The sequence below is a fragment of the Lolium rigidum genome, chromosome 3, assembly GCF_022539505.1.
Source record: "Lolium rigidum isolate FL_2022 chromosome 3, APGP_CSIRO_Lrig_0.1, whole genome shotgun sequence".
Classification (NCBI taxonomy): domain Eukaryota; kingdom Viridiplantae; phylum Streptophyta; class Magnoliopsida; order Poales; family Poaceae; genus Lolium; species Lolium rigidum.
The window spans coordinates 291,784,907-291,856,995 of NC_061510.1; the positions used below are offsets into that span (position 1 = coordinate 291,784,907).

A 72,089-nucleotide genomic window follows, 5' to 3' on the forward strand; every position below is an offset into this window, starting at 1 on the left:
CCTTAGAATTTTCCATAGCATTAGCAACAATGGTGTTCGAAGCGTTCATAATAATATCATTGCTACTAGCATGCAAATAAGGTTCATACGTTTTTTAATTTTCGCATCAAACAATCCATGTCTTAACTCAGGAAATAGAATAAAAAGCTCATTGTTATTTTCCATTATGCCTAACTAGTGAACAAGAAACAAAAAGATGCAATTGCAGGATCTAAAGGAAATAGCTTCGAGCACTCACACACCGGCAACAGTGCTAGGAAATAGCTTAGTAGTCTGAGGATGTGAATACCTTTTACCTTACCTCCCCGGCAACGGCGCCAGAAAATAGCTTGATGTCTACGCACGCTTCTATTCCTGTAGACAGTGTTGGGCCTCCAAGAGGAGAGGTTTGTAGAATAACAGCAAGTTTCCCTTAAGTGAATCACCCAAGGTTTATTGAACTCAGGGAGGTAGAGGACAAAGATATCCCTCTCAAGCAACCCTGCAATCACGATACAAGAAGTCTCTTGTGTCCCCAACACACCCAATACACTTGTCAGATGTATAGGTGCACTAGTTCGGCGAAGAGATAGTGAAATACAAGTGGTATGAATGAATATGAGCAGTAGTAACGGCGCCGTAAAATAGCTTGCTGGCGTGCGATTGATGGTAGTAATATTGCAGGAAGTAAAGATGCAGTAAAACAATAAATAAGCGATGATTGCAGTATTTGGAAACAAGGCCTAGGGATCATACTTTCACTAGTGGACACTCTCAGCATTGATCACATAACTGAATAAACAAATACTACTTTCTCTACACTCTCTTGTTGGATGACAAACACCATTCATTGTGTAGGGCTACAAGAGCACCTCAATGCCGGAGTTAACAAGCTCCACAACATTCGATGTTCATATTTAAATAACCTTAGAGTGCATGATAGACCATTGGAATTATACCGAGTACTAACATAGCATGCACACTGTCACCGTCATGCTATGAAAGGGGGAATAGATCGCATCAATACTATCATAGTAATAATTAACTTTATAATCTACAAGAGATCACAATCATAGCTTATACCAAGTACTACATGATGCACACACACTGTCAACATTACATCATGGAGGAGGAATAGACTACTTTAATAACATCACTAGAGTAGCACATAGATGATATTCAACTAGATCACAAAGCTCATGATCACATAAAGATCACATGGGAGAGAGAGAGATGAACCACATAGCTACGGTACAACCCCTAGCCTCGGGGGAGAACTACTCCCTCCTCATCATAGGAGACAACAGCGGCGATGAAGATGGCGGTGGTGTCGATGGAGATGCCTTCCGGGGGCAATTCCCCATCCCGGCAGGGTGCCGGAACAGAGACTTCTGTCCCCCGAATTGGAGTTTCGCGATGGCGGCGGCCCTGGAACTTTTCTCGTATCGTGGCTTATTGGTTTAGGGTTTTCGCGACGGAGTCCTTAAGTAGGCGGAAGGGCAGCCTCGGAGGGGCCCTGGTGGGGCCACACAATAGGGGGCGCCCCCCCTCTGGCCGCGCCGCCATGGCGTGTGGGGGCCCTGGGCCTCCCCTCTGGTCCCTCTTCGGTGTTCTGGATGCTTCGTGGAAATATAAGATCGTGGGCCTTGATTTCGTCCAATTCCGAGAATATTTCCTTACTAGGATTTCTGAAACCAAAAACAGCAGAAAACAGGAACTGGCACTTCGGCATCTCGTTAATAGGTTAGTTTCGGAAAACGCATAATAATGACATAAAGTGTGTATAAAACATGTGAATATCATCATAAAAGTAGCATGGAACAAAAGAAATTATAGATACGTTGGAGACGTATGAGAGAACTACTCCCTCCTCATCATGGGAGTCAGCAACGGCGATGTAGATGGCGGTGGTGTCGATGGAGATGACTCCGGGGGCAATTCCCCGTCCCGGCGGCGTGCCGGAACAGAGACTTCTGTCCCCCGAAATGGAATTTCGCGATGGCGGCAGCGTCCCTGAAGTCTTTCTGGAGTTTCATCAATTGGTGTAGGGTTTTCACGTCACGAGAGATTATATAGGCGAAGAGGCGGCGCAAGGGGGTGCCTGGGGGGCCCACCCCATAGGGCGGCGCCCCCCCCCCCTCTTGGCCGCGCCGGCCTGTGGTGTGGGGGCCCTGGGCCTCCACTCCGTCTCCCCTTCGGTGTTCTGGTCCGTCTCGGTAAAATAAGATGTTTGGCTTTTGTTTCGTCGAATTCCGAGAATATTGCCCGAACAACCTTTCTGGAACCAAAAACAGCAGAAAACAGGAACTGGCACTTCGGCATCTTGTTAATAGGTTAGTTCCGGAAAATGCATAAAATCATTATAAAGTGTGAGCAAAACATGTAGGTATTGTCATAAAACTAGCATGGAACATAAGAAATTATAGATACGTTTGAGACGTATCAAGCATCCCCAAGCTTAGTTCCTACTCGCCCTCGAGTAGGTAAACGATAACAAGGATAATTTCTGAAGTGACATGCTGCTATCATCATCTTGATCAATACTATTGTAAAGCATATGAGATGAATGAAGTGATTTAAAGCAATGGTAAATATAATGACTAAACAACTGATCATATAGCAAAGACTTTTCATGAATAGTACTTTCAAGACAATCATCAATAAGTCTTGCATAGGAGTTAACTCATAAAGCAATAGATCCTTAGTAGAAGGTTTTGAAGCAACACAAAGGAAGATATAAGTTTCAGCAGTTGCTTTCAACTTTCAACATGTATATCTCATGGATAATTGTCAATACAAAGTAATATGATGAATGCAAATAAGCAAGTATGTGAGAATCAATGCAAACAGTTAACACAAGTGTTTTCTTCTAAGATAGAAAGAAGTAGGTAAACTGACTCAACAAAAAGTAAAAGAAAGACCCTCCGCAGAGGGAAGCAGGGATTACTCATGTGCTAGAGCTTTTTATTTTGAAAACATGGAAACAATTTTGTCAACGGTAGTAATAATTCATATGTGTTATGCATAAAACATCCTATAAGTTGCAAACCTCATGCATCGAATACCAATAGTGCTTGCACCTTGTCCTAATTAGCTCGGATTTCCATGAATTATCATTGCATCACATATGTTTCAACCAAGTGTCACAAAGGGGTACCTCTATGTCACCTGTACAGAGGTCCAAGGAGATAGATCGCATTTGATTTCTCGTTTTTGATAGATCTCAACTTAAGGACATCCATACCGGGACAACATAGAAAACAGATAATGGACTCCTCTTTAATGCTTAAGCATTCAACAACAGATAATATTCTCATAAGAGATTGAGGATTAATGTCCAAACTGAAACTTCCACCATGATTCATGGCTTTATTTGGCGGCCCAATGTTCTTCTCTAACAATATGCATACTCAAACCATTAAATCATGATAAATCACCCTTACTTTAGACAAGACGAACATGCATAGCAACTCACATGATATTCAACAAAGGTGTAATAGTTGATGGCGTCCCCAGAAACATGGTTACCGCTCAACAAGCAACTTATAAGAAATAAGATACATAAGCTACATATTCTTTACCACAATAGTTTTTAAGGCTATTTTCCCATGAACTATATATTGCGTAGACAAGGAATGAAATTTTAAAGGTAGCACTCAAGCAATTTACTTTGGAATGGCAGAGAAATACCACATAGTAGGTAGGTATGGTGGACACAAATGGCATAGTTTTTGGCTCAAGGATTTGGATGCACGAGAAGAATTCCCTCTCAGTATAAGGCTTTGGCTAGCAAGGTTGTTTGAAGCAAACACAAGTATGAACCGGCACAACAAAACTTACATAAGAACATATTGCAAGCATTATAAGACTCTACACTGTCTTTCTTGTTGTTCAAACACTTCACCAGAAAATATCTAGACTTTAGAGAGACCAATCATGCAAACCAAATTTCAAGAAGCTCTATGATAGTTCTTCATTAATAGGTGCAAAGTACATGATGCAAGAGCTTAAACATGATCTATTTGAGCACAACAATTGCCAAGTATCAAATTATTCAAGACAATATACCAATTACCACATGAAGCATTTTCTGTTTCCAACCAAATAACAATGAACGAAGCAGTTTCAACCTTCGCCATGAACATTAAAAGTAAAGCTAAGAACACCAGTGTTCATATGAAACAACGGGGCGTGTCTCTCTCCCGCACAAAGAATGCTAGGATCCGATTTTATTCAAACAAAAACAAAAATAAAAACATACAGACGCTCCAAGTAAAGCACATAAGATGTGACGGAATAAAAATATAGTTTCCCTAGAGGTGACCTGATATGTTGTCGATGAAGAAGGGGATGCCTTGGGCATCCCGAAGCTTAGATGCTTGAGTCTTCTTGAAATATGCAGGGATGAACCACGGGGGCATCCCCAAGCTTAGACTTTTCACTCTTCTTGATCATATAGTATCATCCTCCTCTCTTGACCCTTGAAAACTTCCTCCACACCAAACTCAAAACAAACTCATTAGAGGGTTAGTGCATAATCAAAAATTCACATATTCAAAGGTGACACAATCATTCTTAACACTTCTGGACATTGCCCAAAGCTACTGAAAGTTAATGGAACAAAGAAATCCATTCAACATAGCAAAAGAGGCAATGCAAAATAAAAAGGCAGAATCTGTCAAAACAGAACAGTCCGTAAAGAAGAAATTTTTAAGGGCACTTAACTTGCTCAGATGAAAAAGCTCAAATTGAATGAAAGTTTCGTACATATCTGAGGATCACACACGAAAATTGGCAGATTTTTATGAGTTACCTACAGAGAGGCCTACTCAAATTCGTGACAGCAAGAAATCTGTTTCTGCGCAGCAATCCAAATCTAGTATCAACCTTACTATCATGGACTTTACTTGGCACAACAATGCAATAAAATTAATATAAGGAGAGGTTGCTACAGTAGTAATAACTTCCAAGACACAAATATAAAACAATATTGCAGAAATAAAACAATGGGTTGTCTCCCATAAGCGCTTTTCTTTATAGCCATTAAGATGGGCTCAATAATTTCAATGATGCACTCGCAAGAAATAAGAGTTGAAGCAAAAGAGAGCATCAAAAGCAAATAAGAAACACTTTTACGTCTAACCCACTTCCTATGAAAAGGAATCTTGTAAGTAAACAAGTCATGTAAGCATAATGCAATAAGCATAGAAAGGCAACACAAGCGCAACTTCAAGATTTTCAACATAAAGAGGGGAGACTTAATATTATTAAGATGCATATAACCATGTTTCCCTCTCTCATAATAACTTTCTGTAGCATCATGAACAAACTCAACAATATAACTATCACATAAAGCATTCTTATTCACATGCATAAAAGTATTATTACTCTCCATATAAGCATAGTCAATTTTATTAGTAATAGTGGGAGTAAAACTATCACAACCATCATTGTAATTATCATAAATTGCAGGCATGGTATAATCATAATAAAATTTATCCTCCATAGTAGGTGGCACCAAAATACCACTATCATTATAATCATCATAAATGGGAGGCAAAGTATCATCAAAGAAAATTTTCTCCTCAAAACTTGGGGGACTAAAAATATCACAACCAGCTCCCCCAAGCTTAAATTCTTCCATAGCATTAGCAATAATAGTGTTCAAAGAGTTCATGCTAATAACATTGCTACAACTATTTTGCAAACAAAGTTCCATGGGTTTTTTAATTCTCTCTTCAAACACATCATGTCCTAATTCAATATAAACTTCATAGAGATCTCTAATTTTTTGTTGTTTTCCATTAAGCCTAACTAGTGAAAATAAAAACAAGAAACAAAAAGATATAATTGCAGGATCTAAAGGAAATAGCTTCGAGCACTCACACACCGGCAACATTGCTAGGAAATAGCTTAGTAGTCGGAGGATGTGAATACCTTTTACCTTACCTCCCCGGCAACGGCGCCAGAAAATAGCTTGATGTCTACGCACGCTTCTATTCTTGTAGACAGTTGCTGTTGGCGTGGTAGTAGTTACACACGTCCGTTGGGAACCCCAAGAGGAAGGTGTGATGCGTACATCAGCGAGTTTTCCCTCAGTATGAAACCAAGGTTATCGAACCAGTAGGAGTCAAGGAACACGTGAAGGTTGTTGGTGACGGAGTGTAGTGCGGCGCAACACCAGGGATTCCGGTGCCAACGTGGAACCTGCACAACACAATCAAAGTACTTTGCCCCAACGTAACAGTGAGGTTGTCAATCTCACCGGCTTGCTGTAAACAAAGGATTAGATGTATAGTGTGGATGATGATGTTTGTTTGCGAAGAACACTAAAGAACAATTGCAGTAGATTGTATTTCAGATGTAAAGAATGGACCGGGGTCAACAGTTCACTAGTGGTGTCTCTCCCATAAGATAAATAGCATGTTGGGTGAACAAATTACAGTTGGGCAATTGACAAATAAAGAAGGCATAACAATGCACATACATATATCATGATGAGTACTATGAGATTTAATCAGGGCATTACGACAAAGTACATAGACCGCTATCCAGAATGCATCTATGCCTAAAAAGTCCACCTTCAGGTTATCATCCGAACCCCTTCCAGTATTAAGTTGCAAACAACAGACAATTGCATTAAGTATGGTGCGTAATGTAATCAACACAAATATCCTTAGACAAAGCATTGATGTTTTATCCCTAGTGGCAACAAGACATCCACAACCTTAGAACTTTCGTCACATCGTCCTGCATTCAATGGAGGCATGAACCCACTATCGAGCATAAATACTCCCTCTTGGAGTTACAAGTATCAACTTGGCCGAGCCTCTACTAGCAACGGAGAGCATGCAAGAACATAAACAACATATATGATAGATTGATAATCAACTTGACATAGTATTCAATATTCATCGGATCCCAACAAACACAACATGTATCATTACAAATAGATGATCTTGATCATGATAGGCAGCTCACAAGATCTAACATGATAGCACAATGAGGAGAAGACAACCATCTAGTTACTGCTATGAACCCATAGTCCAGGGGTGGACTACTCACACATCGATCCGGAGGCGATCATGGCGATGAAGAGCCCTCCGGGAGATGATTCCCCTCACCGGCAGGGTGCCGGAGGCGATCTCCTAAATCCCCCGAGATGGGATTGGCGGCGGCGGCGTCTCTGGAAGGTTTTCCGTATCGTGGCTCTCGGTACTGGGGGTTTCGCGACGAAGGCTTTAAGTAGGCGGAAGGGTAGGTTTAGGGGCGACACGAGGGACCCACACAACAGGGCGGCGCGGCCCCACCCTTGGCCGCGCGGCCCTGGCGTGGCGTCGCCTCGTCGCCCCACGTCGTAATCCTTTCGGTCTTCTGGAAGCTTCGTGGAAAAATAAGACCCTGGGCGTTGATTTCGTCCAATTCCGAGAATATTTCCTTACTAGGATTTCTGAAACCAAAAACAACAGAAAACAACAACTGGCTCTTCGGCATCTCGTCAATAGTTTAGTGCCGGAAAATGCATAATAATGACATATAATGTGTATAAAACATGTGAGTATCATCATAAAAGTAGCATGGAACATAAGAAATTATAGATACGTTTGAATCGTATCAAGCATCCCCAAGCTTAGTTCCTACTCGCCCTCGAGTAGGTAAACGATAACAAGAATAATTTCTGAAGTGACATGCTATCATAATCTTGATCAATACTATTGTAAAGCATATGAGATGAATGCAGCGATTCGAAGCAATGATGAAGATAATGAGTAAACAAATGAATCATATAGCAAAGACTTTTCATGAATAATACTTTCAAGACAAGCATCAATAAGACTTGCATAAGAGTTACTCATACAGCAATAAATTCTTAGTAGAAAGCTTTGAAGCAACACAAAGGAAGATATAAGTTTCAGCGGTTGCTTTCAACTTCAACATATTTATCTCATGGATAATTGTCAACACAAAGTAATATAACAAGTGCAATAGGTAAACATGTAAGAATCAATGCACACAGTTAATACAAGTTTTTGCTTCTGGGATAGAAAGAAGTAGGTAAACTGACTCAACAATAAAGTAGAAGATTGGCCCTTCGCAGAGGGAAGCATGGATTACTATTTTTGTGCTAGAGCTTTTCATTTTGAAAACAAGAAACAATTTCGTCAACGGTAGTAATAAAGCATATGTGTTATGTATAAGACATCTTATAAGTTGCAAGCCTCATGCATAGTATACCAATAGTGCTCGCACCTTGTCCTAATTAGCTTGGATTAACATGGATTATCATTGTATAGCATATGTTTCAACCAAGTGTCACAAAGGGGTACCTCTATGCCGCTCTGTACAAAGGTCTAAGGAGAAAGCTCGCATTGGATTTCTCGCTTTTGATTATTCTCAACTTAGACATCCATACCGGGACAACATAGACAACGAGATAATGGACTCCTCTTTAATGCATAAGCATTCAACAACAGTTAATATTCTCATAAGAGATTGAGGATTAATTGTCCAAACTGAAACTTCCACCATGAATCATGGCTTTAGTTAGCGGCCCAATGTTCTTCTCTAACAATATGCATACTCAAACCATTTGATCATGAAAATCTCCCTTACTTCAGACAAGACGAACATGCATAGCAACTCACATGATATTCAACAAAAGTGTAATAGTTGATGGCGTCCCCAGAAACATGGTTACCGCTCAACAAGCAACTTATTAAGAAATAAGACACATAAGTACATATTCTTCACCACAATAGTTTTAAGGCTATTTTCCCATGAGCTATATATTGCAAAGGCAAAGAATAGAATTTTAAAGGTAGCACTCAAGTAATGTACTTTGGAATGGCAGAGAAATACCATGTAGTAGGTAGGTATGGTGGACACAAATGGCATGGTTTTTGGCTCAAAGATTTGGATGCACGAGAAGAATTCCTCTCAATACAAGGCTAGGCTAGCAAGGTTGTTTGAAGCAAACTCAAGTATAAAAGGTGCAGCAAAGCTCACATATGAACATATTGTAAGTATTATAAGACTTTACATTGTCTCCTTGTTGTTCAAACACCTTAACCAGAAAATATCTAGACTCTAGAGAAACCAATCATGCAAACCAAATTTTAACAAGCTCTATGTAGTTCTTCATTAATGGGTGCAAAGTACATGATGCAAGAGCTTAAACATGATCTATATGAGCACAACAATTGTCAAGTATCAAATTATTCAAGACATTATACCAATTACCACATGCAGCATTTTCTGTTTCCAACCATATAACAATGAATGAAGTACTTCAACCTTCGCAATGAACATTAAAGATAAAGCTAAGAACATATGTGTTCATACGAAACAGCGGAGCGTGTCTCTCTCCCAAACAAAAAATTCTAGGATCCGAATTTATTCAAACAAAAACAAAAAACAAAAACAAACAGACGCTCCAAGTAAAGCACATAAGATGTGACGGAATAAAAATATAGTTTCACTAGAGGTGACCTGATAAGTTGTCGATGAAGAAGGGATGCCTTGGCATCCCCAAGCTTAGATGCTTGAGTCTTCTTAAAATATGCAGGGATGAACCACGGGGGCATCCCCAAGTTTAGACTTTTCACTCTTCTTGATCATATTGTATCATCCTCCTCTCTTGACCCTTGAAAACTTCTTCCACACCAAACTCAAAACAAACTCATTAGAGGGTTAGTGAATAATAAAAAATTCACATATTCAGAGGTGACACAATCATTCTTAACACTTCTGGACATTACCCAAAGCTACTGGAAGTTAATGGAACAAAGAAATCCATCCAACACAGCAAAAGAGGCAATGCGAAATAAAAGGCAGAATCTGTCAAAACAGAACAGTCCGTAAATACGAAATTTTTAGAGGCACCAGACTTGCTCAGATGAAAATGCTCAAATTGAATGAAAGTTGCGTACATATCTGAGGATCACGCCCGTAAATTGGCAGATTTTTTAAAATTTTCTACAAACGGGGCGGCTCAATTTCGTGACAGCAAGAAATCTGTTCCTGCGCAGTAACCCAAATGTAGTATTGACTTTACTATGAAAGACTTTACTTGGCACAACAATGCAATAAAATAAAGATAAGGAGAGGTTGCTACAGTAGTAACAACTTCCAAGACTCAAATATAAAACAAAAATGCAGAAGTAAAATAATGGATTGTCTCCCATAAGTGCTTTTTATTTAACGCCTTTCAGCTAGGCGCAGAAAGTGTGAATCAAGTGTTATCAAGAGATGAAGCATCAACAGAGGGGTTTGGAGTTTTCTCAACTATGCATTGTATCTTATCTATGTAAGTTTCAGAGGCTCCTTTTTCATTACTCTTAGGCTTGCTATTCTCATCAAACAAATTTTCAGGAACAAGCCAACCATAGTTATTTTCTAGAGCTTCATGCATTCCTAGGAGCTTACAAGGTATTGTTGTCTTAATATCCCCTTCACAATTAACTTTATTAGTGTACTTTAATCTATCTTTTTCCATTTTTTCAAGGGTACTAGCAAAGTTGGTATAAGAGCCAAGCATCTTATACTTAATAAAGACTTTTCTAGCCTCTCTTGCTACACCACCAAATTCTTTAAGAAGGGTTTCTAAGACAAAATCTTTCTTTTCTCCTTCCTCCATATCACGAGTGTAAGAAACATATGTTGAATTATAGGATTGAGATTAACAAATTTAGTTTCCAACATGTGTACTAAAGAAGCAACAGCTATTTCATAAGTAGGATCAAGTTCTACCAAGTGTCTATCTTCAAAATCTTCAGTTGTACTAACATGAGTGAAAAAATCTTCTATATTATCTTTCCCAATGATAGACCCTCGTCCTACCGGTATGTCTTTTAGAGTGTACTTAGGAGGAAACATGATGAAATAAACAAAATATAAATAAAGTAAATGCAAGTAACTAATTTTTTTGTGTTTTCAATATGGAGAACAAGACAGTAAATAAAGTAAAACTAGCAACTAATTTTTTTGTGTTTTTGATATAAGAGCAAACAAAGCAGTAAATAAAATAAAGTAAAACAAGACAAAACAAAGTAAAGAGATTGGATGTGAGAGACTCCCCTTGCAGCGTGTCTTGATCTCCCCGGCAAAGGCGCCAGAAAAATCCTTGCTGTTGGCGTGGTAGTAGTTACACACGTCCGTTGGGAACCCCAAGAGGAAGGTGTGATGCGTACAGCAGCGAGTTTTCCCTCAGTATGAAACCAAGGTTATCGAACCAGTAGGGAGTCAAGGAACACGTGAAGGTTGTTGGTGACGGAGTGTAGTGCGGCGCAACACCGGGGATTCCGGTGCCAACGTGGAACCTACACAACACAATCAAAGTACTTTGCCCCAACGTAATGGTGAGGTTGTCAATCTCACCGACTTGTCTGTAAACAAAGGATTAGATGTATAGTGTGGATGATGATGTTTGTTTGCGAAGAACAAGTAAAGAACAATTGCGATAGATTGTATTTCGGATGTAAAGAATGGACCGGGGTCCACGAGTTCACTAGTGGTGTCTCTCCCATAAGATAAATAGCATGTTGGGTGAACAAATTACAGTTGGGCAATTGACAAATAAAGAAGGCATAACAATGAACATACATATATCATGATGAGTACTATGAGATTTAATCAGGGCATTACGAAAAAGTACACAGACCGCTATCCAGCATGCATCTATTCCTAAAAAGTCCACCTTCAGGTTATCATCCGAACCCCTTCCAGTATTAAGTTGCAAACAACAGACAATTGCATTAAGTATGGTGCGTAATGTAATCAACACAAATATCCTTAGACAAAGCATTGATGTTTTATCCCTAGTGGCAACAAGCACATCCACAACCTTAGAACTTTCCATCACTCTGTCCCAGATTCAATGGAGGCATGAACCCACTATCGAGCATAAATACTCCCTCTTGGAGTTACAAGTATCAACTTGGCCAGAGCCTCTACTAGCAACGGAGAGCATGCAAGAACATAGACAACATATATGATAGATTGATAATCAACTTGACATAGTATTCAATATTCATCGGATCCCAACAAACACAACATGTAGCATTACAAATAGATGATCTTGATCATGATAGGCAGCTCACAAGATCTAACATGATAGCACAATGAGGAGAAGACAACCATCTAGCTACTGCTATGGACCCATAGTCCAGGGGTGGACTACTCACACATCGATCCGGAGGCGATCATGGCGATGAAGAGCCCTTCGGGAGATGATTCCCCTCTCCGGCGAGGTGCCGGAGGCGATCTCCTGAATCCCCCGAGATGGGATTGGCGGCGGTGGCGTCTCGCGGAAGGTTTTCCGTATCGTGGCTCTCGGTGTCGGGGGTTTCGCGACGAAGGCTTTAAGTAGGCGGAAGGGTAGGTTTAGGGGCGACACGAGGGACCCACACAACAGGGGGCGCGGCCCCACCCTTGGCCACGCGGCCCTGGCGTGGCGTCGCCTCGTCGCCCCACTTCGTAATCCTTTCGGTCTTCTGGAAGCCTCGTGGAAAAATAAGACCCTGGGCGTTGATTTCGTCCAATTCCGAGAATATTTCCTTACTAGGATTTCCGAAACCAAAAACAGATAGAAAACGACAGCAACTGGCTCTTCAGCATCTCGTCAATAGGTTAGTGCCGGAAAATGCATAATAATGACATATAATATGTATAAAACATGTGAGTATCATCATAAAAGTAGCATGGAACATAAGAAATTATAGATACGTTTGAGACGTATCAACAGTGTTGGGCCTCCAAGAGCAGAGGTTTGTAGAACAGCGGCAAGTTTCCCTTAAGTGAATCACCCATGGTTTATCGAACTCAGGGAGGTAGAGGTCAAAGATATCCCTCTCAAGCAACCCTGCAATTAAGATACAAGAAGTCTCTTGTGTCCCCAACACACCCAATACACTTGTCAGATGTATAGGTGCACTAGTTCGGCGAGGAGATAGTAAAATGTAAGTGATATGGATGAATATGAGTGGTAATAACAATCTGAAATAAATATGGCAGCAAGTAAACATGCAGTAGAACAGTAAATAAACGGTGATTCGATATTTGGAAACAAGGCCTAGGGATCATACTTTCACTAGTGGACACTCTCAACAATGATCACATAACTGAATAAATAAATGCTACTTTCTCACACTCTCTTGTTGGATAACAAACACCATTCATTGTGTAGGGATACAAGAGCACCCTCAAGCCGGAGTAAACAAGCTCCACAACTTCATAAAGGAATCACACACGATGCACACACTCGTCACCGTCACCTCGTGGAGAGTGAATCCGGAGTTCATATTAAAGTAACCTCTAGAGTGCATAATAGGCCGTTGCAATTTAGACCGAGTACTAACATAGCATACACACTGTCAACAATAGCTATGAAAGGGGGAATAGATCGCATCAATACTATCATAGTAATAGTTAACTTCATAATCTACAAGAGATTACAATCATAACCTACGCCAAGTACTACATGATGCACACACTGTCAACATTACATCATGGAGGAGGAATAGACTACTTTAATAACATCACTAGAGTAGCACATAGATTAATAGTGATACAAAGCTCATGATCACATAAAGATCACATGAGAGATAGAGCCCTCAGCCTCGGGGGAGAACTACTCCCTCCTCATCATGGGAGTCAGCAACGGCGATGAAGATGGCGGTGGTGTCGATGGAGATGACTCCGGGGGCAATTCCCCGTCCGGCGGCGTGCCGGAACAGAGACTTCTGTCCCCCGAAACAGAGTTTCGCGATGGCGGCGGCGTCCCTGGAGTCTTTCTGGAGTTTCGTCAATTGGTGTAGGGTTTTCACGTCACGAGAGATTATATAGGCGAAAAGGCGGCGCAAGGGGGTGCCTGGGGGGCCCACCCCATAGGGCAGCGCCCCCCCTCTTGGTCGCGCCGGCCTATGGTGTGGGGGCCCTGGGCCTCCACTCCGTCTCCCCTTCGATGTTCTGGTCCGCCTCGGTAAAATAAGATGTTTGGCTTTTGTTTCGTCGAATTCCGAGAATATTGCCCGAACAGCCTTTCTGGAACCAAAAACAACGAAAACGGAAGCGGCACTTCGGCATCTTGTTAATAGGTTAGTTCCGGAAAATGCATAAAAACATTATAAAGTGTGATCAAAACATGTAGGTATTGTCATAAAACTAGCATGGAATATAAGAAATTATAGATACGTTTGAGACGTATCAGACGCCGCCACTCGCTCGCCTCGTCACGACACGTCGCGGTTTGCGGGAATGCCTCGAGCCGAGAGCCTCTCTCTCTTTCTTTTTTCCACTCATGAACGGGTATATGAACAGCACCGCTGAACGGGTATATCACAAGAGCCGAGAGACTTCTCCATCCCGTCTATCGGCGTGCACCGCTGGACGGGACAGCAGGCCTCCGGAACCCCGTCTCTTGTGATCCTGTACGGGAGAGAGGCGATAAGGTTTTTGGGGAGTGTTCTACCGCGACTGCTGGCTTCAACATCGACACGGAGGCCGACGACTACTTCCCCAACGACGACTTCTTCCCCGACATCAGCAACCTCTTCAGCGACATGGCTCTCAACAGCGACAACGTCAACGCTGGTTCCTCTTCTGGACCGTATGTGTTCTTGCCTTCCTTTTATGAGATCATTATCCTCTTTCTTCTCCTAGCAACAAGTTCAGGCTCATTGTCAGCAAACATATTGCTCTTCTCAATCAGTTTAGACATGCTTCTCCTTTACTCTATGGTGATTTGCATGACTAGTTTAATCTCAAACTTTTTAGTCATATTTTATCTACTGTTTTATTTGATTAAATCATGGGGAAAATTGCTAATATATTCAATACACATGAACATGCGCAGCTCCACGACAACTCCACCGCGTGACGGCCGGTGCCTCTCAGCTGAGGAAGACGGCTGGCACCGCCCCCACAGCGGCCACAACGCCCTGCCGACGTCCTCGAGCACCACCAGGTCGAACGCCCTTAGCGATGTTGTCCTTGGACGACAGGAGCGCAACGACGAGCGTAGCCGGGTTGGCGTCGTCGGTGTCTCGGCGACCTCGAGCAGCGTCGGTTGGATTCCTTTGGCGCTGCTGTCCTTGGAGCTTAGGCCGAAGAGCACTCTGTCAGTGGAGCTTCGGTGGAGGAGCAAGTGGAGCTTCCGTGGAGGAGCAAGAAATCCAGAGAAGCTTGCTGCCGGCAGGAGCTAGCTAAGAAGATGTGGCATGGTAGAAATGGGGACTGTCTGGGAGACAACGATGGATAGGAGACAGACTGCCTTGAAAGTTAATGCGGGATAGCGTCTGACTGCCATCTACCCAAATTAAATTCTGATGGAAATACAACCATATACTTCATAGAAATACATATGTTGCTAGACACGTGGTGCTAGTGAGTGGATACATTTCATCCTCGCACGTCCCCGGGTTCCGTTCGATATTTTCGGTTGGGTTGCCCCTTTGTTGCCAAGGAGTGCGATGTTTTAGTCATCTACGTAAAATTCAACGATTGCATTCCAGTTATAGCAACAAATCCTAGTGTAGGTATAACCATTACCCATTGGTTGGGTGGCTAATGAGGAGATTGTACTATCCTGGATTAAAACCTTGACATCATGCATGTGTACACAAACAGCTTATCTGCCTAACCATGGGCAATTACATCAAATTTTGTTACCGCGAGTGGCACCACACACATTGGTATGAATCCATTACGGCATTACCCATAGGGCAAATTTTCACGGATTGTGTACAAAAGTTCTTTGTCGATCGCGTACAAAATTTTCACCGGTGCCTATCTTCACCGCTCCACGTGCTTGTCATCCATCGAACGCTGGTGAACCGCTCCTCGTCGCCACCTTGGTTTTGATAGTGTTAATGTTATCATACTCGTGTGATGACCGGTATAGCCCTAAACCCTAAACCCCCGACGCCACCGCCAGCCTCCTCCTCGCCCGTCCCCCTTCCTGCCGCCACCAGAAGGTCTCGCCTGGCAAAGCCCGGGCGCCGACGGTGGCGGCAGGGACCTCTTCGAGCGTGTACACGGTGGCATCAGTTTTGAGCAGCGATGGCGCATGGCCCGGCGGCGGCGAGGTTCTACAGGTTCCCGGCGGTGTGCGCGGTCGACGATGACGACCTGGCTCGATCGCCTCGCATCAGAGGTGCTCCTGCAGGGCGGCAGTGAGCTCCGGGCCGGCTTGGGCCCATATGTGCTTGGGGAGGGCTGGCGTTTCTGGTCGCGGTTGCTGGCATGCGCGGTGGTAGAGCCGTTTGCCCATGGCCGCGATGGCTGGCTGGCACCGAGGTGGTGCGGGCAGCGGCGGTCTAGGCTTCGGTGGCCGTGGTGGTGCCCTTTTCCTATGCCGATGTTCCTCTCCTCTCGGCGGTAGTGGCGCAAAGCGTGGCTATCATCTGCGCCCTCCATCTCCAATCCTTCTTCGGGCAGTCTTGTGGTCATGGTGTTCGGTAGGCGCGAAAGCCCGGCTTGACGGAGGCCAAGCGGAGCGCGGCGACGCCTGCGAGTGCCGTTTCCTTCTCGAAGGCGTGTCCGTGGCCTTCTTCGTGCCCCCTCCTATCAGACGCCGGGGGAAACCCTAGGTCTGGCAACCGGACCGGGCGGCGGCGACACCACGGTGTCGTCATCTTCTTGAAGACGTCGTCTTGGTCATCAAGGGAGTGGCCGATGCAACATTTGGAATATGCGTGCATTGATGCGCTATTGGTGTTGGCTGCTAACCTGAGCTTGCACTTCAGCTGCGCAATGTACGGCATGGCGGCACTTCCTACTTGGCGTCTTCCTCGAGTCCATCCGGACCCTGCCACCTCCTCGCCGACTATCTAGGCTCATGAGGGGATGTACGTTGGTCCGGTTGCCTTGGAGTCGAGGTCATGCCATGGTGTGTCTTGCTTGGTTCGTGACGTGGTCCTGAAGCCATGTGCTCCTCTCCTCTTCTCGCCACTCGTGGTGGAGTTGAGCAAGTAGCATTGGGTTTGTAGAGGGTGTGGCCTCCGTTGTATCGTGGAGTAGCGTTGTATAGTGAAGTGGAGTTGTAGCCTCCTTGGTATTGTTCTGGCCATTTTAGCCTTTCTTCTATCTGATCAATACATCTTTCAAGATGTATATTTTTAAAAAAAGACTGCTAGGAGTCGGTCGCCCGACCGCGAGCCCAAAAATCGGTTGCTGATTTCACCATTGGATCAAGATCGTACGTCTACAATCAGTCAGTCATTCACGTCGCTTTCCTCCTGTCCTAGTTTCCTGCTGCACGTCGCCATCTACTGCAGGCTGCTTTCCTGCTGCACGTCGCCATACGCGAGAGCCCACCATCACGTGCTACTGCTGGATGTTTACAAAAAAAATCTAACAAGACAGGATATTTACAACAATACTTATGGTGATTTCAACAAAAGCAACACTTTAATCACTAATAATTTTATGAGCCAAAAGATATCTTTACAATAAATCACCAATATATTTACAACAATAAATTAACAACAAAAGCTACATTTTTTTATTTGGATGTTCACAAGAGTTCCCATGGCAAAAATATATTTACAACAAATGAAAATATATTGACAACATTAATTAACAACAATAATAAAAACTAATTTCGGTATTTACAACAATAGCCGGCAACAATTTTAACAGAAAAATTCTCATGCTAAAAATATGTTTACAACAAATCGACAATATATTTACAACATTAATCAATAACAAAAATAACAACTAGTTTACAACAATAACCATCCACAATTTTAACAAAAAACAGTTACCATACAAAATATATATTTACAACAAATCACAAATGCATTTACAACAATAATTAAGTAGAAAAACAAAGTTACCATACCCGCGCCCCCACACGTCCTTTGAGATCGCCACCACCACCAGTAACTTCGGCATCGGCGATAGTACCGGCGTCAACATCACCAGTGGTACTCGGTGGTCAGGGCGTTGCGGTACCGAGTAGTAGGAGGAGCATCGCCGGGGGAGGGGTAGGGTGCAGCTGGATGGAGAGAAAAGGCCACACTCGCCCGAAGGAGCTCGCCAGGTTAGGAACAGGGGTGGCGCGGTCGCCGGCATGCAGAGGCGCTGGAGCGGCGGCGCGATCGCTGGGGGAGGGAAGGGCGGCCTGCTCGCTGGCAGAGGTGCTCGCCGGAGGAGGCGCTGGGCCGTTGGGGCGGTGCCGCGCTCGCCGGAGGAGGTGTTGGGGCGGCGCCGCGCTCGCCGGAGAACGCGCTGGGGCGGCGCCATGCTCGCCGGCAGAGGCGCTCGCCAGAGGAAGCGCTGGGGCGGCGCCGCGCTCAGGCAACAAGCTCGTCGGGGGAAGAGCCGGTGCTCGTCTGGGACGTTGGAGTTGGATAATGAGGAGATGAAGGAAGGTTTGTGTGGCCAGCATTAGGATAAGGAGCTGTGGGACCCGTCCACGTGCTGGACCGAGCAACAACCGATTTTCTACCGTGTGATCGGTCGGTTGATCAACAGTGTTTTCCATATAATAATATGTGCGCCGTGCTGATGAGAGCGATCTGCTTCAGGCTTTATAGAACTGAAGTAAGCCGGCCTATAGCTAGCTCTCTTGCCTTCTTAGCCCTGCTATTCGCGCTGGGAATGGAGGCAAAGCCGAAGCGAAGCAGCTGCTAAAGACGAGGAGGCCGGCCCATTCATCCATTCTGGCCAGCCCATCACAGACTTCCATTTCCACAGCGATGCGGCATGCTCACTCTTTAGTCCCACCTCGCTCCCGCAGAGTGATCCCAGCTTACTTATACTAGATTTAGATGTGCGCGCGGCGCACGATCCCGTAAATTTCATCGGAAATTATATTTTATATAACAACGATAAAAATCAGGTAGAACATGATAATATTTTTTAGGTTCAAAAGGAAGTTCAGAAGATGAAATTAGGATAAAACACATAAAGTTACAAATGGGGTAGCAAACGTTTATATACAATCAGAAAATAGAAATAGAAAAATATGTTACAATAAAGATTCAATTCCACTTTTTACCTCTTAGTTATGCGTTTGTGACATTAATTACCCCACCGAGTAAAAATTCATTTAGATTAACGCCCTTCTATATTTACACATTTTGTCGCGCCACATTGGCGTATCATGCCTATCATATCTAATAATTACATGCAAAATGCCAAACTGGAATTAAACTGTGTGCAAAGTCTCCTAAATTAGATATTTTGGTAGAAGTTCCACTAAATAGGGTAATATGTGTCACACATGCTCAACTATAAAGTAAAAAGTATAATTCACTTTACAGTACATAACACTATGGTACCATCAAAAGCAACAAAAGTAAGAAAGGAATATCAATAGCATCTACGTAAGCTGCCTATGGGCATTGTTGCAACATAGTATTTAGAAGCTACCACACATGGGAAACGTGAACCTAATAAAAACCTGCACATTGGCGTGCATTTTCCTGGCTTCTCAACTAATAAATGATTTAGAAACAACTATTAAGTCGTTTCAAAAAGAATTACCGAAACAAACGGCCATGAAGGATTGTAGTCATCCAACCATTTGACCTAACACACCTAGGATTTTGGGGTACCAAGGGTACATCCCCTGCTTTTTGCAATGGTAAACGGCTGATAGGTGTATGCAAACCCTTGGTAGCAAGGGTTCACATAGATAAGTAGTTTGGAAAACTATTATATAATACAAAGAATATATCATTAGAAAAATAACGGTCACACATAGAAACGGCAATCGCAGTCTTAGATCGACATTTAAGTCAACAAAGATGTTTAAGTGAGAATCATTTTGTCCTCAAGGAAGCGTTTGCACTCAATCAACGGTGACAGGTTCATCATCATTCAAGGTTGACAATTTCGAGTAATCAATTGGCATGGGCAAGAAGAAGTCCAATACTAAAAATTGCCCTAATAAAGTAGTTAATTTTCTAACAAAAACATGAAATAATAATTGGAAACTGAGTGCTTCATCTTGCAGCTGGACTGGGCAGATGTTCCATGCAAGCTCAGGTGCAGCATCCACCCGCTTCTTCTGCTAAGCACTGAAGAGGAGGGACAGGCCTAACAGACTGCTAAGATAACTGCAATATAAGACAAATATCATTTTGCATTACCTAGAAAAATTCTAAATCAAGACATACTGTAAATGGAATCAGTTTGGACAAACTATATTAGAAACCATCGTAGCATAAAGTTTTTGACCGCCTTGACAAATTTAGGGGCCCATCTTTCACACTAATAAACAATTTGTAAAACACTTTGTATTAAGCTCAAGATCATTGTAAGCCAAAGAAATTGTAGTCTAGTTTAGGCCAAATCATTGTAAAGCAAGACATCATAGAGAAATAATGATTCTATACGCAGGTCCATATAAGTTATCGAATAATTGATTAATCAACATATTTCTTATGTGTATGATATTCTAGCTGATAAGAATGAAACACAACCACTATTTATGTACATCATCTTCAGTCTTTTGCTGAAAACCTTTGCACAACTTGATAATACTTGCTCCATGTTCTAAGATAATTGACCAATACGTACACATTATTTAAATATCATCAGGTTTACTAACAAAATACTTCTCTTTCCAATTTATTCACCAAAGTACACAAGCAAAATTACAAATAATTGGCCAGCATGTAGCAATGTAACCCGCGATCCAAATGTTTACGCGCTATTAACGGTCTAAGAATCACGCACATTGGTTTAACACATGGATGTGTTTTGTACAAAGATAAATCAAATAACAGCATAAGAATGATTGAAAAGAGAATGATCCTAGTCAAAATTTAGTTCAGACTGGTGGCTTGCCTATTTTTCTGGACTAACTCAGCATGTTTGGATTCTGGACTCTGAGCATGATCAATCACTGGGAATCATTCAACCAGAAGGATGTACAAGGCCGAGATCTACAAAGAAAGAAATAAATGATTGAAGAATTGAAGAATTATAAACATGCTAGTGAACTCAGAAACAAGAAATTACTAAAGGGCCGTTATATACAAAAATAAGCTAAAAATCCCAGAAGATTCTATCAATAATGTCCGCAATCTTTCTACCATGCAAAATATTGTGTATGCTAGAACATGTCATGAGAAAAAACTTAGGTGGATTTTCTTAGTCATATGCGCGTTAAAACCTGTCAATATGATATACACGAAAGAGACCACTTTTACAACTACATACTGCAGAATCGAGTCACCCAAACCTTGAGTACGCACCTACAACACACCCTGCGAACAACAATGACATTGGAGTTTAAAGCAGGGAACAAAAAATACTCTCAAGCCAGCACACATGGCTGCACGTAGCAAGACACCATGATGAGATCACGGATCTGAATTTGGGAATGTACCTTGCTGAGTGCTGGCAACGGTCCTGGGGGCGAGTACAACAGAAATCTTAAGACAGATCTTTGGATGCATGTACAGACAAAATTTTATGCCGCCCTACAAATTGCACGGAGCAAGTTTCGAGCACACACAATCTTCCATTGGTAGGCAACACTGCAATTTTAGAGCTCAACACATCAGGCAAACTCTTGAAACGGAGATGAGTACAGAAGTATATGGAAAGCAAGCTTCAGTTCAGTAAACCAGTAAATCCACAGAATCATGAGGGAGAACAGATTAACTTTTTGGTCTTCCCCTACCCGAATACAGCATCAAGGATACTCTAAACCTTCTCAATGATCCTGTACACCAAAAGCCTGGTAATTTCAATTTGAAAGAAGATTCAAACAACCATGAATCATGTATCATTTAGTACAAGAAGCAGTGGATAAACTTTCTTACCTCAACATGGATTAAGTATAGACAATCTAAAACTGTAGCTCAAGCGCGTAAATACTACGTGCATACAAAGTAACAGAAAGCATGTCCCTATTAAAGAGGTGGCAAAACACATGGACAAAGTTGTGATTTCTGGCAGCTAGGTAGTATAAACAAAACATTTAATTCCAGGCTAGCACATAATAGGAGAAAACAATTACATGTGCAACAGCAAAAAAAAACAATCCAAGTTGGTCACCTCACGATTAATTGCTCGAAATTTTTATTGCTGCCCTTACTGGCCAAGCTCTTGACCGGTCGCAAAAGGCACATGTTATTTTTACTCATGCCTTTTTTGTGCTTCATGACCTAGCAGAAATCCTCGCAAGAAAAAAAACTGAACAACCTAGCTAGAACTCACTAGTAATCAAAAAGGACAGAAAGATTTTATAAAATCTTTGTTTGTGTGTATGTGGCCGAGAGATATATCAGTTTGTGCAGGTGCCAAACAACATCACAATCCTTGATATAGGCTCAACAAACAACTCCCATCAGAACTATAATAAGTAAGACGCTACAAAGGATCATATTTGTGGAAACCCCAACCTGAAACTTGATCAAGGAACAAATCACTCGTATCATCGATGGCATGGAGAACTGAACCCATGGCTTATAATTTATTTAGACGAACTAAAAAGTTTCAGGGTATAAAAAACATAGCACACAATAAAAGGAAACACCTTCTGCAGCGGCACACCTAAGATCAACATATTCCTACGCCTCTGGTTCTGGAGGAGGCGGAGCCGGGCGGCCGCCGTGCAGGACGGTGATAGTCGGGCAAGGTCATCACATATACTGAAGCTACAATGTTGCAGTGGCGTGCAAATGTGCAGGGAAACATTGCAAATTTGTGATGACCAATATTTCAATCAAGCAAGAACAGGGATGTGACTACAGAACCATAGCATATGGCAATAGAGAGAGAGGGAGAGACAAAGCTCACCCTGCCATCAGCTTGTAGTACAACAAAGCGGACATCTTTTCCCAAGCTGCACATGAGGTCAAGAACACCACTCCGGCAGCCTGTCCCGGCAACTGGCGTTGAATGCCCTGCTCGTTGTTGCCTGGCATGACTTGGCCTCTTTTTCCGAGACCTGCCCACATGTGTTCAGGAAAACAATCAATTAGCAATTAAAAATCACAGTGGTTGACTCTAAGAAACCAGAGCGCTTGAGGATGCAACCAGGAGGGGGCCTCGGCGTGTAGGGTGGAGTGTAACCGACGTTCCTGCTCCACCTCCCTCCTGCAGCCCTCCACCATGGTCGATGATGATTGTCCAACAAACCCGTAGGCGGTAGCAATCAAAATAAATATGAAACAAAGTCCCTAGGACTAACAAAGTTAGCCCTGTACAGTTTTATTTCTTTTTTCTCTGAAATTCCTTTGTAGCTCTGCTACTCCCTGTATGCTCCCGTCTTCTCGACGGTTTTCTTCTAATATATTATGACACATGCTTTGGCATGTGTTCGAGAAAAAAAAATGAAACAAGAGCGCTTGAGGAAACAACCAGGAGGGGGGCTCGGCGTGTAGGATGGAGTGTGACCAACATTCCTGCTCCACCTCCCTCCTCCATCCCTCCACCATGGCCGATGACTATTGTCCAACAAACCCATAGGCGCTATAGCAATCGAAATAAATATCAAGCTGGTTTCAAGGATGGCGCTGCATCATGCAGGAAACATACAAAGTCTGTTAATACCTTTTAGTTCAGCATGATCTCCATCTATGTTTAAGTATTTCCATCATCTATGGTTCATCACTCTCATCTATGGTCCATTATTGTGAATATCCTTTTAGAGAAACCTTGTTGGGACTATCTAAGATAACCGACACCAGCTTCTCTGAAATACTGTCGCAAAATCTGAACTTTTTTCCCTCTAGACTCCAGCTCTTCGATTAACTCCTATTTTGCACAAACGGCTTGTCATTTACTCTCACTCCACAAGAGTTGCTCACTCTGAGATTGCAAAATAGGAAGACAGTAAAAATCATTCACGTTAGTGACTAAATGACAGGTTCAACAGTCTAAACCTGGATGGTGAAAAATCATCGCATCATATCTACAATTTAATTATCAGTATTGATTCCTATATTTTTCCATTCGAAAACATTTCACTACAGAAGTGATAATGGCAGTGAAACATCGGGACAAGTATAACAGAAGCCATACCTACATGTCATGTACAGAAGTGCCAAGCGGGGACAGGAACACCCTCCGGCGTGGCAGCACAGCGAGAAACTCAGCCTTTTAAATCCTAATTTAGTAAGTTTGTGTAGGAATACGTAAATACCGAGAATATGACAGGTAATAATAGTATTCTTGTTTTCTTGGATAACCCCACTACAGACCGAAAGACAAACAGATGATTCGGTGAGAGAAGAAATAAAACTGCAGGTGCATTGCAATGGGCACAAATATATGCATTTCAACGGGCATGAAGTATGCGCATTGCAATGGACACGAAGAGTAATGTACTTTTTTTTTTGCGGGAAAGTAATGTACTAATATCCTTATATGCAATCCTTGAGCTCCTATTTTTTGTCATAAGGACAAATTTGACATACAACTATAGATGTTCAAATCACGTAAAAAGAAATTTGGTGAGATCTTATAGGAATACAATCATTTCCTACTCTTAGGACCCGCCCAAATTCATACTGGCCTGGATCCAAGCCCAAGTCTAACTGAAGCTAGTGTAGATAGTGACGATATGATAGTGAAGCCAGTATCTAACTGAAGCTAGTGTAGATAGTGACGATATGATAGTGAAGCATGGAAAGAAAATAAATGCATACCTCCCACTCAGTTGCAGTCAACAGGATAGCTGGATCAAGCATAGTTGTGAGAACATCAACTAAAGGCACCTCAGCAACAGTTGCCTTGAATAAGTCAGGCCTCATATTTAGGACAACACCCATCAACATGCTACCTGCACTTCTCCCGCTGATACAAAAAGTTTCTTTACTGCTCAGCACAAGCAACTAAGTCAGTGAAAGTGTTGGTCTTCTTCAACAGCTTCCCAGCTTCATAACACTGCCAACCCATTTCACCATCTCCGTGGATATGATCACGTATATAAAACCCCTATCCACGAGAGAGAACCTAGATCCCCTGAAACTCGGATCTATGCATATCTGTTTGCATAAGGACCGTGCACAATAAGCATTGTTAGCACACCATACTTCTAGCTAAAACCTGAAATCTGTTAATATTGTCAGTTATATGGCCACTTTTATGAGTTAAAAGGAAACTGCTATGTTTATCGGTTGTTCAGCAGACTTTATCAAACATACAATATCAAAAACCAGTATTATTAGATAGAAAAATTCTTTCACAGTTTAGTTTCTCCTTTCTTAGAATAAATCACTAATTGTAATAACCCATGCCCATACTAATCATTAAAAACTACAACCCATGCCTACTAACAATATATGGACAATCCCATGTTTCAGTAAGAAACAACGCTGCAAGAGTATCAATGTGCGTATACCCTGCATAAGCTATCGACACATCAGACCCATATAGAAATCTGAAGCAGAAAAGAAACATAGTGCTGCATACACATCCCAAGGCTGATAGTTTTCTCAACAACACAGTTAAGCATACTTGTACAAAACTTCAATGTCCATTGAGAGGGTAAACTAAACAAAAGCACCTGAAGCAAAATAACTGAAGAAAAGTGATAACTGCAAGAAGAAATTTACCACAAGGTTTCCTTAATTTTTGTTTTGCTTTGGCTTTGTTGGTATAGCCGGCTAGCTTGTCATTGTGACTGCAATCTGCACATATCAAAAGCACAGCAAATTCATAGCCAAAATTAACACCAAACGTCATATATGAACTAATGAGAGAACGTTAGAGTCTATACCTAAGCTATTTGTATACAAATGTTGAATCTGTACAAAATTGACTGCAGCAAGATATCTAAATCTAAGAATTATTATCTGATGCTTGAGTTTCAAATAATACAACACGAATATATTTTCCAATGAATCACTCATCTATTTAGCAATAATAACCTGCACAACCAATTGACAAAATTTAGAGGCAATATATTACAGGCAAGTCGTAGAAGAGAGAGGTGATATAGCGTACCATGCAAGCCATTGTTGCTAAATTTTAGGAAAAGAAAATCTATTCAGTAGAATGAATATTACATGGATTAATTGTTCCACTAGCTTTTCATCAAACACCTTGCAGGCACAAAATAAATAACAGAGTAGAATGAATATTACATGGATAATCGTTCCACTAGCTTTTCATCAAACACCTTACAGGCAAAAAATAAATAGCAGTTGCACATACAAAGATGAGAGGGGTTAAAGGAGGCCTTACCCTAAGGTTTGCCAGCAGCAGCCTGGGCAGCTCTGTTGATACCGTCATTCTATCCCCATACGAGACAAAGATGGGTCCTGGTGGAGGGGCAAAGAATAAACGGCGGCCGGCATACACTAAGGATTGGACGGGGAGAGAAAAATGTTAGCATAAGGGGGAAGAGGATTAGGAGAAGCCACGAGCACCTTATTTGGCCTGGCCAGTGAAGATGAATGTGCGGACGAGGTGGCCTGGCTGCGCATCGACCTCTACGCGTCCGTCTTCGTGGTGACAGCGGCCCGTTCCTTTCTCTTCTACGCCACCAGCAGGACCGGCGGACGCCTTCACGAATCTTTTGTCCAGCCCAAGGCTGGCGCCCTCCTCGTGCCGCACGCCGGCGCTCGTGCCCAAGACCGGCGCTCTCTGGGCCAGCCATGGCGACGATGGGAAACACTGCTCGCGCCCAAGGACGGCGCTGCTCCGGGCCAATCATGGCGACGAAGGGAGGCGGCGCTCGCGCCCTAGACCAGCCATGGCGACATCGGGAGAACTACCATAGGAGGGAGAGGCAGCCGCATCCCAAGAGCAGAGGCGAGTGGAGGTGGACGAGAAGCAGAAACAGCAGGAAAGAGGGGCAGAAGAGAAATCGTCGCAGGATTGGAGACGAGGAAGCTCGCGAGCGGATTGGGGGTCGGCCGCTAGGCGAGAGGCGGCGAGGTACGGCTAGCGCGCCGCCGAGGAAGACCGCGGCCGACCCTTATGGCCCCGCCTTGCCGGAGCCGACGAAGATGAGGCGAGCTCGGCCATGCGAGCCAGGGCCGCTTTTTCTTGGCTGGCTCACCGCTCGTCCTTGGTCTTGATGGACAAGGGCGACGGCGGCTCGCCGGAGAGGACGTCGACGACGGTGTGGAGCGGGAGATGGGGAGGCGGCGGCTGGGAGCGGAGGCGGTGGCCAAACGAGAGGGGATTGGGGGAGAGAGCGCACAAATGGCTAGGGTTCTCGAGCACGGGTTGCAGTTTTGTCTCATCCGATCACCGTGCGAGGAAATACCCAATTTACCCCTGAGGGTGGAGATCTTTTCCACGACCCGGTGGCAAGCCCGACCGAGCGAAATCCACCCGTGGTGACCGACGAGCGGGCCCGGATGGAAGTGGGACCCACGTGCAGTCGCTGGCGGGTAACAAATGGCTGTTGCATGGGGTTAGCTAGCAGGAGGACCAATCAGAACACTCAGTTTCTGCACAGGATGAACGGATGAGATGCAAAGATGAGGTAATCGGACGGTCCAGAATCGAAGATCGCTGTGAGAGCCCCATGGGGGTCAGCAATTATACCTTTAGACTAGATTTAGATGTGCGCCTTGGCGCACGATCCCGTGGGACTCGTGTGCAGGTGAAGAACAATAGAAAAAATCTTGTTAGGTTTTACAAAACACAGCGAACTACAATAAATTACAAACAAAGAAACAAACATTTATATACAACCAGGAAAACGGGAGAAAATATATTATAGCAACCAACATTTGTGGATTCTGCCAAGAGCAACAAAAGCAATGAAGGAACACAAAAATCATCATCTACATAGGGAATGCATTCACGTACCATGGTGTATAAAAGTCACTGCAGAAAGAAAATGTAAATCAAATTAGGGCTTGCATCACCAACCTAAGAAAGCGAAAAGAAAATAGCGGGGGAACATATGTAAACAGAAAAAGTTGAACCAGAATGTGTGATACAATGCTAATAGCTAGACAGGATAAACATAGCATTCAAGCATTAACTATGTTGCAGATCAAAAGCCTAAAATAGAATATATGTGATATTACTTTTTGAAGTAAGAAAATGAACTATGAATATCACATGTTAGAAGATAAAGCAAATACAAGGCAATATAAAAAAATAGCAGGTAAAGCAAAAAAAAAACTTGTGCTAAATGAATGCATTGTTTGTAGACTTGAGATATAAATTGACTATATGATACTATTAGTCGAAATCCGTAAAAATCCAAAGCTCGGTAAGCTGGTTATATTTAAGGGCATGCCTTGACGCATGATCCGTGGAACTCGTGTCGGTGCACACTCGATCCAGACTTTGTGTAACGACGGTAAAAATTAGGTGGAAAATGATAGGTTCAAAAAATGAAGTCGATACAATCAACTTAGGATAGAGGAAATAAATTACATCTTTTGAGAATTCTTTGTGACATCGGAGATGGTGGTGTCCTCATATGCTATGGTTGACCCACCGCGATCCTATCACAATATGGCATGCATGCATTGCAATCACTCAACGGCGTGACGGCATGCGTTGCCACCTATATCCGACTGGTTTAGTACTTGGAATTTTTTGCAACCGTTTAAACCAAGAATTTTTTCCTCTGTGGGCTTTGCGTCGCGCCCCTTGCTATTCGATCAGCGGTTCGTCGCAGCCCTGAAGTTTGTTTCTCCATTTGTCGCCGATTTTGGTTGACCTCGCGCCGCCACGGATTTTTTGGCCCTCCACACCGCCATGTTTGGCCACAAGGGGTCGGGTCCCTCGCGCTGCACAGCTCCTTGGCGACCTTCAACAAGCCACACTCGCAGGTCGTAGCTAACCAGCAAAGGATTTTAATTTGTTGAAAGAAAGAAGATGCCGACATGCTCATTCGGGCAAACCAGGGACACACAATGACAACATGTTTTTCAATACACATTGAAGCTTTGCACATTATTGTTCATGTTTGATTATGTGCTAAGCAAGCTAGTGTTAATAGGAGGAGATGTCTGTGGATTAATTATAACCCAGATTTTCTCACAAATAGTCTTACGAGTGATTGTACTGCTATCAGTAATCAATAAAGCTCTCTGAATTCGCAAAAAGAAATGTATTTTCTGCTTGTAGCTATCTAGAATTTCAGATGTTTCAACACGGTATGTTAGTATTGATCAAATTTTGTTGGCTGGGAAGAAGGAACCACACTTTCCTTCGCCAATTTAGTTATACTTTTCTTACTTGATCGCTAGCTGTTTTTCAATTGGCAAAGAGTCGATTTTCTATCCGTTGGATCGTTATAAGGCTGCGCCTATCTTGATGTCTTTTACGGGCTCAAGCTCTTCTGTTCGGTTTCTATTGTACCCATTTGCTTTTATGTGCCCGCTTACTCCCATGACTTTTCACGCCGCGTGTCTTCTTTGTCTGGGCGGTGGGCGGTGCGTGAGTCTCATCGGACAAGAACTCTGGCATAGGAAAAGACAGCCAGACAAGGGAGGTGACAAGGGGACGAGCCGGCGGGCTAGCAGGAGGGGGCGGAGGGGCCGGCTAGCAGGACGACCGGAGGGGTCTGGTGCCGGCGTGGGAGGTTTGTCTCCGCGAATTGATTTCTTATTTTCATCCGATGTTCTGTCCAGTGTATCCCGTGCTCCTATTTATTCCGCTTTCTATTGATGGTGGGTTTTTGGACCTGTGTTCTTTGATCCGCACGATGTGACCTGCCGGATTGGGGAGTTTGGATCCCCACCTGAAGCTCGCCCCGTGCAGGACCCCAGGTCAATTCGATTGTTGTGCTCTTTGTTGACTTTGCATCGTACATGATTTGCTTTAGGAGCTGATGCATTTTGGTGTTTCTGAAGGGCACGCTAGATTCATTTGATGATGCTGGTTAGAATCTTCGTTGTACTGTGGTGTGGTGAGCACAGAGCTGGAGGTTGAGGAAATTGGTATGTCTTGCTGCCTATGAAGTTATTATGCTTGCATCTAGAGGAGCCAACACTGGATGTTTTCACCGTTTAAAGTCAATTGCTCCGCTAGAACGTGGCATGCTTTCATGTTTATTCTGAAGTTCAATCTGGAACAAGATTTCTAGCTTGAGGTGGTCAGGTTGTTTCCAACAAAATATTGTGGTCTTAGTTTGTTGAGCTCTAGTCCGTTATCATACAAGCTTGCACCAGCCGACCAGACCGTATGGTTACATAACTTTTCATGTCATTATATTTATATACTACCACTATTTCTGCTACTCCCTCAGGTTCAAAATAATTTCCCAACAATGGTATCTATTTTTGGGAAATTATCTTGAACCACATGGAGTACTAAAATCTTCATTTCCTCTTTGGATAACCATTTTTTGTTTGATTACCAGCACTAAGTCTGCATAATTTTACATGTTATAAAATGACGGAAAATGATAGTCCTCATCAAAATAGAGCAAGAATTTTGTCATTTAGCAGTTCAACACGAACCCAGACATGCACGTTGATTATCAACACTGAGTCTGCATGTAAAAAAGGAACCTATATGTAAGTACAATCAAATTTGTAGCGTACGGTGATAGGAAGCACCAATTGACTGTACTCATATGCAATTATAAAAATGATTGAGTCTGGCTGGATCTATATGTTCATGCATTGATTTGAAGCATATAGCAGTGTAGCATGAAACTCAACAGTATATGAAAACACTACTATCCCTATGTAGTAGCCATGATCGACCCAAGAAAGTTAGTTCTTACAATTACAGAGCCATTATCGATATTGCTTTCTCCATATTAACTAAGTGTTTTCCTTGGAGCTTTTATAGATACTTGTGGCAGTGGTACATAAGTGGCTTCTATTTTCCGGTGCAGGTGCAGTGATCGTCCTGGACTATTCTTTGGTTTCCTGGTATATACTTGCTTCTCGCCGGGTTGATCTCTGGTATGTCCAAGCTTCAATATAACCTTGTTCAGAATAAATATTTGAAGCATCATAGTTATGAATTGCCAACTACGCTAACCATGCATCATATAATAAAAGGTACATTTCTGTAAATATGCTAACAGACCATGAAGGATGAAACCGTGCCATAATTCTAATGAACATAAGTGTAAAATATTCAGATTGTAGTACACGGAACTTATACACATTTAACTTTGCTTCTCGGACTCAAAACTCAGATTAATGAGTTGCACTTTATTTCTTCAAAACACAACATTTTTACTATTACTTTTCAGTGATTTTGAACTGGATTCAATAAGCCAGATTAGCACACTTTCACTTATCTATACAAACTACTTCAGGACAAATAGAAGTTTTCGATTTGAATGTTCAGCAACATTTCTCTCGCATGTATCAAATAAGTATCAAAATATTTTCATACGAACGATCCATATAGTCGAAAATAGGTACATGATGCTTATTACCAATGCAACCTAACCATGCATGCCAATGAATTACGGCAGCTAGTTGACATATCCTTACCATGTATTGATTTACAATGCATATAACATTTACTATTCAGGCCTTGATAATATGACGCTCCATATGGTGTATTTTTCCATGTATGTTCGACTACCAAAATAATTCTAAAAAGATTCTTCCACTATGACAAACTATGAACAAAAAGATTATCCATGGTTTAATAGAAATAGATACCTCAGTTTTGTTTTCCTTATTCCGACCAAACCATCTTTAGTCCAAGGTTGCCCAACACAAACTGCATGAGAAACGACATAACATGTAAGAAACTCTCTCCCTCTCCCCAACTGCTCAGCGACGGTCTGATTCACATGTATTAATCATGCTTTGATTTGTTTCGGTATTTTACCCTTTCTCTGATCTAAAGATCTAAAGATGAGTATCTCACCTCTAAAAGGGACGGTGCTGACGGAGAGGAACCAATCAGGTGTGGCCATCCGAGAAACGGTTAGGTGCTTGTCCGCTTGGCTATCAGCAAAATTGCATACTCAAATTGAAATAGTTACAACAATGTAAACTCACTGTTCTATTTGGCCAAACTACTCAAACTTGAATAATGGTACATACTCAAACTCGTAGCTGAATGATTTTACCCATATGGAGATCAAAGAGTCATTTTCCCTGGCCATTTACTCAAACTGAAATAGTGATACATAAATGTCCCCTTTGAAAACAAAACAATTGTAGCTGAAAATAGATAAGAGTGGCAAAGTAAATAGAGATACCTTTATACTGTTTGTCCCTGGCCATTTTCTTCTTCCAACTGAATTAACTTTAAGTCAAGTTGGAGGATAAAAGCAATAGCTTGAGTAATCTGGAAAATAGATGTAGACCAGATATCATCTTGCTTCAAGGCATCACTCTGCAAGAAAAAAAAGTATCACAAACTATGCGGGAAAGAAAGAGCATTGCAACACGGGTACTGGGAATAAACTAACAAAAAAATTGATATTAGATTTGGGGTTTTAATCCCTTTATAAACCAATGTTTGAGATTATACCTAGACATGATAAATTATTCACAGCATACATGTTTGAGATTGCACCAATGTTTGAGATTGGAACAAGAGAATCCTCTTGAGGCAAGTACAATCAAGTGTGGGCAAACATGCATGTTGGCGTTGCTCTTTTCTCCATTCCCATGGTTTGAGCAGCGATAGCTTCATGCTCATCTCCACCTCTGGAGAAAAAATGCTAGTGATCACACTTGACTATACTCTACTCATTAGAAAATAATATGCAATATACCATGTCAATATACCATGCACTTGATCAGCTTTGGATTCTGCAATCATAACTGACATCAAAAGAATGTGTATTAGATGTTCCTCTGATTCTGTCGGATGTCGCTTCCCACACATGACCCTTCTCGTCACCACCTGCGGCGGCTCTAGGCACTCGTGCAGTGCAGCGGCGGCATGTTCATTATGACTACAAAGGGATAGAAGTATGAAACAAAAACACATGACTTCTTACACAAAAAATATATAAGTCATCACTTGAATGTAGCAAGTTGAGTATATGCTCATGTTTAAGCAAAAATTAGGTCCGCCTTGTTTGACATGCAATGTAAATAGTGATAATGCAATTTAGAACAAAAAACTAATGTGGGCTTTGACGCCTCAACATAAACTAAGCTGAAATTTAGGCATTTATAGTTTTTGACATACTAAGGTTGGACAGCAACAAAAAGGCTTGGTATAAATAGCAGATTTTATGACACAATGGTTTGCCTAAACCATAACCTAACAATTCAGAAATCACTTGTCTTTGTACTTCTTTTACCTTCACTTCAAGCACAATCAATATCAGCTATCTAACCAGGACATCATGTAAGATCCATCAATGAATGCATATCCAGCAAGGGCATCAGTTTTGCCGAACCACGGAATCCACTTCATTACATCCATTGTTCAGACGATCCTTCTCCTTCTCAAAACGCTAGAATTAAATTGACGAAGGTGAGTAAATAATATAATGAATACAACTTAAGAGGATATAGATATAGTTTAGCTTCAGTCACGAATAAAGCAAAGAATCATATCATCTAATATTGGGTACCTTACATAGATACCAAAGTAGAAGCTGGTAACACAAGCAGTAAGGCAGAGTTTGGTACCTTACCTAGATACCATCGTTGGGTTCAGGCTCAGTTGAGCAGCTCCTATGAGGACATCGCCGGTGCCTCAACCTCCTTGAGCCTTGAGCGGGGCACCGGATTTTGTTGGAGGAAACTCCAAACCTATGGCAGAGCAGATTGTAAGACATGGAACAGATCAAGAGAAATAAAGGAGACAAATCATACCATAAGTTATACTATAAGATTTCTAGAAAATCAAACAGGAGATGCTAACTTTGTTCCTTTAAATGGACTGAAATAAATCATATAACCAAGACCATTACCTCAAACCTGAAGCATGGAGGAAAAAATACCTGGCCCTATATAACTATAAAATTGTGGAAATACATATCATTTGGAAATATTTTCTAACCAAAAAGAATATAGCAGTGTGGCGCTAAGAGAAGCAGATCTAAGACACATAATTAGCTGACAGCAGTGAAACCTCAAGCACATACTAAACTACATGAGAATTTAAATGGACCTTTAACATATCTCTCTAATGTGAAAAATCTGGTACATAGTCAGAGGTCCATCATTTCTCTAAGAACATAATTGCTCATATCATGGTTCAGTGATGCAAAACAGAGCTGCAAGAACAGAATTGTTTACGAAAATATTTCGCTTAACACTAGCTGCAGCAGCACACACATCGATAGAAAGAGAGAAAAAACCTAGATCTGTGGCTGCCTTCTGTGGCTGCCTTCTGGGGTGAGGATGGATGAATCGGTGGCGTTCTCTCTGCGGAACCAGGTCCAAGCACCTCACATCAGAGGCCCCAAATCCCAAATAATGGACCACCGTTTGCAGCAAGGTCTCTGTCCGTGGTCCTCCTGCCTGGTCAAGATGGTGGTACGATGGAGAGCTTAAGAGAGGAGCCAATATGCCAAGTCAAGACACACAAAAGCATCCAGGAATTGAGCAAATCACACAAAAAACAAAATAAATAGCAGGTGACATACAACGGGCAGGACCTGCTCTCACGGATGCAAGATGATGGCCCATTTATCTACGGCCGCAGGTAGAGCACGCGGAAGATACGGACGACAGCGGATCTACAGGGCCCCGCGTTGACCGCCGGCTGTAGCTGCTCGACCCCGGCCGCAGGCGGAGCGCGCGCAAGACGCGGACGACGGCGGATCTACAGGCCCCCGCGTTGACCGCCGGCTGCAGCTGCTCGACCCCGCGAGGTCGAGCCCTACGCAAGGCGATGCGGTCGGCCATGGGTGGTATAGCCTGCAGCAATCGTGTGCTGCTCCAAGGCGGCCAACCGCCGCTCTCCTTCTCCGCTCCAAGGAGATCACCAGCGAGGCAGGGAGGAGCACGGCAGGATGCGAGGTGGTGGCGGCACCGATGCAGAGGAGGAGCTGGGGCAGGGAGAGGTGGCGGCGGGATGGGGGACGCGAGGGGGTGAGGAGGAAGAGGAGAGATGTGGCTGGTGGAAATGAATTGGGTTTGGCCGGTGGGCTCTGATTTTTGTCTCACGCACAACCACTCGTGGCCAATGTCTACTCTACCCCTGCTAGTGGAGATATTTCCTCCTCCCCTGACTCCACGCTGTACCGAATCAAATGCCACCTGCTGCGACTGATGAGCTGGGTCGGGCGAAGGTGGGGCCCAAGAGCAGCCAGAGGCGGGTAAGAAACGACCGTTGCATGGGGATAGCTAGTGGAGGAACCAATGTGGAAACGCCCACGCGCCGAGAGGGCCAATCAGCGCCTCTTTCTCTGCCCAGAATGAACAGTCCAGATTCACCCATGGGAAGATCCGACGGTTCACACGCTGAAATCGCTGTGAGTTCCCCATGGGGGTGCAGCAATTATACCTTTAGATACCCGCGCGACTGGCCGGTGCGCAACGAGATGAGGAGGAAGTGTGGCAACGGTAGGAGCGCCCGCGTAATGAGTGTACCGTATGGTGCGCGTTTCTAACCCTAAACCAACGTGCGATCCCTCTTAGTTTGCGAGGTTGATCACGTGGACGGTGTGTACAACCAAAGGCTACTTTCCCGGCGCTTTGGCCTTCATAACAAAATCGCCGATGCCTTGCGCGGGCGCCCCTCCTAGATTTATTGGGCTCGCCGGTGGGTTTCAGCCCTATATATCCGCACCCAACAAAATAGTACCCCTCTTTTTCACTTTTTTTTTGGTCGATACTATTTTTTTTTGTCTAAATCGACCGTGTTCGTTTGGTCGAGGTGGCTCCAACGGCACGATGCATTTTTTTGATTTTGCATCTTTTTAACATAAATATATAATTTAAATAGTAAAAGAAATAAAAATAAAAACCCTAAGAACGTTTGCTCCGGTACCGGCCAGTTGGGAAGCGGCGGAACATACACCGATGCCGCTGGCGGTGGTGGAGGTGGAGCAGTTCACGCCGTGGTGGAGGTGGTGAAAGTGGAGCAGCCCACTCCGGCGGTGGAGGTTGAGCAGCCCATGCCGGTGGTGGAGGTGGAGGCCCCCACATGGTGTACGGTGGAGGTGGAGGCGACGGTTGAACCGGTTGCGTAGCCGAGTCCTCGAGCTCCCGTAGTAGGGCCTCTTCGTCCGTGAGGCCCGGTGGCATATCGAGGCAGCGGCAGCTGCACCTATCGGTCCACCTCCGAGATGAGGACGCCGAGCCTCGCGATCTCGTCATCCGTCATCGTCTTCGGGTACGCGAACTTCCGGCCCTCCGCCATGGCCAACTGCCATTACTGGAAAATGCAGGCGACGTAGCGTTATCGTCCTTGGCCTCCTTGTTGTGGTAGGCCAACGCCTCGTTGTAGTCCTCGTCGCCGTCGTCCTGTGCAGGCGCTGGCGACTGCCGTGTTGGACGACGAGGCAGCGGTGGATGGTTAAACGGGAAGCCCCTGTCGCCGACAAGGCAGCGATGGATGGTCAAATGTGAAAAGTACAACTTCTCTGCAAAAGAGGGGACGCGGTTAGGACGTGTTGCAAATCATCTCTTGCCCATCCAATATAATCTCGCTACTGCTTTATGTAGCTATCGCAAGCACTCGAGCAAAAGGGATTTTGAAAACAAAGCTGTCTCAAACAAAAACAATAGCACTATATTTGTACATGGTATCAATTGATTTTTCAAACCTCTCTTTGTACCAACTTTACAAATGTCAAAAGGCAACAACAACAATCAGAACTAAGTTCTGGGATTACAAACTCGACAACTAAAATCGAAAATACACTTAGATCCCTGATCAGAATTCAGAAGACAAACAACAACACAGAATTCAGAGTCTTGGCAGCCACGGACGTGGTACAAGTACAACTCGATGAATGCTAATGTGTGTACAAATCAAACGTTCATGTTTCAACATCGGACAGCAGTGTAAACACTATCTGCAAACCAAGTTGGAGGCACACGACACGGGCACCTAGACCTAGCATGCGGGCACCGACATCATGCCATGGCCCCGCGAGCGGGAGAAGGCTGGCACGGGAAGCATGCTCGGCTCCGGCGAGGCGAAGAAGCTCGATCCAGAGAACACGGCCGGGTCCATGCGCGGCTGCTTGTCGCCGATGTCCTGCTCCTCCTGCTCGCCCGTCCAGCTCTGTGCGTCGCGAGCCTTCTTGTGCGTGTCCCACCTCTCGCACGATGTGCTGCTGCTACTTCCCCGGCTCGACGGCGATGATGACGCGCTGGTGCTGCAGGTGCTGGGGATCTTCTTCTTGGTTATGTCCCAACGCTCGCAGGACGATCCGCGCTCAGGACTTGAGCTGCCGCACGACGACGCTGGGCTCCTGGGTTTCTTGTGCGCGTCCCACCTCTCGACAGAGTCAGCGCGGCCTGGCTTGGGCCTGGACTTGGATGCGAAGGAGGACGGCAGGATGATGATGCACGGCGACGGGGCGGCCGTGCTCCTCGGCGGGGTCGGGAGCAGACCCGGCAGAAGAGCTGCGGCGGCCTTGGCCATTGCTCGCTCTACCGACGCCATCGATCGAGGGTCTTCTTGGTCCAAGAAACACCAAAGCGCTGGGAAGAGATCGAGAGATGCGCTTGGATGGGGGCACGAATTGACGGATGGTCTGATGAGTTTGGGTGCATATTTATTGTCTGCCACTCCTCAGACTCAGAGATGGGTTCGGACGTCGTCTCCGAGTCGGAGACTGCTGTCTACGAGACCGATCGATCATGCATGTAGATCGGCAAACCGCCAAAGAGAACATCAATGCCGCGTTCAACTGACGCTGCTAAGAGTTTCGGATTCGAACTGTCAAGGACGGCGGGGTCCCTGTTTGCATCGGCGGCGCCGTGGCCGGAAGCGGAAACCCCAGCGAGAGATGCGAGGCTAAGCTTCGACAACTCGTCGTCACCCTGCCTCCTCGGCGTTCGTTGTCGCTTCCCCCGATTCGTTGACATCTCCTCCGCCGCCGCACCCGCTGCGCCAGCGCCCACCCCCTGTTCGACGGAATGGCCACAACGGGCACTGACAGCAAGCAAAATGGGCGGCAGGCCGGCAGCGGAGGGCAGGGGTGGACTTGGAATCATTTATGTCATAGGGTTTTGAATGTAATTTGCATTAATGTTGAATTGTGCGTGTAACAGCTCACTTGTTGAATCTTGAATCTTGGATTTATACTTTTAGTTGGTATATCTGTTTTAAAGTATTTCACATCAGAGCTCAAAACAATCCTGTTATATCTCGATTCACAAGTTGAATGTGATCTTAAAATATTATATGCTGGACCGGTGGGATACATCAATGACTAACTCGGATTTGTTTTCAATATTTTCATGTTGATATGATGCTGGAGTTGAAGTATTTCCTCCTTAAACCAACCATGAACTGATAGGGCTTAGAAGCTATGATAAATATCTGTAAATGTTGTACTGTATGCATTTTGGTTTGTTCCAGTGGTGTCTCCCTGAGAGCATCTCCACCGGCGCACCCTATAGTGATTCCGATAGCGATTTGGCGGCTGGGAGCGAAAATGGGCTCACACCGGCGCGTCCCAAATAACGTCGGCGCTTTCCTGAGCCAAATAGAAGTGCCGACAATCCCGTGCCGGCCACTTGGCCAAGGGCGAGAATCGGGCGAGCCGGCGCCTCGCGAGGAGAAAATTTTGGGGCGTGGGGGCCGCCTGTCAGCCACACATCCCAAAAGTCGACGTCAACGCGGATTGGCGGGGCTAACGCGTCAGCGGCACATTCAAGTTTAACCTAACCATCGCCTACCTCGCGACAAGAGTTATTGGCGCGCAGCAGCGGTGCAGTTTCCGTAGACATGCAGCTAACCGTCCCGTCGCGCCTAGCTCTCTGTGCAAGCGTTAATGAGCGCCACCGCTCCCCTGATGTCTACGCACGCTTCTATTCCTGTAGACAGTGTTGGGCCTCCAAGAGCAGAGGTTTGTAGAACAGCAGCAAGTTTCCTTTAAGTGAATCACCCAAGGTTTATCGAACTCAGGGAGGTAGAGGTCAAAGATATCCCTCTCAAGCAACCCTCGCAATTACGATACAAGAAGTCTCTTGTGTCCCCAACACACCTAATACACTTGTCAGATGTATAGGTGCACTAGTTCGGCGAAGAGATAGTAAAACACAGGTGGTATAGATGGTGGTAATATTGCAGGAAGTAAAGATGCGGTGAAACAAGAAACAAACGGTGCCGTGAAAATAGCTTGCTGGCGTGGGAGGAGTGCGAGTGCCTTTTCTATTCGGAAGCAAGGCCTAGGGATCATACTTTCACTAGTGGACACTCTCAACATTGATCACATAACTGAATAAACAAATACTACTTTCTCTACACTCTCTTGTTGGATGACAAACATCATTCATTACGTAGGGCTACAAGAGCACCTCAATGCCGGAGTTAACAAGCTCCACAACATTCGATGTTCATATTTAAATAACCTTAGAGTGCATGATAGACCATTGCAATTATACCGAGTACTAACATAGCATGCACACTGTCACCGTCGGCTATGAAAGGGGAATAGATCGCATCAATACTATCATAGTAATAGTTAACTTCATAATCTACAAGAGATCACAATCATAAACTACGCCAAGTACTACATGATGCACACACTTTCACCATTACATCATGAAGGAGGAATAGAGTACTTTAATAACATCACTAGAGTAGCACATAGATTAATAGTGATACAAAGCTCATCATATGAATCTCAATCATGTAAGGCAGCTCATGAGATCATTGTATTGAAGTACATGGAAGAGAGATTAACCACATAGCTACCGGTACAGCCCTTAGCCTCGAGGATGAACTACTCCCTCCTCATCATAGGAGACAGCAGCGTTGATGAAGATGGCGGTGGTGTCGATGGAGATGCCTTCCGGGGGCACTTCCCCGTCCCGGCAGGGTGCCGGAACAGAGACTCCTGTCCCCCAGATCTTGGCTTCGCGATGGCGGCGGCTGCGTAACTTTTCTCGTATCGTGGCTTATTCGTCTCGAGGTTTTAGGTCAGGGAGGCTTAAATAGGCGAAGAGGCGGAGTCGGAGGGGCCACGGGGGACCCACACAGTAGGGGCGCGCGCCCCACCCCTTGGCCGCGCCGCCCTGGCGTGTGGGGCCCCCTGGCTCCCCTCTGGTCTCTCTCCGGTGTTCTGGAAGCTTCGTGGAAAAATACGATTCTGGGCGTTGATTTCGTCCAATTCCGAGAATATTTCCTTACTAGGATTTCTGAAACCAAAAACAGCAGAAAACAGGAACTGGCACTTCGGCATCTCGTCAATAGGTTAGTTCCAGAAAATGCATAATAATGACATAAAGTGTGTATAAAACATGTGAGTATCATCATAAAAGTAGCATGGAACATAAGAAATTATAGATACGTTTGAGACGTATCAAGCACCCCTAAGCTTAGTTCCTACTCGCCCTCGAGTAGGTAAACGATAACAAGGATAATTTCTGAAGTGACATGCTATCATAATCTTGATCAATACTATTGTAAAGCATATGAGATGAATGAAGTGATTCAAAGCAATGGTAAAGACAATGACTAAACAACCGAATCATATAGCAAAGACTTTTCATGAATAATACTTTCAAGACAAGCATCAATAAGACTTGCATAAGAGTTACTCATAAAGCAATAAATTCAAAGTAAAGGCATTGAAGCAACACAAAGGAAGATATAAGTTTCAGCAGTTGCTTTCAACTTTCAACATGCATATCTCTTGGATAATTGTCAACACAAAGTAATATAACAAGTGCAATAGGTAAACATGTAAGAATCAATGCACACAGTTGACACAAGTGTTTGCTTCTAGGATAGAAAGAATAGGTGAACTGACTCAACAATAAAGTAAAAGAATGGCCCTTCGCAGAGGGAAGCATGGATTACTATTTTTGTGCTAGAGATTTTCATTTTGAAAACATAGAAACAATTTTGTCAACGGTAGTAATAAATCATATGTGTTATGCATAATACATCTTATAAGTTTCAAGCCTCATGCATAGTATACCAATAGTGCTCGCACCTTGTCCTAATTAGCTTGGATTAACATGGATTATCATTGCATAGCATATGTTTCAACCAAGTGTCACAAAGGGGTACCTCTATGCTGCATGTACAAAGGTCTAAGGAGAAAGCTCGCATTGGATTTCTCGCTTTTGATTATTCTCAACTTAGACATCCATACCGGGACAACATAGACAACGAGATAATGGACTCCTCTTTAATGCATAAGCATTCAACAACAGATAATATTCTCATAAGAGATTGAGGATTAATTGTCCAAACTGAAACTTCCACCATGATTCATGGTTTTAGTTAGCGGTCAAATGTTCTTCTCTAACAATATGCATACTCAAACCATTTGATCATGAAAATCGCCCTTACTTCAAACAAGACGAACATGCATAGCAACTTACATGATATTCAACAAAGGTGTAAAAGTTGATGGCGTCTCCAGAAACATGGTTACCGCTCAACAAGCAACTTATTAAGAAATAAGATACATAGCTACATATTCTTCACCACAATAGTTTTTAAGGCTATTTTTTCCATGAGCTATATATTGCAAAGACAAAGGATAGAATTTTTAAAGGTAGCACTCAAGTAATGTACTTTGGAATGGCAGAGAAATACCATGTAGTAGGTAGGTATGGTGGACACAAATGGCATAGTTTTTGGCTCATGGATTTGGATGCACGAGAAGAATTCCTCTCAATACAAGGCTAGGCTAGCAAGCTTGTTTGAAGCAAACTCAAGTATAAAACGGTGCAGCAAAACTCACATATGAACATATTGTAAGCATTATAAGACTTTACATCATCTCCTTGTTGTTCAAACACCTTAACCAGAAAATATCTAGACTCTAGAGAAACTAATCATGCAAACCAAATTTTAACAAGCTCTATGTAGTTCTTCATTAATAGGTGCAAAGTACATGATGCAAGAGCTTAAACATGATCTATATGAGCACAACAATTGCCAAGTATCAAATTATTCAAGACATTATACCATTTACCACATGCAGCATTTTCTGTTTCCAACCATATAACAATGAACGAAGCAGTTTCAACCTTCACCATGAACATTAAGAGTAAAGCTAAGAACACATGTGTTCATATGCAACAACGGAGCGTGTCTCTCTCCCACACAAGCATGAATTTATTCAGAGAATGAAAATAACAAAACGAAAATAAAAGCACACAGACGCTCCAAGTAAAGTACATAAGATGTGACGGAATAAAAATATAGTTTCACTAGAGGTGACTCGATAAGTTGTCGATGAAGAAGGGGATGCCTTGGGCATCCCCAAGCTTAGATGCTTGAGTCTTCTTGAAATATGCAGGGATGAACCACGGGGGCATCCCCAAGCTTAGACTTTTCACTCTTCTTGATCACATTATATCATCCTCCTCTCTTGACCCTTGAAAACTTCCTCCACACCAAACTCAAAACAAACTTATTAGAGGGTTAGTGCGTAATCAAAAATTCACATATTCAGAGGTGACACAATCATTCTTAACACTTCTGGACATTGCACAAAGCTACTGGAAGTTAATGGGACAAAGAAATCCATCAAACATAGCAAAACAGGCAATGCGAAATAAAAGGCAGAATCTGTCAAAACAGAACAGTCCGTAAAGACGAATTTTTTTGAGGCACTTAACTTGCTCAGATGAAAATGCCCAAATTGAATGAAATTGCGCACATATCTGAGGATCATGCACGTAAATTGGCAGATTTTTCTGAGTTACCTACAGAGAGGCCTATTGAAATTCGTGACAGCAAGAAATCTGTTTCTGCGCAGTAATCCAAATCTAGTATTGACTTTACTATCAAAGACTTTACTTGGCACAACAATTCAATAAAATAAAGATAAGGAGAGGTTGCTACAGTAGTAACAACTTCCAAGACTCAAATATAAAATAAAAGTACTGTAGTAAAATAAAAATATGGGTTATCTCCCAAGAAGTGCTTTCTTTATAGCCATTAAGATGGGCTCAGCAATTTTAATGATGCACTCGCAAGAAATAGGAGTTGAAGTAAAAGAGAGCATCAAAAAGCAAGTATGAAACAAATTTAAGTCTAACCCACTTCCTATGCATAGGAATCTTGTAAATAAACAAATTCATGAAGCATAATGCAACAAGCATAGAAAGATAAAACAAGTGTAACTTCAAAAATTTCAGCATATGGAGAGGTGTTTTAGTAACATGAAAATTTCTACAACCATATTTTCCTCTCTCATAAAGATTTTCAGTAGCATCATGAACAAACTCAACAATATAACTATCAAATGAAACATTCTTATCATGAGTCTCATGCATAAAATTATTACTCTCCACATAAGCATAGTCATTCTTATTAATTGTAGTGGGAGCAAATTCAACAAAGTAGCTATCATCAAATATAAGAGGCATATTGTAATCATAATTAAATTTATCCTCCATAGTAGGCGGCACCAAAAGACCACTATCATCATAATCATCATAAATAGGAGGTAAAGTATCATCAAAGAAAATTTTCTCCTCAAAACTTGGGGGACTAAAAATATCATGCTCATCAAAACCAGCTTCCCCAAGCTTAGAATTTTCCATAGCATTAGCAACAATGGTGTTCAAAGCATTCATACTAATAACATTCCCATTAGCATACATATAAAGTTCCATGGGTTTTTTTAATTCTCTCTTCAAACACATCATGTCCTAATTCAAGATAAAGTTCATAAAGATCTCTCATATTTTTGTTGTTTTCCATTATATCTTACTAGTGTAAACAAGAAACAAAAAGATGCAATTGCAGGATCTAAAGGAAATAGCTTCGAGCACTCACACACCGGCAACAAGACTAGGAAATAGCTTAGTAGTCGGAGGATGTGAATACCTTTTACCTTACCTTCCCGGCAACGGCGCCAGAAAATAGCTTGATGTCTACGCATGCTTCTATTCCTGTAGACAGTGTTGGGCCTCCAAGAGCAGAGGTTTGTAGAACAGGAGCAAGTTTCTCTTAAGTGAATCACCCAAGGTTTATCGAACTCAGGGAGGTAGAGGTCAAAGATATCCCTCTCAAGCAACCCCGCAATCATGATACAAGAAGTCTCTTGTGTCCCCAACACACCTAATACACTTGTCCGATGTATAGGTGCACTAGTTCGGCGAAGAGATAGTAAAACACATGTGGTATAGATGGTGGTAATATTGCAGGAAGTAAAGATGCAGTGAAACAGTAAACAAACGGTGCCAGAAAATAGCTTGCTGGCGTGGGAGGAGTGCGAGTGCCTTTTCTATTCGGAAGCAAGGCCTAGGGATCATACTTTCACTAGTGGACACTCTCAACATTGATCACATAACTGAATAAACAAATACTACTTTCTCTACACTCTCTTGTTGGATGACAAACACCATTCATTGCGTAGGGCTACAAGAGCACCTCAATGCCGGAGTTAACAAGCTCCACAACATTCGATGTTCATATTTAAATAACCTTAGAGTGCATGATAGACCATTGCAATTATACCGAGTACTAACATAGCATGCACACTATCACCGTCAGGCTATGAAAGGGGGAATAGATCACATCAATACTATCATAGTAATATTTAACTTCATAATCTACAAGAGATCACAATCATAAACTACGCCAAGTACTACATGATGCACACACTGTCACCATTACATCATGAAGGAGGAATAGAGTACTTTAATAACATCACTAGAGTAGCACATAGATTAATAGTGATACAAAGCTCATCATATGAATCTCAATCATGTAAGGCAGCTCATGAGATCATTGTATTGAAGTACATGGAAGAGAGATTAACCACATAGCTACCGGTACAGCCCTTAGCCTCGAGGATGAACTACTCCCTCCTCATCATAGGAGACAACAGCGTTGATGAAGATGGCGGTGGTGTCGATGGAGATGCCTTCCGGGGGCACTTCCCCGTCCCGGCAGGGTGCCGGAACAGAGACTCCTGTCCCCCAGATCTTGGCTTCGCGATGGCGGCGGCTGCGTAACTTTTCTCGTATCGTGGCTTATTCGTCTCGAGGTTTTAGGTCAGGGAGGCTTAAATAGGCGAAGAGGCGGAGTCGGAGGGGCCACGGGGGACCCACACAGTAGGGGGGCGCGCCCCACCCCTTGGCCGCGCCGCCCTGGCGTGTGGGGCCCCCTGGCTCCCCTCTGGTCTCTCTTCGGTGTTCTGGAAGCTTCGTGGAAAAATAAGATTCTGGGCGTTGATTTCGTCCAATTCCGAGAATATTTCCTTACTAGGATTTCCGAAACCAAAAACAGCAGAAAACAGGAACTGGCACTTCGGCATCTCGTCAATAGGTTAGTTCCGGAAAATGCATAATAATGACATAAAGTGTGTATAAAACATGTGAGTATCATCATAAAAGTAGCATGGAACATAAGAAATTATAGATACGTTTGAGACGTATCATCCCCCGCCTCCCTTCGGCCTATAAAATGGGCGCTCTCGCATCGTCCCTCCCACACAAACCCTAGCCGCCACCTTCTGAAGAGACGACGCTATGTCTGGTCGAGGCCGAGGTCGCGGCCGTGGTCGTGGTCATGGCCGCGGCAGAGCTGCACCCTCGCCATCGCATGCGATGCCGTCGTCTTCATCGTCGGACCAGCAGGAGGTGGAGCGGCAAGTGTTGTTCGAGTTCGTCGTCGTCCTCAAGGGCGACCCACTCGGCATATAGAGGTTGCCGGACAAGTTCGCCGACTTCATCGCCGGCAACGAGCCGGCCTCTCTGCATATACGGGAGGCTGCCTGCGGCTGCTGCCGGTGGATTGTGGACGTGATCCGCGACGCGCGCGGCAAGATGTACCTCCACATCGGCTGGGAGAAGTTCGTGCGCTACCACCACCTCGAAGCCGGCTTTGTGTTGACGTTCTCCTACCTTGGCGAGGCCGACATGAGCGTCAAGATGTTCGACGAGACGTGCTGCCACTGGCACTACCACGGCGATAGCGCCGAGGAGGACTGTAACATCCCAAATTTTAAAACAAAGAGAAAATGAATTTCCCTATTTCCAAAAATGAGAACCAACAAAAACTTTTATTAAATGAGGTACTATGCATAGTGCTCATGCTTGATCCTTGTATTATTGCCATGATGATTGCTTGAGTGCTTACCAAATTTGCTAAAACCCTAAACCATGATGGTTGTGATCAAGTAGAACCAAAGAAGAACAAATAAAAAGAAATTAAATTAAAAAGAAAGGCCTATGTGAGCCTATGGCTATTTTTGCAAATAATAAACTATGCCATGTTCTACCTTGTTAGATGGTTTGAAAAACTTCAAAAAAACCCAACCTATCACTTACCAACTAAATCCAATGTGAAACAAAAAGAAAATAAAAATATACATAGAGGCATATGTGGGCCTATAGCCAAAATTGCAATTCTTGTCTTATGCCACCTTTACTTTACCAAATGGTTTGAAGTCATTATGAAACTTACCCTAACAATCAATGAACCCAAATTGGTGACCTTTGGTCAAATAAAAAGAAAGTAAAATAAAAATAGGAAATACACATATGAGGCTATGGCCATTTTTATAAATCTTTAACCTAGGACATTTTACTTTGTTTCAATGGTTTGGAAATGTTCCTAAACTAATAAGAATAACTTTTGAATCAAAGAAATACAAATCAAATCAAGAGAAAATCAAAAACCAAGTCACATATGATAATGGTCATATGTGACAATTTTAACAACTTACCCTCTTTGAGCCCTTGTATTAATAGATTTCTAAACTAAACATTCTCAAGTCTTTGCACCTAATCCAAGACCTCATCAAGGTGAACACTTTTGATGTTGACCACTTTGACCAACTCTTTTTCTATTGCTCAAAATAGTCAAGCCAAGATGCCACTTTGAAACAGATTCTAGATTGCCCCAAATTTTGGAATTTTCACAAACCACTTCCAAAACCGAAACCAATGCCACCAATAGTTGCCAAACATTATTTAGATCACTCCTATGTAAATTCTGGCCAAATTCAAACACACATGAGACCTTTGCTTATGAACCAATTCTTTACATAGAGGTACAACCACTATTCCACCCACTATTCACCACCTTACCCTCTCTCTCTTTGGCTCATCTATAGTGCCTTGTACCCTAACAACTCCCCTTTGACATCATCAAGCCTAGCCATGATAACCATGACCCAAGATCTATCAAGGACATTGCATATGTCACACACCACTTTGGCTTTGATCAAATGTGCCTACCCTAACCCTCTCCAACCTTGCCACCATGTCACCTACCTTGGCCTCACCACACTCAATCTTGCAGCACTCAAAGACCAAGAAAATAATGCACACAAGGATCATGCCATGCCATGCCACTCCAAATGACCTCACCATGCCAACCCCTGTCCTCCTCCTTCTCTGGTCACCCTCACCATGTCAAATGAGCTCACCTCACCTCACTGAACACCACTATTCCAGAGTTGACCTCAGAAAATCCTTGCACATCCCAAAGCCAAGCCATGCCAATGACATGCCCATGTCACACCCTCACTTGCTCCCTCTCTGCCCTAGCCCTTAAAACCTTGTCAAACCGACGTGCCTCACCTCACTGATCATGCCATTACAAGCCCTGGTCAAATAGGAGGCCGACATTGCCCTAGAACGCCATGCCAGTGACGCACAGAACGTGCCAGAGCGCGCCAGGACGCGCACTGGACACTCCCTGGCACGCAAGTGGGCGTGACCACCCTCGACGCTGCTGACGACCCCATGCTCCCTCCTTTTCTCCCACGGACTCTCCGCGACACCAGCAACCTCGTAGACATCCTCACCTGGACGAACACGCCCTGTAGACGACGCCATCGTCGGTGACAGTCTGCCACAGTACCCAGGTACACGATGACGACGACGATGCTCCTGTGCTCCGTTTTCAGCGCTCTGGCGCTCGTCGTGACCGCCTCGACGTCGCCAACACTGCTGCACCCTCTCCCGTGACGCTAGCCCACCGTAGCCATGTCGACGTCGATGACCTGCCCCGCGCCCCGCAGCAACCCTGGACTCTATAAATAGAGGCCACCCCAACCCTCATTCTCCACACCAATCCTCTTCCCTCACATCACAACCTCTTCTCAAACCGCGCCGCATCCCAATTTCCACCGTAGCCCCCCAATTGCTTGTCGGAGCTCCGCCAGTACCCCTGCAACCTCGCCGGTGATTGGAGTCACCATTGGAGCTGTTGTCGGTCCCAGGCGCCTCGCCGTCGTCATTCACGACGTCTGCCCGCCTCTTTGACCTCTCTGGACGCCGGTAACCCCCCTCCCTGGACCCTCCTGGCCGCCGGCTAGGGTTCGTGCTCGTCGGAGCTCGTCCCCGACGAGGATAACCTCTGGACCGCACGATCCTCGTCTAATCCGACGGCTGCTCCGTTTCGATAGCATTAAGTAGACGCTGACAGGTGGGGCAACCCCTGTCAGGCAGCCCACTGCGCACCAGCGCGTAGCTGGGCCGGCCCAACCCGTTTAACCCCTCATGGCCCATTTTCTCTTCCCGCGTGGCCCGTTAATTCAAATTTGGTTTAATTCATTTAATTCAAATTCAATACTGATGCCTTATTCAAAATTTAATATAATCAAATCTAGTAAGCCAAATTTGATGAATTTTATATCTTTGGAAAGCTTGAGAAACTCTGTTTCCAACCCCACCGGTTACAACCCCAGATCTGGTGTAGAATTAAAGTAGCAAAAATAACAAGGCAGAGCCTTTTTCAAATTCAAACATTTATTAAAAATTAACCATAAATGATTTTGAGTTGATTCCAACTCTCATAAATCATAATTCATATTGTATATCTGAATATGTAAAAATATGACATGGTTGTTTCATATGATCATGGTCTAGAATAAATAATGGCTATGTGGCTATTTCTAGTCCATTTAAATTGTTCAAAACTATTCATTAAATCATTTGGGAGGTATTACCTCATTTAAATCTTTGTCTCAAGTAATTCAGCATGAGGTAGTGACCTTGGTATATATATACTCATATTGAATTACTTGGTGATATTAACTTATTATTATGTTAGGGTTAAATTGCATGAGGTGTAACACCTCATTTAAATCATTTTCCCAAATGATAATTATGAAGTGTTGATCTTGGTCAACATGGTTCATACATTATTAATGGAGGAGATTAAATCTTAACAAGATTCAGCGAGAGGAAATTATTTCTCCAAAGAACTAAATAGAAACCCTAATCAATATTTGTAATGAGAGGAAATTATTTCTCTTAAAGAAAACAAAGTCAACCAACATGATAATAATGTTGTGATGCTAGAATAACTTGTGTGAACCATTTGTGTGCTTAGTCTAGCTCTTAAGCATTGTTTGGTGATTGTGTACCTCGTATCCGTTTTTAGACGCTAGTACCGAGGAGTACCAGGAGGAGGAGGTCTACTTCCAGGAAGAAGAAGACCACTTTGATCAATACACCATTGAATGCAAGCTAATATTCTTGCAAGTTTCCCTAGTGCAAAGTTCTACAAGAGCAAGGCACCATTACCTTCTACTTTATGCTTAATGATCTCATCCCAAGTTTTTAACTTACAAGTTTTGACTTTGTTTTACCAAAGTTTATATTTTGATTCATGATTCACTTGGTCTAGATATAGAGTAGAACAAGAACATCAAATTTAGTCTAGAGCAATACAAGCTAGTTAGCACCCCTCATGACTAGTTGCTAGTGCTAACAAATAAAAGTGACTACTTTAGATGGGAACATGTGAAAACCAATGACTTTGAAAACCTTGGAATGATGAGTCATTCTATTGAAAGATTTTGAAGGTGAATGTGACTTATGAATGACATGGTGAACTTTACAAACAAAAAACTGATGGTTGGGTTCGGATGCGATACCATTCCAATTTTTGAGTACCCCCACAATACCTGATTATGGGTAGGGCTTAACTGGAAGTTTATGTGTCTTAGTCTGGGTTCCCTCTAAACAAGCGTCATAGGGGTTATGCTGAGGCTGCCTCCGCTGAAAGTGAAATGATGTGAAATGACGTGAAATGAGGTGAATATCTGGCCCAAGCCTCCGTGCGTTCCTGAGCCGACGGTTTGTCTTCACTGGGAGGCCAAGCTCATGGGGAGAGGTGCCTATACTACGGTATGTAAGTGAAAGGTTATGGTTGGTAGTCCGCACACGGAGTGTGATAAATCAGGGCCAGTTAACCCTGACGGATTGTTGCAAATGTTGTGACACAAGTGTACAACCTCTGCAGAGTGTAAACCTATTCGAATAGCCGTGTCCACGGTTATGGACGGTTGGAAAGACCATACTGTTCTGTCATCAGACCAATTTCAAAAATGTGACATGTGAAGGGTGACTTGTGACTTGAACTTGAAAGGTGAATTTGAATTGATCACAACGGAGTTGTGGGAATGACACTAATGTTCGCACTTGAGTAAGTTAGGCAAATGAAGAGTCTTTTATTACTAAATTGCTTATGAAATAAAATTGGCTTTATGCAAATGAATCTAGAGCTTAGCACCCCTTACTATAGTTGATAGTGCTTACACTAGTATTAGTTTGCGAATACTTTAAAGTACTCATGGCTTTGTCCCTGGCTATTCAAATGGCCAGACTATGAAGAGGAGTACCAGAACCAAGAAGATGGACAGCAGGACGTCTATGATAACTAGGACCACTCCTGACGTCAACAGTTGCCTGTGGAACAGATGGACCACGACCGCTACTTCGCTTCCGCTATGTATTTTGTAATATGATCTCTAGATCCACTATGTTGTATTAAGACTGGATAATGTCCTTTGATGTAAGACAATTATGCTTTGTAATGAATGATGTTCTGTGATATCAATCTATTATGTCTCGCAAAAACAATATTCCTGAGATTGCGATGTATGGCATAATAGGCATCTGGACTTAAAAATCCGGGTGTTAACAAGGACGATGACTGAGTGTTGTTTCTTCGCAACGAAAATAGGCACGTATATTTTTGGATGTTCTTTCTCGAAAGAGCCAACAGGGTACCGTCACCAGCTGGATTTTCCAGTTTGGTGAATGGGAGTGCCTGAGAGTGTTCTTTCTTGGCAGCGAACACATGAAACATGCGATGCCAACACTAGTTAGGATTCATTATTTTGCAATGTTTTATATTTGTGTCAACCATGGTTCAAACTATGTATTAGTTTGTGAAAAACCATGTTCCAAATTATATCTTCGTGTAAACCATGTTCCCAATTATGTACTGTATTAGTTTATGGAATGTTTCTTCTCTTTATTCGAATTTCTATGCTTTTATTTAAGATTTTAATTCAAATCATCTATCAGGGCCGCCGGTTTGGGGGCGCCGGTGTGGGAACAGCACCCCTAAATAGAGGATGCAGTGCTGGCGCCCCCCATGCGGCAGTACCGGCACCTCTGCCGGCGACTATTTGGGCGCGCCGGTGGAGATGCTCTTACTGAGCCATTTAGATTTGTTGTTTCCATATCCTACGTAACATCCGCCAGCATCTACAGCAAGCGATATGCAATTTCTAGTGTTTCGGGTTCACAGCAGAATAGACATGTTTTATGAGTAACACTGGCGTTTCGTTACATTTGTCTCTAGTGAGTAGTTGATTATATGACTTAAACATCCACATGAAAATATGAACTCTAGGAAGATGCATAAGGGCAGGAATGAAAATCTGTGTGACGCCCCTGATGTTCACGACATCATATAGAGACTGGACATCACAAGTTCTCCTTGGTATCTCCGTACACAGCTTTAATTCTGCAAGTTATTAATGGTTTGTTCTAGACTAGTGGTACTGCTGTATGTAAAGTGTTCATTTTGTTCACTCACAAAGCAAACGTAAGAACTTACCATGCTCCTGTCATGTTCGCACAGGGTTCAGCTATGAGACAGATTAGGTATTCAGATCATCAGATTAGGTATCCATGCTCTTGGCCAATTTGGTTTGATGATCCAAAGTAGACACATGTTTAAAGCATCAACCTTAATACCCCAAGGTAATCTGACATGAAACATATGTTCAGACTTCAGACCTTGTGTTTTCACACTGAAGAAACGCACAGATGGTATCAAAGAAAGAGCTCCTTCTTGAAATACACTGTCTGGCAGTTAATATTATAGTATATAATAACACAAATTATAGATAAAAGTGAACATATATATCTATATAAGAAAACATGGTATGGCATGTCGTACCACGGTGTCCGACAAGATAAACAGATATGTGCAGAGAGACTAGATAACATGTATTGAAAATGGAGGACCAAAGCATCTATGAATGTGCGGCAGTCACTCAAGACACTCTGTATGAGCTGACCCTGCAGCACAAGGAGTAGCTGGCCGCGCAAGTCTTCTGAGAACTGGAAGCTGAATGTTAAAAAAAAATTGGCCAAGAGTTGAGTCACGAGGTGCTGCTGCTGCCCACTTATGATCTGGTGCTGCTGAACCTGGATGTGCTGCTGCTGCGATGGGATCTGCTGATGCTGCTCTAGGATCTGCTCCTGCCTGACTGCAACATGCTCAAACATGCTCTTCAACTGATCGTTCTTCAAGGGCAAGACGCGCCGAATCCAGGCTTGAGAAGGTCCAGCTCCCGGTTCCTGAGGAAAACCCTTAGGCTATGTAAGGCTCAACATTATTAAAAAACGTCGACCAACGGGGGAATGATCCCTCCCTTGGCTATACGTTGTTAGGTAGAAATGAGACTCTCCCCGCGGATGGACGCTAGGATGATAAACCGATTAAAGTTCGCCCCTCCCGCGAAATTACCGCGTGATGGGGATTCGAACCCGGGTGGGCTGGCTGCGCACTCGCCTTGCCTTGCCACTGAGCTGGAACTCAGTTCTCAAGGCTCAACATTATTGTTCTAGTTATTTATTAATCATCATAAACTGCAAGATAATACAAGTGTCAACACTCAACTAACCTTCAGACGATCCAACACTATGCTCGATATTGATTTCTTCAATATGTATGTCATTGGTACTCAAGAACCTTAATATTTTGTGAACCCTCTCATCCATCTTCTCACACTTGATTTCAAGTACCTTGGGTGTGTTAGGTGCAAAGGGTTGTCCAGTCGACTTGTACATTCCTTCAGTTCCCGTCAGAATGCTCGGTGACTGGAGCAAAAATACTACATTAAATCATGCATGATATCTTAAATGAGAGCATCTATTAGATTTATGACACGCATACCTCATTAAGCTGGATGGTAAGCTTCTCTAGCACAGGTGTATGCTGAAGAAGGCACATGAGTGCACCAAGATTGGCATCCATACACCACTCACCGACTAACAAGGTCTTTAACTTGCTAAAGGTTGGGCACCATATCAAATCTCTTTTGAAAACATACTACAAAAAATGTAAAGCATTAGGAATATCTCAAGTTTTTTTTTAACTACAGGGTGCCAGGGTACTGAAGTAAAAGAAGCTCACCACAAGTATTGAAAAGCAGACTACGATTTGCAGATTTGGGCAAAGTAAAAAAAAAAGCTTCTAACCTATATCAAATTTTATAATTTCACTTACAAATTCATAACTTATACTTTTACCCCCAGTATAACATAAAAAATGTATCTAGTAGTTCTCGAAACTGAATGCATATAACTGGCCATATAAGAAGCTGATTTGGTAGATCTACACCAGTATAAACATTAAATCCTCGCTTGCTAAGCAAAAGGTATGATTTCAGAAGACAATACAAAATATGATACAGCCAAGGAAAAATCTATATAAAGTGTACAGATGCACACAAACCACTTTTATAGGTGCTACTTCACAAATGTTAGATGGTGATATAGTGTAGAAAACCCTTAAGAGACACAACCTATCACAGTTCACAAAAAAAAACAATACAAGTTCAGAAAGAAGTAAATGCAAACATACCACAGAAGGTTCAGCTGTCAACTCCAAGTGTTCAGCCTCTGACAAACCATTGAGAATCACACAATCTCCGCTGCCATCATTATTGGAACCGCAAATTTCACAGGTATCATTATCACTGAAACACGAACCGTCATCTTCTTTACGACAATAATCATCACAATCGGCAAGTTTAATTGACCCTGTTACTAATGATGGCATGGTTTCAAGCAAAGGAGTTCTCCCCCACCACTCAGTTAATTCCAGTGCAACGAGGCCGGGGGCAGAAATTCGAGCACGTGTCGTTAGATAAAATATGCAGTCAAGGATGGTCAGCCGTTTTAGGGACTGGGACACGATCATGTCAGCATGGGTGTAGCAACCCTCTATCCGTAGCTCTTCCAGTGCTGGGCAGCTCGAAAAATTAAGAATGTGGTCATTCAGCACAACATTACAAAGATCCAACCTCGTCAAGTGACATGAGACAAGAGGCAGGTCCTCCAGCTCAAAGATATTGTTATCATGGCTTAGGTGGACGGTGAGGGTCTGAGCTTGGCACAGCAGAGCATGTCGGATCCATAAGTTAACCTCCGGTACATCCTGGCTCCGGAAAGTATTGAGTTCTATGTCACACGTGTGCAGAGACGCGCTGCGGTCGCGGAGGAGCAGCAGGTGGTTCACGAACTTGTTGAGCTTCCTGACACCCTGCCTGTTCAGCGTCCTCCCCTCGCTTGTGATGCGCAGGATTGGCATGGACTTCCAGAGGCCGCGCCAGCGCCTGGCGAGCACGCAGGTCCGCACGGCCTCCGCCGCCGGCAAGAACGACAGCACGTGCTGCAGGACCTCATCTGGCAGAGCGTCGATCCCATTGCCTCCACTTGCCACAGGCACCGGCCTCCGCTTGCCAGAGACCGCTGCTTGGTACTTCATTATGTTGAACAGCTGGGGAGCGCCGGCGATGAGAACTGGATGAAAAAACAGAACCCAACAGAGATCAGACATGGACCACATGCTAACTTGTAATGGGACTCATGAACTATAATAAGTAAACAAAATAGAATCATGAACTCATGGATTGTTTAGACCAATTGCACAGACCCACTGTTCTAAATATCAGCCGATATATTAGTTAACTGGCCGATTAACTGCTTCTCGGAGGGTGACCGAAACGAGAAGGCCCTATTCGGTGCGTTTACTGTTCCAGCCAATTAATCGGTCTGACAAGCCAATTATCAGAAATATGCAGTTAACTGGTACTCGATTTTGGGCTAAATAGGACCGTGAGGCCTGAGCTGCTTCCTGCGCCGCCTGCCAGATCTCCTACATGGCTTCTTTGGCATCAAGATATGGCCTTCTTACTCCTCTCATGATCCTAAGCTGCTTGCTGCGGCTGTTGTTCTTCACTTCTTGTTCCTCTGCTCCTCCTAAGCTGATTGCTGTCGATTGATGTTGTTGCTAGTTGGTAGTTGCTGCTGCTTGATGTTGTTGCTGGCTCTCAAAATAAATATATATTGCCATTTTCCTAGTTATTCTACCTATTAATGGTCAACCGATAAATTCAGTTAATCGGCCGATTCACCTATAGTTTCTCAGAGGTCCAATTGGGGTCCTATTGATCGAAAATTGCACAGAGCAATTGCATAGGCCAATTGCAAAGAACAATTGCATAGACCAATTGCACAGAACAATTGCAAGAAATCGTTGACAGGAAAATTAAAAAAAAAAAAACAGAAAAGAAGAAAAAATGGCAATACTAGAGAGGGTACCGAATGGAGGAGGAAGAAGGAGAGGAGGGGAGGAGAACCATACCTGCAGGCGTCGCAGGTAGATCTCCGGTGGCGGGCGGTGCGACGGTCAGGGAGTGCTCGCGCGTGGCGTCGGGTGGCGCGTCAGGCCGGTTCAGGAGGGCAAAAGGAGCGTCGGGGTGGGTGGCTCAATTTCCGGCCGGCGTGCCGCCGTAGCCCGCCAGAATAGGGCGGCGGGGCGGAACCCTACTACCCTAGGCTGGACTTCCTTGTGTGCCTCGTGGAAGAGTCGGGTTGGAGGAGAAAAAAGAAACAAAATGCTCAGTTCATTGGAGAAGGAAAGCAATCTCGGTTGATTACGATTCAGTTATTTTTCTGAACCATCTTCTGAAGGTTGTACATATAAACTTTTTTCGAACCATATTCTCATGCAGCGGGCTTACCAGAGCGTGTGATTGCAAACCCAACGTGTGCGGATGTTCAAGTGATGAAGCGCTTCGATCCATTACTTGAACATTGGATTGGTGACTACTTCCTCCGTCCTCAAATAAGTGGATATCTAGCCGTAAACTTTATCATAAAAGAGTGTACTTCTACGTTTTCAATGCACTTTAAATTAGCAAAAGTTGTTTCTCTCTCGTTGCACGGAAATCAAATCCAATAATATTCAGCACATGTTATCTTAATTTTATACATGCACTTAAGAGGAGAGAGATATTAGTTGCATCTTCCCAATGCAATTTTTCTCTCCTTTTACTAATTTGCCTTGAAAATCCCGCACGTCCACTTATTTGTGGATGGAGGGAGTATGTGGGTAATTGGTGACTATGTCAAAGAATTAAGATATTTTAATGATACCACATACTCTCTCTGTTCCATAATTCTTGCCATGGTTTTTGTTCAAATTTGGACTAAAACCACAACAAGAATTATGGAGCGGAGGAAGTACCATATACTGTGGTAATGAGCTTGACAGTCATCAATCTTGAAGGAAAAAAACGATCATGATATTACAGCAGAATGGAAGTATGTAATCACCACCACACTGATATACGGCAGAATGAATTACATATCAAACATTGCGATGCAACGTTTTCTAATATTCAGAACGTGGTAAACAGTTTCCATCTCAGCTTACAATCTTGCATGAAACGATGTATAATGAACCTTGCATCTTGTCAATGTTCTGGAGCTGGTGATTGATGAAGTCGGATTATAGCAGCAGATGATTGATAAAGTTGGATTATAGCAGCAGATGATACATCAGTCCATGTAGAGCTCACTGTATTTCAGTAGCATGCAGTCTTTTAATAAAGCACTGTATCAGCGAGGCTGCAACCAAGTCGGTGTACATGCATAAAATTTGCAGCCAGCCGCAATATCAAACTTAAAACAGAGCAGGTACTCATATGCTTTGTAGATAACTATAAACAAAATTAAACATTGACCAGGGTGAAGGATATTTACTAGTACTCATACACCATAGTGGGATAAACAACTGTAGGGGTGTAGAAAACTGAAACCGGTGGAAACCGTTTCAAACCGATTAGTGGGAGTAGTTAATTTCCTTTCACAAATCAAATCTCCACTTCCACTTTAGTGCAAGCAAATGAACTAAGCTAAAACTGGTGAAACCGTTTTTGTCCACCCCTAAACAACTGCAAGACTGAAATGTGAGATGCAACACTCACATAATGCTTAATTGTTATTTGCAGCAGTGGGGTTTAAGAGCACAACAAATTCTGTATGTAGTTAATCTAGTTATATCTTTTGATGGTATACATGGCTTCATAAGGAATAAGACAATGGTTAGTGAAGGCCCCCTCAATGTAGAAGTATTGTACCTGCACTACTAGGCTACTCTAGCAAAACCTGTTTATATAATCATAATTTCTGTTGATTTTGCACAACCAGGCCATCCCAAGTGTATAATCTGTCACAGCAAATGTGCACTGAAGTTTTTGTTCCTCATTCCAGGTTTAGCACCCCTTCTTTCTTGAAGGCAAGACCGAGAACTAAATAAAGTACTGCCTCCATTTCTCACAAAACACTATCTTCTTCCCTCGCAAACTTACAAGTGGATCCACAAACTTCGGTCTTTGGTTCGGCCCGAGTGCCAATCTTGGGACCAACATGCACCAATAATTTTTCTTTTCTTTGGTGTCGTTCGCATCCCCTTCCCCCTCTACTTGGTACCATTGACAAATGCGCATAGGTCCTCATGCAATCAAACTTATTGGGCTGTCCTGAGAACCTGCCCAGGAGCACCAGAATTTAGCTCTGACTGGAATATTAACCTATCCAACTGAACCAGTAGTCGAGCCAGATAGAGAAATGTCATCTGACTCCCAGTCAAGATTGCCACATGATGTCAGAACTTTGGAAAGCATAAAGTCATCAACAGTGTGTCCTTCTTGCTGCATCAGGTACATGTACTTAAAAGCCTCTTCACAGAGGCCATTCTGAGCAAACCCTGTAATTATCACTTTCCATGTTACCAGGTTGTGTTCTGGCATGGCGTCGAAGACTTGTCGAGCTTCGTCAACTTTGCCACACCTCATATACATTTCTATCAATGAGCTTCCCACAAACACATCTGAGAGAGCAGGAGTCTTGTTAACAACACCATGAATCCTCCTTCCATCTCGCAGAGCCTCGAGTTTTGCACATGCTTTCAAAGCTGAGGAATACGTGTAGGTATTTGGTATCACACCATCCCATAACATATCATCTAACGATTTAAGAGCTTCAGCACTATGACCAACACTATTGTAGCCCGAAATCATAGCTGTCCAGGAGATAGCATCGCGGTCAGGCATTTCTTCTAGAATTCGTGCAGCATACGTATACTCTCCACATTTACAGTAGCACCAAACAAGCGTACTCCCAATTTGAAGATTCTCTTGAATGGAATTCTTTATTATATGTGCATGCAGTTCCTTACCCAGACAGAGAGATCGTATAGAGCCACATGCACTAAGAAGACCAACAATGGTGAGGTTGTTAACAGACACTTGGCGCATCTTCATCTGTCGAAACAACAAGATAGCCTTTTCACCATGGCCACTTTGCGCATAGCCAGAAATCAGAGAAGTCCATGTAATGGTGTTTCTTCTGGGCATCATATCAAACACTGCCTGGGCATCAAACACTTCTCCGTTTCTGGCATACATGGTAACAAGAGCGCTGCCGACATGGATGTCATCTTTGTACAATTTCTTCACAACGGCACCATGCAGCTGCTTCCCGCATCGTAAAGCCTTCTCTTCTGCGCAAGCCTTGAGGATGCTGCACACAGTGAACTCATTAGGGAGAAACCCTTCCGAGACCATCTCTGGAAACATCTGAAGGGCTTTATCCCCGCGCCCCTGCTGCACATAAGCCGTGATCATTGTTGTCCACGAGATGACATCCCGGGAGGCCATCTTGTCAAACATCATCAAAGCACTGGCAAGATCACCGCACTGAGCATAGAAGTGTACAAGGGCACTGTCAACTATCACATTTCCCCACCTTCCTTTCACAACGCAGCAGTGGACCTGCCGCCCCAGCTTAGCATTGCGCTGTCCGCCGCAAGACTTCAACAGGCAAACGAAACTCAAGCTGTTACCGCGCACTCCACTGCGTACCATATCCAGGAAAAGCCTGACGACCTCAGTGTAGTCGCCTGATTTCTGATACCCATTCATCATAGCGGTCCACGACACCACGCTCCTCTCGGGCATTCCATCGAACACCTTCCTCGCGTCTGAAATCTCGCTGAACCTCACGTAGGAGCTAATCAAATTATTGGCCACAATAATCCCAGGAGCATCAGGAGACCGCACGGCAACCCCGTGCACTTTCCGGACATCAGCCACGCTGCCGCAAGAAGGTAACCTTGAGGCCAGCGCATCTACGTCCGGGGAACCTGCCGAGTCCGCCTCAGGGTTTTGCTCCTCCGGAGGGCAGTAGCCATCAGCTGGGTGCGTGTCGGGACGGAAGGATTGTACCTTAGCCCGGGAAGATTGCGCCCTGGAGTATTGGTGCTCGACCTTCTTATTGCTCTTGTGCTCGCCGGAGCTGCGCACCCTCCGCGGGAAGCTGCTCGGCTGGAATGGTGGGAGGGTTCCTGGGGGCGAGAGAGAGCAACAGAACAGCATCTGGATTCCTCAACCCCGCTCCGGCGCGCGGTTGAACCGGAGAGCTAGAAGAGGAGCGAGGAGAAGACACCAGCAGGCACGGAGTGGTGCTCCCGGTGGTCCCCCCGGCCTGCTCCGGGAGGCGACGAGCAAGCGGCGGAGGGCCGCAAAGCGAGATGGGTTGAGTGGAGATGGGGAGGCTCGGGTTGCTGAAGGTGCTGTTCGGCGTCGCTCGCTCCGGCGGCCGGCGAGTGGCGTCGGAATTCTGGGGGTGGATGGGTTTTTGGTTTTATTTTTGGTGGATTTTGGACTTGTCGAGCGAGTGGATCAGGGTTTAAGAGTTTTGTTTTTTTTTCTCTTTATTATAAATCCGTCTTATTTCTCATGAGTGAAGATGACGCTGTTGACCCACGCGGCAGAGCAAAAAGCCAAAAACGCTGACCCTCCCTCACTCGACCGAGTACTACCGCTCCGCCAATGGAACCATGTTGTTTTTGGAAAGGGGGACTCCTACCAGACGTTTAGAGCATCTCCAAGCCGTTGGGCTCCTCACGATCGAAACTCGGCGCTATTTAGCACCGATGGATGTAAAGTTTAGTCCGGGGAGACCCATTTTCCCAGCGATGAATTCAGGATGGATGAAATATTTTCGACAAATAATAGCGAATTCAGACAAAATAAGACGAAATTTGTTCAAACATAGGCGAAATTTAAAGATATTTAACATATATAGGCGAGTTACATATATAAGCCAAATTCGTAATATATCTGAATTCGGCCACAACCACATTTTAGGGCTAGTTTCCTAGGCTCGTTTGCTTGCAGCCATTCCCTAGGGGTTCTGCGGCCTTTCCCTAGCCCAGGAAACCCCGGGCTGAATTGGCCCGGGTCAAGGTACCGTGCTGTTTGGCTTCCCACGAGGGGAGGAAGCCCGGCCCTTCCGCGTCTGTTCCCTAGGCGTCCGTTCCGTGAGTCGAGAGTTGTGGAACTCAGTCCCCGTCTGGCTCTCGCGACAGGGAGGCGGCGCTCCTTCCTCCGGCGGCGACCGGACGAGATCCATCTACCTCTCGCATCTCCCATCTCCAATCTCCCCTCTCCAAGATCTGCTCCGGTGGCGACCGGACGAGAGCTGGGATCGAGTCCTCCTCCTCGTCCAAGATCTGATCGCCTTCCTTGTCGCCGGCTCAATCTCCTGCTGAAGGTTTTCCCTCTCCTGCTTCTCCCTCTCCCCCTTGTCTTTCTCCTCAGCTCCGACGACGATGGGCTAGCTTGCTGCTGGCGCGGAGTTGACGTGGGAGTTAGAAATCTTTGTGGAGTAACTTTTCTTCAGATCCCCGGCAACGGCGCCAGAAATTTTCTTGATGTGTGTAGTTGACACGTCCGTTGGGAACCCCAAGAGGAAGGTGTGATGCGCACAGCGGCAAGTTTCCCTTAGTAAGAAACCAAGGTTTAATCGAACCAGTAGGAGTCAAGAAGCACGTTGAAGGTTGATGGCGGCGGGATGTAGTGCGGCGCAACACCGGAGATTCCGGCGCCAACGTGGAACCCGCACAACACAACCAAAGTACTTTGCCCCAACGAAACAGTGAGGTTGTCAATCTCACCGGCTTGCTGTAACAAAGGATTAACCGTATTGTGTGGAAGATGATTGTTTGCGAGAGAAAATAGTAAAACAAGTATTGCAGCAGATTTGTATTTCAGTATTAAAGAATGGACCGGGGTCCACAGTTCACTAGAGGTGTCTCTCCCATAAGATAAAAGCATGTTGGGTGAACAAATTACGGTCGGGCAATTGACAAATAGAGAGGGCATAACAATGCACATACATGACATGATAAGTATAGTGAGATTTAATTGGGCATTACGACAAAGTACATAGACCGCCATCCAACTGCATCTATGCCTAAAAAGTCCACCTTCGGGTTATCATCCGAACCCCTCCGGTATTAAGTTGCTAACAACGGACAATTGCATTAAGTATGGTGCGTAATGTAATCAACAACTACATCCTCGGACATAGCGTCAATGTTTTATCCCTAGTGGCAACAGCACAACACAACCTTAGAACTTTACGTCACTCTGTCCCAGGTGTCAATGCGGGCATGAACCCACTATCGAGCATAAATACTCCCTCTTGGAGTTAAAAGCAAAAACTTGGCCAGAGCCTCTACTAGTAACGGAGAGCATGCAAGATCATAAACAACACATATGTAATAACTTGATAATTAACATGACATGGTATTCTCTATCCATCGGATCCCGACAAACATAACATAGAGTATTACAGATAGATGATCTTGATCATGTTAGGCAGCTCACAAGATCCAACAATGAAGCACAATGAGGAGAAGACAACCATCTAGCTACTGCTATGGACCCATAGTCCAGGGGTGAACTACTCACTCATCACTCCGGAGGCGACCATGGCGGTGTAGAGTCCTCCGGGAGATGAATCCCCTCTCGGCGAGGTGCCGGAGGAGATCTCCGGAATCCCCGAGATGGGATCGGCGGCGGCGGCGTCTCGGTAGGGTTTTCCGTATCGTGGTTTTTCGCATCGGGGTTTTCGCGACGGAGGCTTTAAGTAGGCGGAAGGGCAGAGTCGGGGCCCGACGAGGGGCCACACCATAGGGCGGCGCGGGCCCCCCTTGGCCGCGCCGCCATGTGGTGTCGCCACCTCGTGGCCCCACTTCGTATGTTCTTCGGTCTTCCGGAAGCTCCGTGGAAAAATAGGCCCCTGGGTCTTCGTTTCGTCCAATTCCGAGAATATTTCGTTACTAGGATTTCGAAACCAAAAACAGCGAGAAAACGAGAGCTGGCACTTCGGCATCTTGTTAATAGGTTAGTTCCGAGAAAATGCACGAATATGACATAAAGTGTGCATAAAACATGTAGGTATCATCAATAATATGGCATAGAACATAAGAAATTATCGATACGTCGGAGACGTATCAAGCATCCCCAAGCTTAGTTCTGCTCGTCCCGAGCGAGTAAAACGATAACAAAGATAATTTCGAAGTGATATGCCATCATAACCTTGATCATACTATTTGTAAACATATGTAGTGGATGCAGCGATCAAAACAATGGTAATGACATGAGTAAACAAGTGAATCATAAAGCAAAGACTTTTCATGAATAGTACTTCAAGACAAGTATTAATAAGTCTTGCATAAGAGTTAACTCATAAAGCAATAAATCAAAGTAAAGGCATTGAAGCAACACAAAGGAAGATTAAGTTTCAGCGGTTGCTTTCAACTTGTAACATGTATATCTCATGGATAATTGTCAACATAGAGTAATATAACAAGTACAATATGCAAATATGTAGGAATCAATGCACAGTTCACACAAGTGTTTGCTTCTTGAGGTGGAGAGAGATAGGTGAACTGACTCAACATAAAAGTAAAAAAGAATGGTCCTTCAAAGAGGAAAGCATCGATTGCTATATTTGTGCTAGAGCTTTTATTTTGAAAACATGAAACAATTTTGTCAACGGTAGTAATAAAGCATATGAGTTATGTACATTATATCTTACAAGTTGCAAGTCTCATGCATAGTATACTAATAGTGCCCGCACCTTGTCCTAATTAACTTGGACTACCGGATCTTTGCAATGCACATGTTTTGACCAAGTGTCACAATGGGGTACCTCCATGCCGCTCTGTACAAAGGTCTAAGGAGAAAGCTCGCATTTTGGATTTCTCGCTTTTGATTATTCTCAACTTAGACATCCATACCGGGACAACATGGACAACGAGATAATGGACTCCTCTTTAATGCATAAGCATGTGGCAACAATTATTATTCTCATATGAGATTGAGGATATATGTCCAAACTGAAACTTCCACCATGAATCATGGCTTTAGTTAGCGGCCCAAAGTTCTTCTCTAACAATATGCATGCTCCAACCATGAAGGTGGTAGATCTCTCTTGATTCAGACAAGACGGACATGCATAGCAACTTACATGATATCCAACAAAGAATAGTTGATGGCGTCCCCAGAAACATGGTTATCGCACAACAAGCAACTTAATAAGAGATAAAGTGCATAAGTACATATTCAATACCACAATAGTTTTTAAGCTATTTGTCCCATGAGCTATATATTGCAAAGGTGAATGATGGAATTTTAAAGGTAGCACTCAAGCAATTTACTTTGGAATGGCGGATAAATACCATGTAGTAGGTAGGTATGATGGACACAAATGGCATAGTGGTTGGCTCAAGTATTTTGGATGCATGAGAAGTATTCTCTCTCGATACAAGGTTTAGGCTAGCAAGGTTATTTGAAACAAACACAAGGATGAACAGTACAGCAAAACTCACATAAAAGACATATGGTAAACATTATAAGACTCCATACCGTCTTCCTTGTTGTTCAAAACTCAATACTAGATGTTATCTAGACTCTAGAGAAACCAAATATGCAAACCAAATTAGCAAGCTCTAAGTATTTCTTCATTAATGGGTGCAAAGTATATGATGCAAGAGCTTAAACATGAGCACAACAATTGCCAAGTATCAAATTATCCAAGACATTTTAGAATTACTACATGTAGCATTTTCCAATTCCAACCATATAACAATTTAACGAAGATGAAACTTCACCATGAATACTATGAGTAGAGCCTAAGGACATATTTGTCCATATGCTACAGCGGAGCGTGTCTCTCTCCCATAAAGTGAATGCTAGGATCCATTTTATTCAAACAAAACAAAAAACAAAAACAAACCGACGCTCCAAGCAAAGTGCATAAGATGTGACGGAATAAAAATATAGTTTCGGGGGAGGAACCCGATAATGTTGTCGATGAAGAAGGGGATGCCTTGGGCATCCCCAAGCTTAGACGCTTGAGTCTTCTTAGAATATGCAGGGGTGAACCACCGGGGCATCCCCAAGCTTAGAGCTTTCACTCTCCTTGATCATATTGCATCATACTCCTCTCTTGATCCTTGAAAACTTCCTCCACACCAAACTCGAAACAACTCATTAGAGAGTTAGTGCATAATAAAAATTCACATGTTCAGAGGTGACACAATCATTCTTAACACTTCTGGACATTGCATAAAGCTACTCGGACATTAATGGATCAAAGAAATTCATCCAACATAGCAAAAGAGGCAATGCGAAATAAAAGACAGAATGCGTCAAAACAGAACAGTCCGTAAAGATGGATTTTATTAGGCCACCAGACTTGCTCAAACGAAAATGATCAAATTGAATGAAAGTTGCATACATATCTGAGGATCATGCTCGTAAATTGGCTTAATTTTCTGAGCTACCTACAGGGATATAGACCCAGATTCGTGACAGCAAAGAAATCTGGAACTGCGCGATAATCCAAATCTAGTACTTACTTTTCTATCAAAGACTTTACTTGGCACAACAAAACATAAAACTAAGATAAGGAGAGGTTGCTACAGTAGTAAACAACTTCCAAGACACAAATATAAAACAAAAATACTGTAGTAAAAATATGGGTTGTCTCCCATAAGCGCTTTTCTTTAACGCCTTTCAGCTAGGCGCAGAAAGTGTATCTCAAGTATTATCAAAGGGTGGTGTGTCAACCTTACCTTGGGCTTTACCCTTACCTTTCTTATTGTTTTTCTTTCCCTTTGGTTTAGGAAATATATGATTTCCCCCTGGTATAGAGGTGAATTTCAGAGTGCCTTCTCCCACATCAATGACTTGCTCCCAATAGTTTCAACAGGGATCTCCCGAGTATGATTTTTCCTGTTTCAATAACAAGATAATCAATGGATATTGTTCTTCCAAGAATGGTTGTATGCACACCTGCGGCTATTCCCTTAGGAATTATAATAGAGTTATCAATGAGAGTTATTTCTTCTCCTCCTTCATCGACTCCCCAAAGTTTCAAAGATTTATAAATGCTTTCGGGCATAAGGCAAAATTCATACATAATATCACGAGTAGGCATGAAGAGTTCGATCACCGATAACAATTTTAACGAGTAGGATCCCACAATGAAAGTTTAGAGCTCACTAAAACTTGTTCAAGACGATTACGAACGTGGCAATAGTTATCATCCAGGCGAGATGTACTTATCTCGAGATTGTTTAATCTACTATATATGCTAGTGAGGGCTGAATCAAAGTTAATAGCTGAATCATGTGATGCAACCAACTTCTTTATGGCATTAAAAGCTTGATCCCCATTGCAATGGAGGAAATCTCCTCCCACTAAAGTATCCAAAGCATATCTATAGCGAACCATAAGACCAAAATAAAAATTACTAAGGAGCAAACTTAGAGTCATTTGAGGTTCAGTTTTACGATAAGAAGTAAAAATTCTAGACCAAGCATCCTTAAAACTCTCCTCATCCCCTTGTTTAAAAGTGAAGACAAATTCTTCAGGCGAAGAAGTAACAGGTTCAAGCTAGACATGGTAACAAAAGTAACTAAATATTTTTTGTATTTTTAATATAGAGTGCAAGACAATAAAGCAAACTAAATAAAGTAAATGCAAGTAACTAATTTTTTTGTGTTTTCGATATAGCAAACAAGATAGCAAATAAAGTAAAGCTAGCAACTAATTTTTTTGTGTTTTGATATAAGTGCAGCAAACAAAGTAGTAAATAAAATAAAGCAAGACAAAAACAAAGTAAAGAGATTGGGAAGTGGAGACTCCCCTTGCAGCGTGTCTTGATCTCCCCGGCAACGGCGCCAGAAATTTGTTGCTGGCGCGGAGTTGACGTGGGAGTTAGAAATCTTTGTGGAGTAACTTTTCTTCAGATCCCCGGCAACGGCGCCGTAAATTTGCTTGATGCGTGTAGTTGACACGTCCGTTGGGAACCCCAAGAGGAAGGTGTGATGCGCACAGCGGCAAGTTTCCCTCGGTAAGAAACCAAGGTTTAATCGAACCGAGTAGGAGTCAAGAAGCACGTTGAAGGTTGATGGCGGCGGGATGTAGTGCGGCGCAACACCGGAGATTCCGGCGCCAACGTGGAACCTGCACAACACAACCAAAGTACTTTTGCCCCAACGAAACGAGTGAGGTTGTCAATCTCACCGGCTTGCTGTAACAAAGGATTAACCGTATTGTGTGGAAGATGATTGTTTGCGAGAGAAAATAGTAAAACAAGTATTGCGAGCAGATTTGTATTTCGAGTATTAAAGAATGGACCGGGGTCCACAGTTCACTAGAGGTGTCTCTCCCATAAGATAAAAGCATGTTGGGTGAACAAATTACAGTCGGGCAATTGACAAATAGAGAGGGCATAACAATGCACATACATGACATGATAAGTATAGTGAGATTTAATTGGGCATTACGACAAAGTACATAGACCGCCATCCAACTGCATCTATGCCTAAAAGTCCACCTTCAGAGTTATCATCCGAACCCCCTCCGGTATTAAGTTGCTAACAACGGACAATTGCATTAAGTATGGTGCGTAATGTAATCAACAACTACATCCTCGGACATAGCGCCAATGTTTTATCCCTAGTGGCAACGAGCACAACACAACCTTAGAACTTTCGTCACTCGTCCCAGGTGTCAATGCAGGCATGAACCCACTATCGAGCATAAATACTCCCTCTTGGAGTTAAAAGCAAAAACTTGACCAGAGCCTCTACTAGTAACGGAGAGCATGCAAGATCATAAACAACACATATGTAATAACTTGATAATTAACATGACATGGTATTCTCTATCCATCGGATCCCGACAAACACAACATAGAGTATTACAGATAGATGATCTTGATCATGTTAGGCAGCTCACAAGATCCAACAATGAAGCACAATGAGGAGAAGAAAACCATCTAGCTACTGCTATGGACCCATAGTCCAGGGGTGAACTACTCACTCATCACTCCGGAGGCGACCATGGCGGTGTAGAGTCCTCCGGGAGATGAATCCCCTCTCCGGCGGGGTGCCGGAGGAGATCTCCGGAATCCCCCGAGATGGGATCGGCGGCGGCGGCGTCTCGATAGGTTTTCCGTATCGTGGTTTTTTTCGCATAGGGGTTTCGCGACGGAGGCTTTAAGTAGGCGGAAGGGCAGAGTCGGGGGCCAGACGAGGGGGCCACACCATAGGGCGGCGCGGGCCCCCCTGGCCGCGCCGCCATGTGGTGTCGCCACCTCGTGGCCCCACTTCGTATGTTCTTCGGTCTTCTGGAAGCTCCGTGGAAAAATAGGCCCCTGGGTCTTCGTTTCGTCCAATTCCGAGAATATATCATTACTAGGATTTCTGAAACCAAAAACAGCGAGAAAACGAGAACCGGCACTTCGGCATCTTGTTAATAGGTTAGTTCCAGAAAATGCACGAATATGACATAAAGTGTGCATAAAACATGTAGGTATCATCAATAATATGGCATAGAACATAAGAAATTATCGATACGTCGGAGACGTATCACTTGCTAATTAATAACTTCTCTCGATCTTGTAGTTGTGGTGGGGAAGAAAGGACCAGGCGGCGGAAGAAAGGAAGGGGCGACGGAAGAACGGACTTAAGAATACCACTTGGGATTACGATTTTTGCAGCATATATTGACTAAAGATAATTCTACTCCTAAATGGCGCTAACCTACCCAGCCAAGGAAGGCACTTCAGGTGGCAAACCTTCGTGCAACGTTGGATTCAAGTACTAACTATGACATACATATGTAGGAATCAATGCAGTTCACACAAGTGTTTGCTTCTTGAGGTGAGAGAAATAGGTGACGACTCAACATAAAAGTAAAGAGAATGGTCCTTCAAAGAGGAAAGCATCGATTGCTATATTTGTGCTAGAGATTTTATTTTGAAAACATGAAACAATTTTGTCAACGGTAGTAATAAAGCATATGAGTTATGTACATTATATCTTACAAGTTGCAAGTCTCATGCATAGTATACTAATAGTGCCCGCACTTGTCCTAATTAACTTGGACTACCGGATCTTTGCAATGCACATGTTTTGACCAAGTGTCGCAATGGGTACCTCCATGTCGCTGTACAAAGGTCTAAGGAGAAAGCTCGCATTTGGATTTCTCGCTTTTGATTATTCTCAACTTAGACATCCATACCAGGACAACATGGACAACGAGATATGGACTCCTCTTTAATGCATAAGCATGTGGCAACAATTATTATTCTCATATGAGATTGAGGATATGTGTCCAATAACTACATGTCACAACCTTGACAGTTAGCGGCCCAAAGTCTCTAACAATATGCATGCTCCAACCATGAAGGTGGTAGATCTCTGCTTCGGACAAGACGGACATGCATAACAACTCACATGATATTCAACAAAGAATAGTTGATGGCGTCCCGAAACATGGTTATCGCTCAACAAGCAACTTAATAAGAGATAAAGTGCATAAGTACATATTCAATACCACAATAGTTTTTAAGCTATTTGTCCCATGAGCTATATATTGCAAAGGTGAATGATGGAATTTTAAAGGTAGCACTCAAGCAATTTACTTTGGAATGGCGGATAAATACCATGTAGTAGGTAGGTATGGTGGACACAAATGGCATAGTGGTTGGCTCAAGGATTTTGGATGCATGAGAAGTATTCCCTCTCGATACAAGGTTTAGGCTAGCAAGGTTATTTGAAACAAACACAAGGATGAACGGTACAGCAAAACTCACATAAAAGACATATGGTAAACATTATAAGACTCCATACCGTCTTCCTTGTTGTTCAAAACTCAATACTAGATGTTATCTAGACTCTAGAGAAACCAAATATGCAAACCAAATTAGCAAGCTCTAAGTATTTCTTCATTAATGGGTGCAAAGTATATGATGCAAGAGCTTAAACATGAGCACAACAATTGCCAAGTATCAAATTATCCAAGACATTTTAGAGTTACTACATGTAGTATTTTCCAATTCCAACCATATAACAATTTAGCGAAGAAGAACTTCGCCATGAATACTATGAGTAGAGCCTAAGGACATATTTGTCCATATGCTACAGCGGAGCGTGTCTCTCTCCCATAAAGTGAATGCTAGGATCCATTTTATTCAAACAAAACAAAAAAACAAAAACAAACCGACGCTCCAAGCAAAGTACATAAGATGTGACGGAATAAAAATATAGTTTCGGGGGAGGAACTCGATAATGTTGTCGATGAAGAAGGGGATGCCTTGGGCATCCCCAAGCTTAGACGCTTGAGTCTTCTTATAATATGCAGGGGTGAACCACCGGGGCATCCCCAAGCTTAGAGCTTTCACTCTCCTTGATCATATTGCATCATACTCCTCTCTTGATCCTTGAAAACTTCCTCCACACCAAACTCGAAACAACTCATTAGAGGGTTAGTGCATAATAAAAATTCACATGTTCGGAGGTGACACAATCATTCTTAACACTTCGGACATTGCATAAAGCTACTGGACATTAGTGGATCAAAGAAATTCATCCAACATAGCAAAAGAGGCAATGCGAAATAAAAGACAGAATCTGTCAAAAACAGAACGATCCGTAAAGATGGATTTTATTAGGCCACCGGACTTGCTCAAACGAAAATTCTCAAATTGAATGAAAGTTGCGTACATATCCGAGGATCATGCTCGTAAATTGGCGTAATTTTCTGAGCTACCTACGAGGAGATAGACCCAGATTCGTGACGACAAAGAAATCTGGAGCTACGCGAGTAATCCAAATCTAGTACTTACTTTTCTATCAAAGACTTTACTTGGCACAACAAAACATAAAACTAAGATAAGGAGAGGTTGCTACAGTAGTAAACAACTTCCAAGACACAAATATAAAACAAAAATACTGGAGTAAAAACATGGGTTGTCTCCCATAAGCGCTTTTCTTTAACGCCTTTCGGCTAGGCGCGAAAGTGTATACTCAAGTAACATCGAGAGATGAAGCATCAACATCATAATTTGTTCTAATAATAGAATCATAAGGTAACTTCATTCTCTTTCTAGGGAAGTGTTCCATACCTTTCTTGAGAGGAAATTGATATTTAATATTACCTTCCTTCATATCAATAGTAGCACCAACGGTTCGAAGAAAAGGTCTTCCCAATATAATGGGGCAAGATGCATTGCATTCAATATCCAAGACAACAAAATCAACGGGGACAAGGTTATTGTTAACCATGATATGAACATTATCAACTTTCCCCAAATGTTTCTTTTTAGCATTATCAGCGAGATTAACATCCAAATAACAATTCTTCAATGGTGGCAAGTCAAGCATATCATAGACTTTTTTAGGCATAACAGAAATACTTGCACCAAGATCACATAAAGCATTACAATCAAAATCTTTGACTCCCATTTTAATGATGGGCTCCCAACCATCCTCTAGCTTTCTAGGAATAGAAGTTTCAAGTTTTAGTTTCTCTTCTCTAGCTTTTATGAGAGCATTTGTAATATGTTTTGTGAAAGCCAAATTTATAGCACTAGCATTGGGACTTTTAGCAAGTTTTTGTAAGAACTTTATAACTTCAGAGATATGGCAATCATCAAAATCTAAATCATTACAATCTAAAGCAATGGGATTATCATCCCCAAGGTTGGAAAAAATTTCAGCGGTTTTATCACAAGCGGTTTCAGCGGTTTTAGCGGTTTCGGGTAATTTTGCGCGCTTTGCACTAGGAGTAGAAGCATTGCCAACACCAATTATTTTACCATTGATAGTAGGAGGTGCAGCAACATATGAATCATTAGCATTGCTAGTGGTAGTAATAGTCCAAACTTTAGCTACATTTTCCTTTTTAGCTAGTTTTTCATTTTCTTCTCTATCCCACCTAGCACGCAGTTCAGCCATTAATCTTATATTCTCATTAATTCTAACTTGGATGGCATTTGCTGTAGTAACAATTTTATTTTCAATATCCCTATTAGGCATAACTTTCGATTTCAAAAGATCAACATCGGAGGCAAGACTATCAACTCTAGAAACAAGAATATCAATTTTATTGAGCTTTTCCTCAACGGATTTGTTAAAGGCAGTTTGTGTACTAATAAATTCTTTAAGCATGGCTTCAAGTCTAGGGGTGTATTCCTATTATTGTTGTAAGAATTCCCATAAGAATTAGCATAACCGTTACCATTATTATAAGGATATGACCTATAGTTATTACTAGAATTGTTCAGATAAGCATTGTTGTTGAAATTATTATTTTTAATGAAGTTTACATCAACATGTTCTTCTTGGGCAACCAATGAAGCTAATGGAACATTATTAGGATCAACATTAGTCCTATCATTCGCAAGCATAGACATAATAGCATCAACCTTATCATTCAAGGAAGAGGATTCTTCAACGGAATTTACCTTCTTACCTTGTGGAGCTCTTTCCGTGTGCCATTCAGAGTAATTAACCATCATATTATCAAGAAGATTTGTTGCTTCACCAAGAGTGATGGACATAAAGGTACCTCCAGCAGCTGAATCCAATAAATTCCGCGAAGAAAAATTTAGTCCTGCATAGAAGGTTTGGATGATCATCCAAGTAGTCGGTCCATGGGTTGGGCAATTTTTAACCAGAGATTTCAT

General features: G+C 43.2%; 2 protein-coding genes and 1 long non-coding RNA gene across 3 annotated transcripts; 1 reads left to right on the forward strand and 2 right to left on the reverse strand.

Moving 5' to 3' along the window:
• Window positions 1–29,466: 29,466 nt before the first annotated feature.
• On the forward strand, window positions 29,467–30,779 carry LOC124699781. The gene is made up of 3 exons (XR_007001519.1): window positions 29,467–29,633; window positions 29,718–29,804; window positions 30,710–30,779. It is a non-coding gene; the product is annotated as an uncharacterized LOC124699781 (long non-coding RNA).
• Window positions 30,780–51,938: 21,159 nt separating this feature from the next.
• LOC124703550 (MEIOTIC F-BOX protein MOF-like) lies at window positions 51,939–55,868 on the reverse strand. Its single transcript, XM_047235765.1, has 5 exons — window positions 55,549–55,868; window positions 53,764–54,704; window positions 53,074–53,229; window positions 52,802–52,997; window positions 51,939–52,475 (listed from the first exon to the last, which is right to left on the reverse strand). Exons 2-5 carry the CDS (start codon window positions 54,667–54,669, stop codon window positions 52,396–52,398), a joined length of 1,338 nt encoding a protein of 445 aa, XP_047091721.1. The 5' UTR covers window positions 54,670–54,704; window positions 55,549–55,868; the 3' UTR covers window positions 51,939–52,395.
• A 736-nt stretch (window positions 55,869–56,604) lies between these two features.
• LOC124699667 (pentatricopeptide repeat-containing protein At4g18520, chloroplastic-like) lies at window positions 56,605–59,739 on the reverse strand. The gene has a single exon (XM_047231930.1). It carries the CDS (start codon window positions 59,624–59,626, stop codon window positions 57,782–57,784), a length of 1,845 nt encoding a protein of 614 aa, XP_047087886.1. The 5' UTR covers window positions 59,627–59,739; the 3' UTR covers window positions 56,605–57,781.
• Window positions 59,740–72,089: the final 12,350 nt, after the last annotated feature.

Excerpts from the sequence above, each read along its gene's own strand:
- LOC124699667 (XM_047231930.1), bottom strand. The coding sequence starts at position 59,626 with ATGCTGTTCTGTTGCTCTCTCTCGCCCCCAGGAACCCTCCCACCATTC.
- LOC124703550 (XM_047235765.1), bottom strand. The coding sequence starts at position 54,669 with ATGAAGTACCAAGCAGCGGTCTCTGGCAAGCGGAGGCCGGTGCCTGTG. Across the intron at positions 53,230-53,763 it reads TGACAGCTGAACCTTCTGTG|TATGTTTTCAAAAGAGATTT; the intron begins GTATGTTTGCAT and ends CATTTTTTGTAG. Across the intron at positions 52,476-52,801 it reads TAGTGTTGGATCGTCTGAAG|GAACCGGGAGCTGGACCTTC; the intron begins GTTAGTTGAGTG and ends GGTTTTCCTCAG.